The sequence below is a fragment of the Anabrus simplex genome, chromosome 3 (genome assembly GCF_040414725.1).
Source record: "Anabrus simplex isolate iqAnaSimp1 chromosome 3, ASM4041472v1, whole genome shotgun sequence".
Lineage (NCBI taxonomy): Eukaryota > Metazoa > Arthropoda > Insecta > Orthoptera > Tettigoniidae > Anabrus > Anabrus simplex.
Window position 1 is genome coordinate 58,191,083 of NC_090267.1, and position 72,089 is coordinate 58,263,171.

Consider the following 72,089-nt stretch of genomic DNA (forward strand, 5'->3'; position numbering starts at 1 on the left):
CTGTTGGACCACGGGCAAGCCGTGGCCTCTTAAGGGACGAAACTCAAAGGGCGAAACCCACTCTGCATCCACCGACGACGGTATTGTCTGATAGGAATAAGATTTCTGTACGTTGAGAACGTATTTACGAAGTTGTAAGTGCCGATTCACTTTCCGTTTCCATTTGAATCACTCGCCAAGCCAGCCGATCACAACCCCGTTGTGAACTACAAAGTTGGGCGTATTGCATAGCTAGAGCTTGACGGGACAATGTTGTGGGTACGGCGAATATGAGCACAATTCCTGTGTGATGACGGCCCGCCGTCCTGCTTCCAATCCATTTTGCCAAAGTTCGTCTCAAACCCCAAAGATGGCAGCATGTGCGTGACAGTGGATAAGGCACAGGACTGCTACCGCGAAGTGATTAATTGACCAACCACATAACGCTGTTCTTGTCAGTCGCATATTTAGCTTAATATTGCTTAATGAACCAAAGGGGCCTTTAGCTAAGTATGTGCATGCAAAATAGTTTTGTACTTTCAGCCTGTGTAATTGAAAATATTATACGATTCCTACAATTATATTGGCAGCCCTTCGGTAGGACGGGAGTATTGTATTCCGTGAAATGGTGGAGAGGGTTCGTTTTACAGCAATATTACCGGTGTATGTAGTTCCTCCGTGGCTCAGGCGGCAGCGCGCCGGCCTCTCACAGCTGGGTTCCGTGGTTCAAATCCCGGCCACTCCATAAAGCGGCCGTGGGACAGGTTTTTCTTCGGGTACTGCGGTTTTCCTTGTCATCTTTCATTTCAGCAGCACTCTCCAGTATCATTTCACTTCATCTGTAAATCATTAATCATTGCCCGACATGAGTGCGATAGGCTTCATTCATTTCATTTCTGACCCGGTGGAATGACTGGAAACAGGCTGTGGATTTCTTCTTTACCGATATATAAGTTATTGTCCATTTCGGGTGTTAACTTGATATTTGTATTCAAAGCAAAGTTATCTCCGTACAGGCCATGAAGGCACTTGGAGGGGTGGAAGGTAAAGGCTTCGGACCCGAACCGGCTAACCACGGTGTCAGGCCGTTTAGACTTCAACGCCTTAACGATCATGGCCACCAGGCAGGCTGTAACCTCTTTACTACTACTTAGCAGAAAATATCGGGTCACTCTTCAGACATTATCTGCAGGGCTTTCTTGGCGTTAATCGTATCTGCGCTCTTATTAAGTCGTTATTATCACTCACTCTTGTGAGTTTTTTTCTGTTATGACTCTCATAGGAATTCCTTTGAGGGCGCATAGAATTTTAATGATCCAGTGGATACATTTTCTACATTCATTATTTCTACAGTTTATGAAGCACTGAGATCAGGACGCTGTAGAAGGTAAAATAATAGCATTCTTACCTAAGTTTGAGTTTAAAACCATAGTATTTAAATAAATAAAATATAAATTATTAATTAATAAATACATAAATACATACATACATAAATAATATTCGCCTCTGTGGTGCAGTGGTTAGGTGATTAGTTGCCACCCTCCGGAGGCCCGCGTTCGCTTCCCGACTCTTGAAAAGTGGTACGAGGGCTGGAACGGGGTCCACTCAGCCTCGGGTGGTCAGCTGAGTAGAGGTGGGTTAGATTCCCACCTCAGCCATTCTCGAAGTGGTTTTCCGTGGTTTTCCACTTCTCCTCCAGGCAAATACCGAGATGATACCTAACTAAAGGCAACGGCCGATTCCTTCCCTCTTCCTTGTCTAGCCCTTCCAATCTTCCCATCCCCCCCCCCCCCCCCGGCAAAGCCCCTGTTCATGATAGCAGGCGAGGGAGCCTTGGCCATGCACTGGTCCTCCTCCACAGTTGTATCCCCGATCGAGAGTCTGAAGCTCCAGGACATTGCCCTTGAGGCGATAGAGGTGGGATCCCTCGCTGAGTCCGAGGGAAAACCAACCGTGGAGGGTAAGCAGAAAAAAGAATAAGATAAGAATAAAACATTAATAATAATAATAATAATACATGGTCTCAGCTACTTGGTGTAGATTTTAGACTTGGAACCATTCATGAAATCATCAATGATAATTGCCCTTTAAGTGCAAACATCTTTCACCTAGCTCCAGTTCTCGAAGTAGCGTTCTATCGCTCTAGATGTTACGACGCAATATTTTTAGGAAGACAGATATCGATATTCTTCAATCAGACTGGCAGGCGCGGAGTTTCCAGTGGCCACATTCCTCAGCATAGCAGCTATGTGAGCTCCAGACAGTAGGTAAGCAACCACCACCTAGGCGACAGCCCTAAATGCACATCAGGGTTAAATGAAGTGAAAACATTTTAATGTTGAAAACTTTCTTAGCAGACAAAGCAGGGCTCCCCATACGACGAAAAACGTAAAATGAAGCAATTTCATCAATTGTGTCGAAAGCTGAAGGGGTAAAGGACCCGAAAAGGTTTCAAATTTTAGGTCTTGGATAGCTCTATCAATTTTCGAAAAATCACTTCCGGCCGAAATGCATTTTCGGGTAATTAGCTTAATATTGCTTGTTTCTTTACTCGTTTTATTTTTTATTTTTAAATCCTAGCTAAATTAACTTACTTACATAATTGTTTCTGTAATGTGTTCCTTGGTTCAAAACTCCCAGCCGTTTTTTGATTTTTTGTTTAAATGAAACAATGCATTGACACACATTAGTGATTGTAGTGGGAGAAAAAAGGCAAACTGCAAATCTAATCGACCGGATAACGATGATTAAGAAAAGGATTGTAATTTTTAGGAATAAATAAAGAATATATTTTCATAGTTTATTATATTTTATTTGCCTACATTTCGTAGCTCATATTCCTAGGATGTTTTCAACGTTGATTTCCTTGCCTGAAGGGGTATAAGGGTAGCGTGCCTGCCTCTTAACCGGAGGCCTCGGCTTCAATTTCCGGCCAGATCAAGGATTCTTACCTGTATGTGTGGATTTTCCCTTGGAGTCAGGGAGAGATGGCACGTACGCCGCCTCAAGGGCAGCGAACTTGAACGTGAGACTCTGAGTCGGGGATTAAACTGAGAGGGAAGACCAGTACCTCGCCCAGGCGGCCTTACCTGCTACGCTGAACAGGGGCCTTGCGGGGGAATACGAAGATCAGAAGGGATAGACAAGGAAGAGGGAAGGAAGCGGCCGTGGCGTTAAGGTAGGTATCATCCCGGCATTTGCCTGGAGGAGAATTGGGAAACCCGCACTAAGACGGGATACACGCTAGGAGACAACTTAAGCTGACCTTGCGGTATAGGGGTAGCGTGCCTGCCTCTTAACCGGAGGCCTCGGGTTCAATTTCTGGCCAGGTCAAGGAAACTTTTTTTTGTGCTATTTGCTTTACGTCGCACCGACAGAGATATGTCTTACGGCGACGATGGGATAGGAAAGGCCTAGGAATTGGAAGGAAGCGGCCGTGGCTTAATTAAGGTTGTTGTGAAAATGGGAAACCACGGAAAACCATCTTCAGGGCTGGCGACAGTGGGGCTCGAACCCATTATCTCCCGATTACTGGATACTGGCCGCACTTAAGCGACTGCAGCTATCGAGCTCGGTAAGGATACTTACCTGGATATGAGGGCTGATTCCAGTCTTCGTGATTACAATTGAAAAGCTATCTGACGGTGAGACAGCAGCCCCAGTCTAAAAATCCAATAATAACTGCCGAGAGGATTTGTCAAGCTGACCACACGACACCTCATAATCTGCAGGCCTTCGGGACTGTTGCGACATAGGGTTTGGTTTGGAAGGAACTTAAAAAGAGAAGCTCCTCTCATAAGTAAATGGAAGAAACGCCGGTCTCAGCTGCTTCTCTTAACACACACAAGTTGTGATCCTCTGAGGAAATAATTTGATCATGTTAAGTGAAATGGCATTTCTTTACCGGATGATCACCATATAGAGGCCACTAGTGTACGTTGTGAGTTGATGTTACGTCAGATATGATCAAGGCTAGACCGGCCCGCCTACTTGGAAAATGTAATGATTAACGAAGCTCGGCTCCATCATTATAGTGAGTAATGGAGACATGGACTGCAATAAAATAAATTAGCCACATTTAGAGGTCATTTATATCAATGTATCGAACTCTAGACTGTAACGATTTGCTTCTTTAACGAGCGATGTTGTAAAAAGTATGTGTAGTGCTGTTCATTCCCTTTGCAGGCCAAGTTAGGTTTATCATCCATCCGTTTCGAAAACGATTTCACGCTTCGCTACAATTTCAACGGAACTGCTGTAAAACCATAAACTTTTAAATGAAAACCAACAACTTGCTTTACGTCGCACCGACACAGACAGGTCTTACGGTGACGATGGGATAGGAAAGGGCTAGGGATTGGAAGAAATCGTCCGTGGCCTTAATTAAAGTACAGCCCCAGCATTTGCCTGGTGTGAAAATGGTAAACCACGGAAAACCATCTTCAGGTCTGCCGACAGTGGAGGTCGAACCCACTATCTCCCGGATGCAAGCACACAGCTAGGCGCCCGTAACTGCACGGCAAACTCGCCCGGTTGAATAAAAATCCACAGCCGGTTTTCACTCATTCGACCGGGTCAGGAATGTAACGAATGAAGCCCCCATCTAGCGGCGAGGGTAAGGAATTGTGCCGGCTGCCGAAGCCTGTCGCACTCCTCTGGGGCAATAATTAATGACTGACAGATGAAATGAAATGAAATGAAATGAAATGAAATGAAATGATACTGGAGTGTGTCGCTGGAATGAAAGATGACAAAATAAAACAGAGTACCCGGAGAAAAAACCTGTCGCGCTTCCGCTTTGTCAAACACAAATCTCACATGAAGTGACCGGGATTAGAACCACGGAACCCAGCGATGAGAGGCCGACTTGCAGCCGCCTGAGCTGCGCTGGATCGCCATACATTTTTAAATTTTACTAAATACTTTGACCAATTAAAATGGCCTATAAATAAGAAAGACATTTCTTAAAATTTGTAACAATGTCTCCATTATTTATGTTTGTTCTGCCGGCCCCGTGATGTAGGTGTTGCGTCCCTGCTTCTTAAAGAGAGGCCCTGCGATCGATTCCTGTCCAGGTCATGGATTTTTACTTGGATCTGAAGGGTGGTTCGATGTCTACTCAGCCTATCTGACGGTGATACAGTTACCCGGATGTAGAAAGCCGAGAATAACGGCCGAGAGGATTCGTCGTGCTGACCACCCGACACCTCGTATTCTGCAGGCCTTCGGGCTGAGCAATGGTCGCTTGGTAGGCCAAGGCCCTTCGGGTCTGTTCTGACGTGGATTCTGTTTTGTTTTGTTTTGTTTTGAGTTACGTGAACGAATCGTAAATGTAAAATCTGCGGTAAATAAAGAAATACCGTCGTTACTAGAGAAATCTCTAGAGATATATCTATACATACTTACGAGCTGTAGACAGGACTCCGTTATGTTGCATTCCGATGCTCGTGCCGTCTTTTGTTTATTTCTTGGTGCCCAGGACTAGCACTGACGAATGGGAGTGCTATGTCTGTGAATTCTCATTATCTTTGTCCATATGGCTAGCACGGGCAGTTCAAACAATCTAAATACCCTCACCTTGAATCTGGCCCATCTAATTTCTTATTTTTAACCCCTACTAATGAAAGTGAAATTGAACAAGTAATTAATAATCTTAAAAACAGATGTAGTGTTGACTGTTTTGGTATTACTAATATTCTTATAAAGAGACTCTCTAAATTTATTATACCTCATATCACAAAATTAGTTGACAAATCTCTATCGGAGGATAAAGTACGAACAAAACTTAAAATCGCCACAGTTGTACCAATCTATAAAGGCATGGATAAATTTAATGTAAGTAATTACACACCAATCTCGGTATTACCTCCTTTATCTAAGATTTTGGAACAAGTGGTTAAGAAATATTATTAGATTTTTTGTTAAATCTATATATATAAAAGAAGAGTTTTGTCTGTACATTGCTCATAATTTGAAAATAATGGTATTTCTGTATCGCTCATGTCCATAGTAACAAGGAAATGTACTTTTTACTTTTCCGTAATTTCTGTCTGTCTGTCTGTCTGTCTGTCTGTCTGTCTGTCTGTCTGTCTGTCTGTCTGTCTGTCTGTCTGTACACGCATCACGGAAAAACGGCTAAAGAGAATTTAATGAAAATCGGTATGTAAAGTCGGGAGATGAGCCACTACAATCTAGGCTATAAATCATTTTACTCACGCTGAGTGAAATGGTAGTTAAGGGGAAGGCGTAAAATTTAATTCTCAAATATTTATATTATTAGTGGTCCTATCGATAAATACTACATAACGAAAGTTATATAGAATTAAATTTCCGATCATTTATGTCATACATTGATGCCGTACCGGCTACGACAACACAGATATTCATGAATTTGTATTTATGTTGCCAAGTCCACATCAGCGCCGAGCTACGACAAAATGGCTTAGCAGAATTTAATGAAAATCGGTATACAGAGTCGGGGAATAAGAAACTACAGTCTAAGTTGTAAACAATTTTATTCACCCTGGATGAAATTGTAGTTTAGGGGAAGGCGGCTAAAATTTAATTATTTAAATACCCATGTTATTGGTCCTACCGAAAAGTACTACATAACAAAAGTTATAGAGAATACAATTTCCGACCATTTATGTTTTATTCTCTTTTACCGTACCGACTATCATAAGACTGATATTTCAGAGTCGGAAGAAAACTAAATGTAAGGCCTACAATACTGAGAGCGCACAACATTGATCAACAATAACATTACATTGAGCATTGTTTGTTGTAATATTCTTTGTCGCTTATGTTGCCGCTCAACTTACGTATAGATAGATGGAATTACTGCTGTCAATCAATCAATCAATCAATCAATCAATCAATCAATCAATCAATCAATCAATCAATCAATCAATCAATCAATCAATCAATCAATCAATACTGATCTGCATTTAGGGCAGTCGCCCAGGTGGTAGATTCCCTATCTGTTGCTTTCCTAGCCTTTTCCGAAATGATTTCAAAGAAATTGAAAATTTATTGAACATATCCCTTGGTAAATTATTCCAATCCCTAACTCCCCTTCCTATAAATGAATATTTGCCCCAGTTTGTCCTCTTGAATTCCAACTTTATCTTCATATTGTGATCTTTCCTACTTTTATAAAAGCCATTCAAACCTATTCGTCTACTAATGTCATTCCACGCCATCTCTCCGCTGACAGCTCGAAACATACCACTTAGTCGAGCAGCTCTTCTTCTTTCTCTCAATTTTTCCCAACCCAAACATTGCAACATTTTTGTAACGCTACTCTTTTGTCGGAAATCACCCAGAACAAATCGAGCTGCTTTTCTTTGGATTTTTTCCAGTTCTTGAATCAGGTAATCCTGGTGAGGGTCCCATACACTGGAACCATACTCTAGTTGGGGTCTTACCAGAGACTTATATGCACTCTCCTGTACATCCTTACTACAACCCCTAAACACCCTCATAACCATGTGTAGAGATCGGTACCCTTTATTTACAATCCCATTTATGTGATTACCCCAGTGAAGATCTTTCCTTATATTAACACCTAGATACTTACAATGATCCCCAAAAGGAACTTTCACCCCATCAACGCAGTAATTAAAACTGAGAGGACTTTTCCTATTTATCAACATACCTGCTGTCCATCTCACAACATTTTCGAGGTCACGTTGCAGTTGCTCACGATCTTGTAACTTATTTATCACTCTATAGAGAATAACATCATCCGCAAAAAGCCTTACCTCCGATTCCACTCCTTTACTCATATCATTTATATATATAAGAAAACATAAAGGTCCGATAACACTGCCCTGAGGAACTCCCCTCTCAACTATTACAGGGTCAGACAAAGCTTCACCTACTCTAACTCTCTGAGATCTATTTTCTAGAAATATAGCAACCCATTCAGTCACTCTTTTGTCTAGTCCAATTGCACTCATTTTTGCCAGTAGTCTCCCATGATCCACCCTATCAAATGCTTTAGACAGGTCAATCGCGATACAGTCCATTTGACCTCCAGAATCCAAGATATCTGCTATATCTTGCTGGAATCCTACAAGTTGAGCTTCAGTGGAATAACCTTTCCTAAAACCGAATTGCCTTCTATCGAACCAGTTATTAATTTCACAAACATGTCTAATATAATCAGAAAGAATGCCTTCCCAAAGCTTACATACAATGCATGTCAAACTTACTGGCCTGTAATTTTCAGCTTTATGTCTATCACCCTTTCCTTTATACACAGGGGCTACTATAACAACTCTCCATTCATCTGGTATAGCTCCTTCGACCAAACAATAATCAAATAAGTACTTCAGATATGGTAGTACATTCCGACCCATTGTCTTTAGTATATCCCCAGAAATCTGATCAATTCCAGCCGCTTTTCTAGTTTTCAACTTTTGTATCTTATTGTAAATGTCATTGTTATCATATGTAAATTTTATTACTTCTTTGGCCTTAGTCTCTTCCTCTATCTCGACATTATCCTTGTAACCAACAATCTTTACATACTGCTGACTGAATACTTCTGCCTTTTGAAGATCCTCACATACACACTCCCCTTGTTCATTAATTATTCCTGGAATGTCCTTCTTGGAACCTGTTTCTGCCTTAAAATACCTATACATACCCTTCCATTTTTCACTAAAATTTGTATGACTGCCAATTATGCTTGTCATCATGTTATCCTTAGCTGCCTTCTTTGCTAGATTCAATTTTCTAGTAAGTTCCTTCAATTTCTCCTTACTTCCACAGCCATTTCTAACTCTATTTCTTTCCAGTCTGCACCTCCTTCTTAGTCTCTTTATTTCTCTATTATAATAAGGTGGGTCTTTACCATTCCTTACCACCCTTAAAGGTACAAACCTGTTTTCGCATTCCTCAACAATTTCTTTAAACCCATCCCAGAGTCAGTTTACATTTTTATTTACCGTTTTCCACCGAGTATAACAGCCTGATTGAATATTGGCGGAAAATAGCTGGGGAGTTAGAAAACTTTCCTTTTTAGTGTGCCATTCCTCTGGTTCATACATTTTCTGATACTGCCAGTACGTAACAGACTGGTGCATCATAGTATTCCAGATACTGAGAGTGAGTGTCTGCCATTAAAATGAAAACTCCCCAACCTGACTGTGACTAGTGGTAAACAAGGGGGCCTACCTAAACAATGAAAATTCCTTAACCCAGTCTTCATATGACAAAAGACGTTTGGTGACTTCCCCGTCGACCGAGCTCGATAGCTGCAGTCGCTTAAGTGCGGCCAGTATCCAGTAATCGGGAGATAGTGGGTTCGAGCCCCACTGTCGGCAGCCCTGAAGATGGTTTCCGTGGTTTCCATTTTCACGCCAGGCAAATGCCGAGGCTGAACCTTAATTAAGGCCACGTCCGCTTCTTTCCAATTCCTAGGCCTTTCCTATCCCATCGTCGCCGTAAGACATATCTGCGTCGGTGCGACGTAAAGCAAATAGAAAAACAACTGAACAAGTCCTGGGTGTCTTAAGATGTGTCCTATCATTGTATCTCTTCCTCCCGTCAAATTTTGCCCAATCGATCTCTGCCCACCAATTCGATTCAGTATCTCTTCATTCGTGATTCGATCTATCCATCTCACCTTCAGCATTCTTCTGTAACATCATATTTCAAAAGCTTCTATTCCCTTTCTTTCTGAGCTAGTTATCGTCCATGTTTCATTTCCATACAATGCCATGCTCCACATGAAAGTCTTCAAAAACATATTTCTAATTCTTATATCAATGTGAAGTGAGCAAATGTCTTTCCTTAAGAAGGCTCTACCTTGCTTGTGCTAGTCTGCACTTTATGCCCTCCTTACTTTTGTGATCGTTAGTTATTTTACTACCCAAGTAACAATATTCATCTACTTCCTATAAGACTTCATTTCCTAATTTAATATTTCCTGCATCATCTGCCTTCGTTCGACTGCACTCAATTACTTTTGTTTTGGACTTGTTTATTATTATCTTGTAATCCTTACCCAAGACTTAGTTCATACTATTCAGCAGCTTCTCGAGATCTTCTGCAGTCTCAAACAAAATAACACTATCATCGGAAAATCTGAAGGTTTTGATTTCCTCTCCTTGGATTGTGATTCCCTTTCCGAATTCCTCCTTGATTTCCTTTACTCACAGTTCTATGTAAACATTTGTAAAGGAAAGGGGAAAACTGCAGCTTTGCCTCAATTCTTTCTGGATTGCTGCTGCTTTTTCAAAGCCCTCGATTCTTATCACTGCAGACTGATTTTATAGAGGTTGTAGATAAGTCTTCGTTCTCGGTATCTGATCCCAATCACCTTCAGAATCTTAAATAGCTTGGTCCAATCAACAATATCGAATGCCTTTTCTAGATCTACGAATGCCATGCACATGGGCTTATCCTTCTTGATTCGATTCGATCCTCTAAGATCAGACGTAAAGTTAGGATTGCTTGACGTGTTCCTACTTTTCTTCTGAAGCCAAATTGATCTTCTCCCAACTCAGCTTCAATTTGTTTTTTCATTCTTCTGTAAATAATACGTGTTAAAATTTTGCAGGCATGGGATACTAAACTAATGGTGCGGTAGTTTTCACACTTGTCAGCACCAGCTATCTTGGGAATAGTTATAACAACATTCTGCCGAAAATCGGATGGGACTTCTCTTGTCTCGTACATCTTATACACTAAATGAAATAACCTTGCCATACTGTTTTCTCCTAAGGCAGTCAGTAATTCAGAGGGAATGTCATCAATTCCAGGTGCCTTGTTCATATTTAGGTCGCTCACAGCTCTGTCAAACTCTGATCTCAAAATTTGATCTCCCATTTCATCAGCATCAACAGCCTCTCCTTGTTCCAGAACCAAATTATCTACATTTTTATCTTGATACAACTGTTGGATATGTTCCTGCCAACGTCCTGCTTTATCTTCTTTTCCTAGAAGTGGCTTTCCATCTGAACTCTTAATATTCATACACCTAGATTTCCTTTCTCCAAAGGTTTCCTTGATTTTCCTGTATGCAGCATCTACCTTTCCCAGGACCATACAACCTTTGACATCCTTGCACTTCTCCTTCAGCCATTCTTCCTTAGCCACCTTGCACTTTCTATCCACTTGATTCTTTAATCGCCTGTATTATTTTCTGCCCTCTTCATTTCCAGCATTCTTGTATTTTCGATGTTCATCAATCAAGTCTAGTATCTCCTGAGTTATCCACTGATTCTTAGTTGATCTTTTCTTCCTTCCTAAAATTTCTTCATTTTTCATGACTATCCATTCTTCCTCTATTGTGTTTCCTTCAGCCTTTTCATTTAGCCCTTGTGCAACATGTTCCTTGAAACAATCCCTCACACTCTCTTCTTTCAACTTGTCTAGATCCCATCGTTTTGCATTCTTTCCTTTCTTCAATTTCTTAAATTTCAGATGGCATTCCATGACCAACAAATTGTGGTCAGAGTCCACGTCTGCTCCAGGAAAAGTTTTGCAATCCAACACCTGGTTTCTGAAACTCTGCCTAATGATAATGAAGTCTATTTGATACCTTCCCGTGTCTCCAGGTCTCGTCCACGTATACAGCCGCCGTTTGTGGTGTTTGAACCAAGTATTTGCAAGGACTAAAATCAAATCAAATCAAAATCTCTTTATTTGTAAATGAGGTGTCTACCTCGGTGGCAAATGGTACACTAAAATACAATATTGTCAAGCACTAAATGTTAAATTAACACGTGAAGAAGAACATTTTCCTAGAATACAATATTATACAATTTATGCTAACAATTTTTTCTATTAAACACACAGCTCATCCTTAATAAATTTATGCTGTTTACAAAATTCTACTTATAATATCTCCTGCACTTACAAAGATAGTCAACTCATATACAGTATGTGAAATTACTTCAAATAATACTATACAACTGGTATGAGATTAAAATTTACGTTGCATTTATTTATTTATTTATTTATTTATTTATTTATTTATTTATTACCCATTTTGGAACCTAAGTAGCATAACGACCTGCTGCGTCTTAACTAGATCCCCTTTTGCCACCGCTTTTCAGAGTTCCTAAATTATGATCGGTGCAGAATTCAACCAGCCGACTTCCTCTTTCGTTCCTTTGTCCCAATCCGAATTCTCCTACTGTATTACCTTCTCTTCCTTGGCCTACCACTGCATTCCAGTCTCCCATCACAATTAGATTCTCGTCATCTTTTACATATTGTATTAAATCTTCTATCTCTTCATATATTCTTTCTACTTCCTCATCATCCGCTGAACTAGTAGGCATATAGACCTGCACTATTGCGGTGGGCATTGGTTTTGTGTCTATATTGACGACAATAATTCTTTCAATATGCGGGTCGTAGTAGCTTACCCGGTGCCCTATCTTCTTATTCATTATTGAGCCCTTCCTGCGTCCAGGTGCGACGCAAGTAAAACTACTCCGACCGCTCATCGAACTCTCAGAAAATAATTCGGCTTTATGTGTTTTTAGAAGAGAAATTCGACATCAGTAAGACATAATTCAATACCGGATGAACGTCTTCATCCTACCGCATACTCTTCCAACACACGTAACATCAAAGATCGCAAAAATCCACTGAAGACTAAGCTATCCTACAATAATAGCCTAGAAATAAATTACTCACACACCTGTAAAAATCTAAAGTTTATTAATTTAATTTAATCGGAAAGGAAAGAGAGGTGACTCATTAAAATATTTGTTCGATAACTCCTAAAATAAATTAACATTATCCATGAATTTAGTTTATATCAGCGCTGACTTAATATGATTAAATCTCACTCTTGATATGAGCTAACACGATGTTTACACATCATCATTTGATATTTAAATGTTTAACTAATTCATCACATTATCTAAGTAATCAAATTAAAAATCAATCATATCATTGTTTAAAAATGATACATAATTCATATTTAAATGTTTTTCTTCGAGTTATGAAATCTAAATTGTTGAATCGATATTGCTTCATCTCTGTTTATCTCCGGTGAATGACATGTTAAGGTTACTAACACCTGTTGCCACGTATAATCTTGGCACCTGCCATCCTAGTCTCACTATATTTAAGCATCGAAAATTATCGCATATCTTTCCAAAATAAAAATAATCTAAATCTCATTATTAACTCTACTAGTTCTTAATTAGCCATAATTTCAACCTCTTATTTCATATATGACTTTTCATAAAGTCTTATTTGCATTGAAAAGTTGACTCCTCTCAGTTTTAATATGATAGCTCAATAGTATCTCTGACGTCAATATTATTCAACACAGCTACACATACATGTCATCTTTCAGTTCGTGTATTACCCCTATATGACATTTGCTATGGATACTTCCTAACAATACAACCTTATTTTGTATCAAGAACCATTTGCTTTGACATATGCTTTTGGGTTAGCTATGTCTGCCTTGTCTTACGTTATTCCCACGAAGTATTAATCATTCTATGTACTTGCTTCCTATAATTGATCCAGAATATGAATATTTATATCTAGCATCCATCATTACGTCTCTGCTGCATCTATTTTCATAACACTTCCTTTCAATTCTTTCTCATTACTCCATTAACTTCTACATATCGTTCAATTCATTCAATTATATATATCAACCTCTTCACATATACCACAATTCCCACGACGTATTAAAATTCATTGCATGTATATTCACTTCATTGGAACATAATTCATCTCACGGAATAATATTAAACCTCTAGTATACCCTATTACCTTTGCATGACGAACATCGACAAGGAATAAATCATACAATCTACACATCCTTTCTATATCAATTCATTACGACGATTAATAAGCATATTCGGCTTCCAAACCCATTTAAGGAATCCATTACGTGCATATACTCTCACTTTGCTGCGTGAAATCTACACTCATTCTCGCAAATAATCATAAATTCCTCAGCTATCATAATACACTCAATCACTTCTTCTAGATATATAGATTTTATCACAACATAAACTTGTAATACTTAATTCAATCATTCAATCATTTTTATCTTAAATACTTCACAATTACTATAAATTTCATGAGGTTACTACATTCTAACTTAATTAAGAACTATAATTTAGTAAACTTAGCTTGTCATTCTCTGGCTATGACGACTTTGTTGCTCTCTGCGCTACAGCTGTAGTCCTTGGCCGGCTGGATACTATGGATCAGCTGGAGTCCTCTCCTTCATCAGGTTGGTTGGCTGGGTGGTTACATATTCACCTCCAGGTCGTCCAACACGAATTTAGCAAGTCATGATCATGCGCTAGTGTCAACATAACATAATCCCGACAAGTAAGAGTTCATTTTAATGTTTCTTAAAGATCAAATATCTTGTCAATACCCTTATATTTGCTTATTGTGCTGACGATTCCCAAAATATTGAACACTGGGTTCAGTGTATTTCCAGTCTTATCTTTGCTTTAATTTTTGTATAGAATTTTATATAATAATTCTGTTCTTTAAGGTTTAATATATATAATTTAATAGCACACAATTTGTGTATAAAGCGATTACATGTCATTTAAACATAAGTCAATTATAGGCCTATTTCTCTTAGAGCATTCCACGACATGGTAACGAGAACAAGTCAAATTACACAGTTTACACACACAACTCTCGTCCGGTTCATGAAAGATCCTGGTTTTGCAGAGTTTGTAGTGGTATCCATGAATTGCCATAGAATTGATAAAATGTCGGAGGTCCTGGTTTGTATTGGTCCATGTTCTGTTCGTCATTGCTTCAGTCGTATAGAATTCGGGACAAATATCATTCCTTTTGGCCACTCTTTCGTCCAGGAGTTTCTTCCATTGGTCTGTATAAGGTAGAGCAAGCTTGAATCTCAAGTCTTCAATTAGGAAAGGCTCCTTTGCGAGTTCATAAACCAGTCTTGATCTAGTGAATCTAGACACACACAGGGTTGTCTTTAAGAATCGGGCTTTGACTTTTTCTAGAATGTGTAGGTCATTCTTTGTTAGCTTATCCCAAATGATTTCCAGCCCATATGTTAAAATAGGGATTATTTTTGCGTCAAACAGGGTAATGGCCGTCTTGAGAGATAGTCTGTTTAGATTCTTGATGTCAAATATCGCTTTCATAGCTGCCGCAGCACGTAGTCTAATATGAAGTCTAAAGGAGTTTGCTGTCGTCTGCATCGTCAAGCCCAGATATTTAAAACTGTTCACGTCGTTTAATGTTTCTGCTTTGTACGTCACTTTGTCACTTGAGGATGTTCGTCCACCCTTCCTGAAAATCATGTAGACAGTCTTTTCGATGTTTACCTGCAATTCATTTATATCTGCCCACTTCTCCAGTGCATCCAGTGCTTTTTGTAGCTCTTTAACATCGTGTGATCCTAGAACCATATCATCGGCATATAAATACGTGGTTACTTCGTTTGTCACCTCTTTTATCGCTTGGACCACATCATAGGTAGCTACGTTAAACAATAAAGGACTAAGAGGGTCACCCTGTAGAACGCCATTTGTCTGCGTGATCTCCCTCGATGAGGTTATATTGTCTGAGATGATGACAGTGTTATTTATCAACATGTTATGGATCAAAAGAGTGAGCGCCTTGTCCTCTACAAGATAATCTAGTTTCGACGATATGATGTTTCTATTAAGATTATCGAAGGCCTTGGAGAAATCTATGAACACTGTGTGAAATTTACCCTTTGGTAGCCGTAAGGTGTCATGTATATCGTCCAGTAGATTTCTTATTGCGTGTAGAGTACTTCTTCCTCTTCTAAATCCAAATTGCTCATCCGGAAGTTTGGCTTCGATTTCTTCCGTCAGTCGAGTGGTTATTAGCTTGGTGAGTATCTTCATCAAATTATTCTCCAGAGCAATCCCTCTATAGGAATTTGGATCAAGCAAGTTACCCTTTCCTTTGTATAAGACCTTCAATGTGGAGGTTTTCCATGCTTTGGGGATGTCTCCTAGTAACAAGCAGAGGTTCATGAGATTCGTTATGGATGGAAGTAATACATTTATTGAAGCTTTGATGTGTTCACTGAAAATGCCATCAGGGCCCGGTGCTTTTCCATCTTTTAGTTTGAGTATAGTGTCAGAGACTTCTTTTTGTGAGAATAGGGTGATGCCTCCCCTGTCTGCTTCAACGTATTTTCTTGGATAGGCTGTTACGGATCTTTGTTGGTTTAGGATGCGTGAGAAGTGCTTTTCCCATGTATTCATGTCTATTTTGCCAGTTGTTGGAACTTTACGTGGTTTTAATGCCCTGAATGGGTCCTTCTTGGCTTCGTCAGCCATCTTCATTGCTTCAAGTTCAATATACTTGTTTCTAGAAGTCTTCAGTAGTTCTTTGTATTTCCTTCTGAGCTGACTGTAGTTAGTTAAGTCTTCTATATTCAGTGTTGTTTTTGCCACATGAAGAGCCTTCAGGACTTGCTTTCTTTCCAAATAGCAGGTCTCATTGAACCACTTTTTGGATTTTCGTGGAGTTATTGTGATGAAGGCGGATCTGAAGATGTCTTCTAAAACAGAAGCTGCAGTATCCAACTCATGTTCCATTATGTTGTGGTTTAAGTCCATGATTTTATCGGTGCTTTGCAGGAGGACGTTCTCATTAAGCTTTCGGGCTATAGGCTTCATGGCGGTTTGTGCATTCCATGGGTGGGAAAGAACGTTCAGATGAAAGATCGCTGAGACTGGACAGTGCTTCTTTAATATTGATATAATATAATATAATATTAATATTAATATAAGGTTTAAGAATATCTTAATTCTGTTTTCTTGGTAATAATTCTTGGCTATTTTCCGTCCTCCGATCTCATCCTCAAATAAGCTTCGACGTGTCATTGCGATCCTTGTCTGACCAGTTGATGAGCTTATTTAATTTAAATCTCCTTCTTTCACGCCGCAATTCCTTTCCTCTGCGCTGAATACTTTGTATTACGCCGTATCTTCTTCTTAAAACAAGTAATTTGTGAGTATTCCGCTTTAAATTGGCTAATATCTTTCTCTTCTCACGCAGCTGAAATCTTCCGTGTCTGTCCTGTATCTCGGCAAATTAATTAGTGTGTAATAACATATTACTATTTTCTTGTTTATTTTCAAACAATCTACTTTATATTTTTATGTTCTCTACTCACAGCCTTTGCAATTGTGCGCACTTTACTCGATCTTGGCCTCCTGTGAACTTTTAAATTATAGTTTACTTTATATAATTCTGAGTTGTGTGGGCTATACCTCAACTCTGACGCCATTTTAGAACACGTCGGAAAATGCAATGGGCACGTTATTAAACCAACTCCTGCATTTTCCCTGTTTGTTTTTGTGCTGATAATTCGGTAGTCGCCTGACGAAAAATCCTGTTCTCCCTGCCAACATACTTCACTTATACCAACTACATCTAACTTTAGTCTATCCATCTCCCTTTCAGATTCTCTAACGTACCACAACGATTCAAACTTCGAACATTCCACGCTCCGACTCGCAGAATGTCAGTATCCATCTTCCTGATGATCGCCCCCTCTCGTGTAGTCCCCACCCGGAGATCCGAATGAGTGACTAGTTTACCTCCGGAATATTTTAACCGGGAGGAAGCCATCATCAGTACATCATTCATACAGAGAGAGTTGAATGTCATCGGGAGTTAGTTACGGCTGTAGTTTCCCGTTGCTTTCAGCCGTGTAGCAGTACCAACACAGCTAAGCCATGTTGAGTACTATTGCAAGGCCATATTAGTCAATAATCTAGACTGCCATCCTTGCAACTTCCGAAAGGCCGCTATCCCCTTTTCGATGAACCATTCCTTAGTCTGGTCTCTCAACAGATACCCATCCGATATGGTTCCACATGCTGCTCGGCTATCTGGTTCATTGGGACACGCAAGCCTCCCCACCGCGGCAAGGTCACATGTAACGGGCCTATTGCGGACTGGTGGCTGTTTGGAAATCACTCCTGTTACCCTTAGGCGTCTTTCAACACGGTGGAATATCGTAGCAGTCGATTGTCGCCTGTCGGAATACCGTTCCTGGTACAGGCGTAGTGCCTCGCACGCGTTTTGTCAACGTATTCATTTGTGGAAAATATGCCGAATGACACCAGATATTACAGTACATTTCAGGCCCTAACCAGCGGAATATGCGCAGGACACAAGATTAATAACAGCATAATTTTTCTGTTTGAATGTGGCAAACACAATCCGTCGATTGGTAGGCGAATGCCTAACCACATACGCTACGCTTCACTGCTGGAAACATGTTGGTAGTACGGTGAGAACAGAGTATATACGCCATCCAGTTCGGTGTTTAAGGCATTAATTACTGTACTGTTACCTAGTTTTAGCCGCCCTGAGGTGCGCTCGCTAAGTTGGAGCAAAAAGAGAGGATTCTCCAAAGCATTCTTGGTACAAACTATAAAAACGGTGTGTACATAAGAGAAACCAGACAAGAAATCTACTCTAAGATAGAGAAGATCACGGACACAATGCGCAAACACAGGGCTCGCATCTACGGTCACCTACAACGGGCTGATGACTCTCGATGGACAAAACGCATTTTTAATACTTTTGACTCATTCTTTCTCTCTTCTTTCTTAATCTGCTTACCCTCCAGGGTTGGTTTTTCCTCGGACTCAGCGAGGGATCCCACCTATACCGCCCCAAGGGCAGTGTAATGGAGCTTCAGACTCTGGGTCGGGATACAACTGGGAATGATGACCAGTACCTCGCCCAGGCAGCCTCACCTGCTATGCTGAAAAGGGTTCTTGCGGAGGGATGGGAATATTGGAAGGGATAGATAAGGAAGAGGGAAGGAATCGGCCGTGGCCTTAGGTTAGGTACCATCCCGGCATTTGCCTGGATGAGAAGTGAGAAACCACGGAAAACCACTTCCAGGATGGTTGAGGTGGGAATCGAACCGACCTCTACTTAGTTGACCTCCAGAAGCTGAGTGGACCCCGTTCCAGTCCTCGTTCCACTTTTCAAATTTCGTGCCAGAGCCGGGAATCCAACCGGGGCTTCCGGGGGTGGCAGCTAATCACACTAACCACTACACCACAGAGGCGGACTTCAGTGAATTAACAAATTACAATTAATTTACTTAGGCATATCACCGCCGCTACCAGTAGCACGTCGCCCAAACTTCCCCTGCACTCCGTTGCTCGCCGGTCGTCCCGCCGTCTTCTTCAGCCTTCGCTGCCCGGTATTGCTCAATGCCCACCATGTCTCTCCAAACTCACTACTCAACACGTCCACACTGCTTGCTTGCACAAGTTGAACTGTGGAATTTATTACATATTCTTTTATCTCAGTCGGTTAGTTCCAAAACTCACTATGTCCACAAAAATGGAAGTGGGATATTGTATGTTTCAAAATCTTTGGGGCTCTCTATTTAATACGTGATAATAATTTGTTCCCTAGCTCTTCTTATTCCTTAGGCATTAAAACTCTAAAACTGAGTGTGCACACATGTTCTGTTCCATAACTTGACATGTCCGAAGTGACCTGGTATCAGAAAGAAGCTTATGGGTAGTTGAGTGTATCGACAGTGACTTCTTTCATTATAGAGAAGCTAGTGTGCACACGCATGTAGCTTTTATAACTAGTGAAATGGATCAATAATAGATTAGAGTCTGTGAAAATAGTAATTTAGCTATTGAGTCACGACGTAGTAGGAAAAGTTCAAGAGATGTGGGTACATGGAAGCAAAACAGAGATAAAAGAGCAAGGTGAGCACTGTATCTACGATACTTCGTTTTAAAACCATCGTAGTATTAGACTAGCTTTGAGGTTAAACTTAAAATCATGAATAAATCAAAACAAACATTTTCCTTGTGGTATCAAAATTATAACAATTTTTATTTTTGCAGGCGTTCGTCAAAATATCTTCAGGAGAAACCAAACTGCACCCATCCATCCAGATTTGATTACAATTGTAATGAGCTTGGGATGTCAGACGTTTCCACCAGTCATTTTATGATTCTCACAATAAAGTGTGTCAAGATTCATTCATTCTCCGGTATGCGACACAAGAATCTCCCCCAAAGAACGAGACCACGAGTAAGTACGAAACAAGTGACTCTGAGGTACTGTATTTCAAAATTTGTTTTTGATAAAATTGTGTTAGTTCAGGTATGTCAAAATGCGATCGTTATAATTTTAAGAATTTCGAAGTTTCATGTCCAGAGACTTGGAAGGGAACATCTGAAGAGAGGTCTGAGGCCAAAAGGAAAGAACAGAAGGTAATACTCATTCAATCTAAATACCTTGGAGATGAATATAAATTAAAAGTAGAAAGAGAGAAAGAATTTTATACAATAACCAAATTGTTAAATAAAGAATGGATCACCCCAGGAAAACTAGCTAAATTTTTCTGCATTCTAAGAAACATGTGGAAGAAAGAAATTAAAATGAGATTAGTAATAACAGAAAGTAATAACAGTATTAGTAAATATACATGAGCATGAGGATGACTGTATAACAAGAGATCTCGGAAATATCAGATATGTATTCATTATAGAGTTTAAGTCGCTAAGAACTAAGGGCGACTATAGTTATAAGTTTAGCATTATGTTTCTTTTATAGTTGTTCAGTGTTCCTTCATACATTAGATATTGTATATTTCTAAGTAGTAGATTTAGTTCATCAATATGTTAACAGTAATGAGTTCCTTACAATGAGGTTGTTTGCTGTTTGTTAGCCTGTTTTATTTTGCTGTGGGATTGTTAGTTAGTTTGTTTTGGCTGCTGTAGTACAGTAGAGTAGGGAGAGGAGGAGATAGGCCTAACCTATCTCAAGCCTAGTGTTGACTCAGTACTTCTGCATGTGTAGATTAGAGTAAGGTGTGATGACAATGTAAGTTACAAGCGCAGCAGAGAGATAATATGATGATTGTACAACAAGAGATCTCGGAAATAGCAGATATGTATGCGTTAATAAGATTTCAAGAAGTATGTGGCAGAAGGAAACGAAAAGATATTAGCACTAACTGCAAGTATTGTTACTGTTAAACAAGCACTTGCGTCAAATATAGTAATGGTAAGACACATGGTGGCATTTAAGTAAGCATTGGAATAGATTGATATACCGGTACCTGAAAAGGTTATTTAAATGCCTGTGAAGGCGCTTTTGTGACTTGCCTGAAAAGGTTTCACATAATATGTAGTATCTGCTGGAAAGTGGGTATTCAGACATTTAAATTATTTCTGCTGTGAAGTAGAAGTGTGTGCTTTTTGTTAGTTTGCCGCGAGGTGAGCAGTTATATTGTTTGATAATGATCATTTTTCGTTAATTTAAGTGTATAAATAAACTAAGGTAAGATACATGTTGTCCTAGACAATATAGCAATGCTAACGTCTAGGACAAAACAAATTTTATTTAGTATAGTTAAACAAATGTAAGAGGAAAATGTAAAATGTTAAGCATGTATCAAAATTGAACAAATTGCAATAAAAGAGTGCTCTCTCCCATAAATCCGGAATCCGGAACTAGGGGATGGTCGTACTCCATCTACTCTAATACTCATTCAAGAAAGTTCGAGGCACGTATTGAAAATGTGAGAAAGTTCATTAAATATTTGATTCCCATTACGTCACGCTATTGTCGCACTAAATAAAAGAGGCAGTATCTGACAAGTGATCTGGAACTATAGCGTACTTGTAATGCACGACAAAATACTGAACTGAGAGTCAAATATAAGTTCTTTCATCACATCTTTACATTCAAGTACAATATAAGTTTCAAGACTCCGGCAATGTGTGCAAAGTGTTTTTAGCTAGAAGAATGTATTAAGAGAGAAAAATTGAGAGGATGTAGCTCTGAAAGATAATTTGCTAGCTAAACTTGGTTACCACAAACTATGTGCGAACACAGAATGAGGCTGGAATGACCTACTCCTTTCACTGTTAAAGTTTTCCGACCAAGCTGCCTATCACACCCGCTAGATTTACATGTATAATTTTACAATATGCGAAGGAACATCTACGACAGCGCAATCGAAACAACATTCATTTATTTATTGTTGGACAGAAAGTGACGGATTTAAAAGCTCCAGCGAAATAGCTTCTTGTGTTCATCACAGGTTAAATAACATGGTCCTCCCTGCGACTGAGCACGCTATTCGCCTTTTTGCCGATGGTTGCGGGGAGCAAAGCAAAAATCAAGTTATGACGGGCATGTTAAGTAAGTAGTTAATAAGTGAAGCTCCAAACCACATCAAACAGTATTTGTAGTTCTTCCGATACCAGGACATTCTTTTATACAGTACAACCAGGCAGAGTACTTGGTTGCATTGAAACAGAAATCCGAAGACAGGAAATAATTCTTAAGCCAGAAGTTTATAGAGACATTTTTCAGAAATTTGGAACTCTAATCTTTCATGATAAATCTTTTAACTGGAAGAAAGAAATCACTGAAGTTTTAAAACCATTTCGTAACTGGAATTTCAAATTTGTGACCACGGAAAGATTCGTCATAAAAAGGAACAAACCATCGGTAACCATTCAAAGCAAAGCGACATATTTCACAAACCTGGGCGAGCCGAAAGTTGTTTGCAAAGAATATAAACCAAGAATTTAGTCAACCAACACAGCTTGGTGTTTTACCTAAAGTTACAAAAGTCAATGACGTTCTAAATCTACTTAAAAAAGGGATTGTGCTAATGAATGGGAATCTAATCCAAATCTCTTTTCTACAAGGAACTGGCAAATTCTAGACAACTGAACTTCCAAGAGCAGGAAGAACAACAGGAGGAGGAAGATGGGCCATGATTGATGGAGATTCTATTTGAAACCGTTCTCAAAGAACACAATGTTAATTTACTCTTAATACGGAAATAACTTAAGATGAAGATACAGCATTCTCATCCAATAAGTGCTATCTTGAACTTAGCGCAAAAATAAGAATGTTTAGTTGTATTAAATCTACAATTTCCCTCAGAATCCATTCCAAACCACATTGTGTCCACTGTTATTTGTTCCAAAATTCAACATGTTCAACCAACTCTCATTATTATTTAACTTGAGTGAAATCGTACATTATTTCCATTGTTGTTATTTCAGTCGTAACAATTGCCTTCATCATAATACACATTCTCATCGGCTTAGCCCTGATATTAACACGCTGATAACAGTCTCTTAATTTTTTCTCAATTCACTGTAACATGGACATGTTGAGTTTTGGAACTAACCGACTCATTTCCTCCTTCAAAATGTCTGAACTCAACACACAGATTTCCGAACTTAATGAAACATTCGTATACTATGTTGTGTCCAGGTAAAACTCCAAATATTACATTACGTCACTCTTCTGTAAAATCTAAAGAAACCGCAAACAATTTCCTTCATTATGTGAGAGATCACCGTTTTCGACAAAGTCAACCATTACATTCCAAATTTAATCTTGAGACTTATTTCACCCACTAGAATTCCCGTACTTACTAATAATCCCACCAGCAAACTGAAGAAACTAAACTTTAAATCAGCAATGGTGATCTCTCTCACCGTACCGGTACTCACTTCATCATTCGTGATATTGTAAAGAATTCTGGTACATTTTGCTTCCCCTTCTAAATTAGCTTCTTTCCAGAAATTTAAAATACCAGTTTCTTCTAGGTTAGTAATGATTTTGTTGAACTTAACTCTAAACGGTGAACCTATCAAAATAGGATATGCAAAATATTTAATTTTGCTCTGTTTTGATACAGTGTGGATGTTTGAGAAATATCTAGCATGCGATTTTGCGTACAATTCATATGTGGGTTTGGACAAAAGTGCGGCTTTCTTGGCTCCTTTGATTATTTCGTCGAAAAAATAATCGATGGTATCATTTCTTACTAGGATTTTATCATGCAGACTCACCTCAATAGGAATTCCTGTTTCATTGAGAATCTTTTTCACTTCAGATTGAAGTGTTTCTATAGGGAGTCCAGACTGATACAGTTCTTCCAAAGTGTCTATATCGGGATGTCGTGTAGGGTGCATCATAAGGTGGAAGAGATGGCCTTGAAACGCACTGATTATCACAACACTGATGCACAGTATTTGCATCGACAGGAAAAGACGCTGGGAAACTGAATTATATGAATTCACTTGAGACCATGAAGCCCCTAAGTGAAGTTGAAGTAGTTCTTTAAAACTGCGGGTAATATTGTACCTAGTGTCATCTCTTGTTCTCTTACGTAATCGATACCAAATAAATGAACAGGAAATGTAGGTGACGATAATCCAAACCCAAGAGTCCCAACCAAAGCAACGGAATATGATTGAGAATGAAGAATAGAACTCTGCCTTCGGGACAATGAATACTGACGTGTAGTAATCTACAACACTGGACGAGAAATCGTGGTAAGGTATCATTTCATTAACCATAGGACACGTATTGACAGACAAATCTGAATAACCTAAATCTATGTCTAAGATAGACAAGAAGCAATTGTATTTGCCAAACTTTGCGATGTATTTGGAAACGACTGTTGGGTCTCGTGAAATCAATCTCTCTGTTGCATTAAAGTACTTAAATATGACGTTTTTCAGTAAAATATCTCTCGCTGTGGTAGAAAACTCCCCAATTAATTTCGCTTTAACTCGTTTAAAGCAGCTCAACCCTCGGTAATGATGCGAGATACGCAGGTGATACCCATTCATTTGTCGAGATCTCTCAGTTAATATGAAAGATATCGGTTTGCTTCCAGAGGTTTCTACATGTTTGACTTCCCCTTTCCACTTAGAATACTCAAAAACAAACGGGTTATATATTAATATTGTTGTAGTTTTAAGCATATTTAAATTTTTGATGACGACTATGGTGTTAAAGTGCCTCGAATTGAACCAAAGTATATTGAAAAATGGTCTATATTCGGTAGAGTACACAGCAATGCTTTCCTCGAAATCACCCCCTCTAGTTTCTTCTGTCAATATAAAAGCTGCAATATATGAATTCCTCAGCGACGGGAACGAGATCAGAAACTGTAGAACCACCCAAGGGAAGCTGCACAGGATGAGATAGTTTTTTCCTCTTCCTGGAAACACTTCATTTTGTGTTTCTCGAATACTAACGGCTACGGTAAGTTCTCGATGGACATCACCCAACAACTGGTCAACAAACACGGAAGATGTTGGCGAAAGTCCAGCTTGAAGGACAATTACCACTTCGGAGATTTCTTCTTCCAGAGAGGCGTAGACGTACTGCAAGGAAGGATCAAAAGCTTTTGATTTGCTGTGGAGCTGATTAATATTAGCAGCCAATCCCACGACCCCAAGTGATGCAGATGATGTGTCCAATGACTGAGCAAGTATTGTTACAAGCATTAACAAGCGCAAGGTTGAACCGACACCCATTCCGCAGTTGTACATTTCTTAAAATCCACTCGAGTTTTGAGTTGAGGAGCAAGATAGGTTTTCGTTTTCGAGAAATACTTAAGATAAATGGCAGCTCACAGTGGGAACAAATTCAAAGTGGCCGTCATGGTTTGTGTAATCTAAATATTTAATTCAAGAGTTGTGCCCCTGAAGCAGAATGTTACGCACGCACATACGACAATGATAAATTACCTTCTTTTACCTAAGTCTGGTGTGCTGCGTGCGATAAGGATGGCAGAACTCATTAATATAAGCTACAAGAATCCAGTGACTGTCAGAATATTGGTAAACATATCGCACCCCTGCAAGAATGGTGACACAAGTCGTAAAATGTCATTGTTTAATTATGACATGCCTCATATGCAAATATAATCACTCTTTCGATCCAGAAAACTGTAAATCCTTTCTTTCCCGCAAAAAAAAAAATAAAAATAAAAATAAAATACAAATGTCCTTATAACACTCATATATACTGAACATCGTCAGTCATGAAAATTGACAGTTCTCAGTTGTGATTTATTTCATTGAAAGTATCATGTAATATTTACGTAACATTTTATCATATAGTTAGAGTCGGATAAAATATTGTCCTTGATTTGATATGGTTCATTTTTGAATTGTATCACTCTTCTTGCGGAGGTGCCTTATATATACTTTCATAAGAATATTAGGACACGTACGGAAAAAATAGGACCTGTCTGGCCGAGGCGGTAAAGGCGTGCTCGGTTCGCTCGGAAGGACGTGGGTTCGAATCCTCGTCAGGAAGTCGTAAAATTTTAGAAACGAGATTTCCACTTCCGAAAGTGCATATGGCCTGAGGTTCACTCAGCCTACACCAAAAATGAGTACGAGGTTAATTTCTGGGGGCAAAGGCGGCCGGGAGTAGAGCTAACTACTCTACCCCATCACGTCATCATCATCATCATCATCATCTGTTTACCCTCTAGGTTCGGCTTTCCCTCGGACACAGCGAGGGAACCCACCTCGACCGCCTCAAAGACAGTGTCCTGGAGCTTCAGACTCTTGGTCGGGGATACAACTGGGGAGTATGACCAGTACCTCGCCCAGGCGGCCTCACCTGCTATGCTGAACAGGGGCCTTGTGGAGGGATGGGAAGATTGGAAGGGATAGGCAAGGAAGAGGGAAGGAAGCGGCCGTGGCCTTATGTTAAGTACCATCCCGGCATTCGCCTGGAGAAGTGGGAAACCACGGAAAACCACTTCAAGGATGGCTGAGGTGGGAATCGAACCCACCTCTATTCAGTTGAACTCCCGAGGCTGAGTGGACCCCGTTCCAGCCCTCATACCACTTTTCAAATTTCGTGGCAGAGCCGGGAATCGAACGCGGGCCTCCGGGGGTGGCAGCTAATCACGCTAACCACTACACCACAGAGGCGAACACCCCATCACGTGCCGAGGTTAACAATGGTCGAAGCCTTTACCTTCCACCCCTCCAAGGGTCTTCATGGCCTGTACGGAGGTGACTTGGCTTTGCTTTGCTTTTGTTTTGCTTTTTTACTAAATAAATGTTTAAGTTAAGGGATGTTTTCACCCTCAGTGTAGCTTTTACTCTAAAAGTCATTAAAAGTATAATCCGTTCCATTTTTAACTTGGAGGTTATTTTTACCCCCAGTTTGAAAACAAACATTTTTACGACCTCCGGTTTAGGAGGTAATCATCATCATCATCATCATCATCATCATCATCATCATCATCATCTGTTTACCCTCCAGGTTCGGTTTCTCCCTCGGACTTAGCGAGGGATCCCACCTCTACCGCCTCAAGGGCAGTGTGCTGGAGCTTCAGACTCTTGGTCGGGGGATACAACTGGGGAGTATGACCAGTACCTCGCCCAGGCGGCCTCACCTGCTATGCTGAACAGGGGCCTTGTGGAGGGATGGGAAGATTGGAAGGGATAGGCAAGGAAGAGGGAAGGAAGCGGCCGTGGCCTTAAGGTAGGTACCATCCCGGCATTCGCCTGGAGGAGAAGTGGGAAACCACGGAAAACCACTTCCAGGGTGGCTGAGGTGGGAATCGAACCCACCTCTACTCAGTTGACCTCGCGAGGCTGAGTGGACCCCGTTCCAGCCCTCGTACCACTTTTCAAATTTCGTGGCAGAGCCGGGAATCGAACCCGGGCCTCCGGGGGTGGCAGCTAATCACGCTAACCACTATACCACAGAGGCGGCTTTTTAGGAGGTAATACATTTTTAAATTAAGGAATGTTTTCACCTTCAGCATATATTTTTGCTCTAAAAGAAATTTGAAGTATATGTTTGTTAACGTTGAAAAGAAACAATTAGGGGTAAGTTGATATATACGTACTGTTAGGGTATAAGGCGTGATCAGAACGTTTCCTTTTGAGGGCGTTCCTGAAGCGGAGATGCGACTCCGATGTGGGTATATAAGCACGGACATGTGGGCAAAGGGATTAGTGTGGCAGTCGTGTCGTGCCGAGGCGCGTGCGTTAAATGCGGCCACGTGAACTATGGCGGCGTTATTACCAAATGCGTCCAAACAGGACCAACGTGCTGTTATTCTGTTCTTGGCTGCCGAAGGACAAACACCGTTGGACGTCCATCGGAGGATGAAGGCTGTGTATGGGGCGGCATCTCTGTCGAAAACCACCGTTGTGGAATGGTGATCCCAGTTCCGTGCGGGTCACGTTTCGATTCAAGACACCGGTCGATCTGGGAGGCCAGCCACATGCATTATGGACAACAACAAGCGGGTAGTGGATGAGGACTATAAGTCTATAGTCCTGATCTCTTCCCATGCGATTGTCACGCCTTCGGTGCCATAAAAAAGGCCTTGAAGGGCTGACACTTCCTGATGGACGAGGATGTGCAGCAGGCAGTTACGGACTTCTTCACGCAGCAGGACATGTGTTTTACCACACGGGGATCTTCAACCTGGTGCGTCGGTGGGATAAGTGTCTCAATACTCACGATGATTTTACCTGATTGGCATCCCGATTGAGCACTGTACGGCCGTCGAACGGAAACTTTTTGATCGCCCCTTATATAATTTTTGATAAATTTTAAGCTAAAGAGCCATGCATTACGGCCACATGTTTGAGAGAATTTTATAAGTTAAGGGATGTTTTCACCCCTCCCTGACATTAGTACATTTTAACACACTTCTACAGTAACACAAGTTATCAAACAATTTCTACATAAAAGCACACGATACTGATGACCTCGATGTTAGAAATCTTCTAATAAATCAACAACAACTACTTAAAAGAACTGCTCGTTAATGAGAGAGAGCATGAAAAGACCAACAATGAATAAACGGGGCTCACTGTACTTCTTCTCTATTCGAATCAGAAGTATAACACTACATTTAAAAGAAACAAACTACATACACAAATATACACAAGTAAAAGGTCTACAATAATATATGCCATACAGATGTCACACCGATTTAGCCCAAAATTTGGCCACTTCAAGGGCATTTGGATTGGCCAGCACCAAGTCTTTCATTGTGCAGTTCGATGGTCACAGGGGGCAGCATAGCAAGTGTTCGGTTGTCTGAAGTTCACCACCGTCACAAAAGGATGTATCGATGGGGAAGTTCCATTTTTGTAGATTCGCTCTGGTTCTACGCACTCCAGGACCTCCATGTCAACCAGTCTTCGGTGTGACCGGGAGGCAACACTTCCCGTGGTTCTATCCATTTTAAAAGGTCAGGTGTCTTTTGTTTCCACTTGGTAATCCTGACTTTGTTTGATGATCCTTCCAAGTGTTCTGATGATGTTAAAAAGGCTTTCCTGGACTTCAGTCTAGTATTACATAAATTATTACAAAACAAACCGCATCTCATCATTACTTCCGAAATAAATAAAAAATCTACTTTATTCAACAGTTCTCTCAGAAATAAACAATGGTTCTCTTTTCTAATGCCTCATTTCATGAAGATTCACTTTCTTGGCAATTATTCGTAGAACTTCTGGGATTCAGCTCAACATGAAACCTTTAAAGCGTACAGATCTCTCCACTCCTCTTGTCCTATCACCTAAAATGTAATAAAAAATGCAAAGTCGTGTCTGAAGGTCATATGACCTTACAATGTAAAATAAAGTACTCGTAATATCCTTACCATTATATACTCTATCAGGGTACAGGTATTTTCCCTCTGATAGTTGTGCATTCGTAGGGCGTTTCCTTCGCGGGGGCCATATCACAGAAATGTACCAGGGACCATTGTAAGTGTTCCTGTGAAATATCATTCGTGGATGGTTCTCCTGTATTCGCAACTCCCTGATGGGCCTTGACTGAAAAGGGCACTTCTTCAGGTAGAATGATTCTAGAAACATGTTCCAGTCTCGTACCATCGAATAGTCAACTTCATTAACACGAAATGGTGTTGGTTTTGATCGTGCAGTTCTGATTACGCTGTTCCAGTCTTCAGTCATTTCAGTTCGTTATTTTGAGTTTATTAGTCCCATGTTTTTGTCGCATTCCAGACAGGAATGACCTCGAATCGGGAATGTAACACGAACAGACCTGAATCTCTTCTCTTCACGCACCATGTGATGGAGATATTTTATCAAGGTGTAATTATTGTTTTGACCACTGCATGAGTTACAAAACAGTTCAAGGTGGTTAACATAAGCAGATAATTAAACCTGAAAATAGTGCTCTAAAAAGGATACTAATTCGTTAGCACCTTTTCTAGCTGTAACTTCTGTGTACGTGTAGAAAACTGATTTAGAATCAGAAAGCTGGTGAATATTAAATAAGTAGAATGACAAGTGGCGCTGGTAGTACACTACAGTATGTTAGATGAGATGTTCGGTAAAGGAAGATGCTTCTGGTAGTCCATCACTAAGCTCTTGACTTCTTCCGACTTCCTGCTTCGGATTTTCGATTTGCGTTTTCGCTGATAAAACGTCTGTGCTTTTAACAGGTGTACTTTCTTCTCGACTTCTAAACATTTCCTTTCAATTTCGGTCTTCCTATCCACCTGTTTCACTGACAGGTCGTTGAATTCGGTACTTAATGCTTTTAATTTTACTTCATACCTGTACAAAAGGCACTAGGAAAGTGTTTCAATGTGAGTGAACGCTTTATACTTTTCCAAAATAATTTCCACCACACTCAATACACTTATCTATACGTCGAATCCAGTCACTGAACCAACTCAGCAACTTTTCTTCGGTTACACTTTCACACTCTTGATCCCATGCTGCCACAGGCTCCTCGTCGGACGCTAAACGCCTCCCTTTCAGCTTCATCTTCACTTCTGGGAAGAGTGCGAAGTCACATGGGGCAAGATCAGGACTGTATGGAGGGTGCTCAAGCACAGTCAACCCTGATCTGGCAAGAACATCCATTGTTACATTAACACGCTGTGCTGGAGCATTTTGCCGAGATGCAAGAGCCAAGCGTTGAGCCGTGACCTTGGATGGAGCTGGTTGACAGCCTGGATGACCTGAGGCAGACAAGTCTCACTGTACCACTTCGCAGTAACTGTCCTTTGTGTATCTAACACAACCCGAGTCATGGATGCCCCGTTTAGTGAAAATACTGCAATCATCCCTTTCTTCACTGACCTTGACTTTCGCAGTAACAGGAGTACCTTCACCTTCAAACAGCCACACCTTGTTCTGGGATTTTGTTGGGACATCGTAATAATAAAGCCAAGTTTTGTCACCTGTAACGATGCTATTGACTTAACGCCAAGTCCCATTTTCAAACTGTATTAGCATTTTTCGGCACCATTTCACTTGTGTGCCGTTTGTTCCTCTGAAAGTGAATGGGGCACCCAAAGGGAACCTTTCTAACATGGAGATGGTCATGTAGAATTGAACGAATAGCTGGTGCAGGGATGTGGATGGTCTCTTCTACCTGCCGATATGTCAACCGCCTCTCTTACTGCAACATTTTCCTCACAGCTTCAATGTTTTCTCCAGTCACTGATTCAGACGGTCGCCCAGAAAACGAGGATCGTCTTCAACCCCAAAATTTCCCCTCTGGAACTCTTTGTACCAGCGGAAAATTGTTGTCCAATGTGGACAGTCTTTCCCCAGCACAGGAGTCATTTCCTCCAGGCACTGGTCAACAGTCAACGAGCAAAATTGTAGCGGATTATTGCGCGATAATCACCTTTAGACCACACTGGCATCTTAACTTGCTTTCAATCCCACTGCTTGGTAACAACTGGTGTGAAGGTCGCGCCTTGCTGTCTTCTAAATCGGTTTTCATCCCTCTTTTCATCCCTCACCATAACAGGGGTGTCCAGCCAACCGTTTCTGCGTACTGCAAAACTTCCCTAGTGCCCTTTGTATTTCCCTCTGCCATCCTTAGGTGCTAACTCACAACATTTCAAAGAGCAGTCGTTTTTTCTTTATTCCGTGAAGGGATAAGAAGGCTTTCTGACATATCAAAACATCAGCAACGTTTTCATCTTCGTCAGTTCTCCTTATTCTGTAGGAATCCGAAGCAGCGTGGCATTGTTTTTCATCCTCATTCTTCCTACTACTCCGTCGTGTTATCCACTGGACTGTAATCAGGCCCGCCAGGTGAGCACTTCGTGTATTCCAGTCACCCAACATATTAAAATCACGAATAATTCTCTGTATGTCACAAGCTTGTAACTTACTGAAACACTTGTTTTTGCAGATGCATTCCTCACCAGTTTCATAACTCTGAGCTCTTAGTTTCTTTGAAGCATCACTGACACGTCCATAATTTTTTCTCTTCCTGAGTTTATAACAAGCAGACTAGTTACTTTGTCACACATGATTTCGATTCAACAGCCAGCCAATAACGGAGGTATTGCTACCGTAAGAGGTTGTTGAAGACAACGCTCTGTTAACAATCGGCAGGGGGTTTATAATGAAAACTTGTTTCCCTCCAAACTAAGCACAAAGAACAAAGCATTATTGCAATCAGTGACCCCCCTCTTTCATTGACCACAGTGGACTTGCCCCCTTTTCCCCCTGTACAAGGAGTCTTCAGCTAGCAATTGCATTACAACTATGAGCCTTCTTCCCCTGTGTCATAGACAGTATGAAGCTGCTCAGCGTCTATTACGTTATGGAACCAAAATCTGACAATCGATAACAAGTGGACGTCCCCCCCCCCCTTTTCCCCTGAGGTCTTCATATGTAAACAGCCACCCTACTTTCCAAATAGCCCACCAGGCAGAGTCACACGTAACTCGCGCGCCCAGATTACAAATCTCCCTCGCTGTGACGTCACACGTTCAACAGTCAATCAGCACTGGGTCCAGTAGGAATGTAAGGGCCTCACTGGTATTGTCTAAGAAGGAAGTGAACTCACGGATGAAACTATCTGTACATCAGTCTGTTATGCCTTTCAGGCCGACTCTACTGTATGGCAACGGAGCTGGGTAGGCTCATTAAGTCTCATTCATAAACTGGAGGTACGGACATGAAAGTAACTAGAATGATTGTTGATTCCAAACGTCGGAATAATAGTAACAGTATACTCGCACAGTGGTGATAGAGGCTAATCTGTGAAGCGGTGAACAGTGGAGTCAGATGAGGCGAATGGAGGATGATGGCTTGGCTACGAGAATAACGGACTCGGTCCTTGAGGTGAGTGAAACAGAGGGAGACCAAGATGACGATGGTTAGACTCATATTTAGTAGCTTTGGAGCCTAAAATAATTTGATGCCTTTAGGATCTCCTCAGTAATATTGTAAGACACTGTCGTGGGTGATGTGTTGAAACGTCTTCCTTTCGGCCCAACATTCACACCGCGATCCCTCTCTTCCACCACTCCGCTATCCCATTGCAGGCCTACGGACAGTGGAGAAAGGACTAGAAGATGAACCTAGATCATTAGGAATCGACAGAACTGAGGAGACTTCTCCTTTAGCGAATAGCTGTAAACATATTTAAGGCAGGCCGGACGAGTTTCAGTGGCTCAGTTCGGTTCAGTTCTGTGTACTGCTATGAGATCACTGTTCACTGGTTCAGTTGGAGTTGAGCAGTCTGTGTCGCTAGTCCATAAAACATTAAAAGTTCCTACCAGAAACTTCAAAACGAAGACACGTTCTGTGATATATAGTAAATCGCAAAATTCTAAAAATAAGAAAATGTGTCATTCCTGTGACCGTTTTGTGTTCAGGTGGAAATTGCTGTCCACGAGGTCTTCACCTAGTCTAACGGGGGTTGTCTTGAACGTATTTTGCCAATACGGATGTCCCTGAGATCTTCATGAATGGGCAGTTGTCGGTTTCCAAGTATCTTAGATATTTACGAACGGGAACACTGCGTCTGCGAAGATATGATGGAAGGAAATAGCCACTGTTATCACGGATGCTCTATAGTTCCTGTAATCAAATGCGTAGAGTTATTTAGCGGAGTACCAATCATCTTCACAAAAGAGCTCTTTAATCAAACTGGTGCACAGTAATCAATACCCAACTGAAGAGTGGAGCAGCGGAGAGTTGTAGTGCTTGAACCCCATGTTGTTCAACATAGTTTCCGGAGGATGCAGTTTCGACTCTTGAGCTTGGCAACTGTATTGTGACGGTGTCCGCCAAGTAATTGTAACGCATTGGCAGGGGAAAGTTAGCCTGGCCACGCCCGCTCTCTGTGCAGAACCAGTCAGGTACGAGGCAGAAGCACAAGGTGAGCCCTCTCTTCCACCACTCTGTTATCCCATTGCAGGCTTACCGACAGTGGAGAAAGAACTAGAAGGTGAACCTACTGTGTAGAGATGAGAAGAATGCAAGAATGAGGAATGTGGCCTGCAAGCATGAACTTCCTGTTCTATCCAGACAGATCGGCTCTTATCCGCTCTTATCGGCTACACGAAAACATTGACTCACACTTTTCAGTTTGCTGGATTACAACTGACAAGAGCGAAGAGCTGCCAGTAGAAGATACTCAGAGAGGGACGAAACGAGCTTGGCTGGGTAGTGACTGCTAATGATTGCCAAACTACTCCAGAGATGCCAGCACGAGCATTGTACTCTAGCTGGTTGTTGATGTCTTTCGTGGGGTTGGAATGCGGAACGTACAGCCATATCCGTCGCTTGTGTAGTAGCGGAGTTGCTATGGTAACCATTGCGTCACTAGCTCTACTGGTGAAAACCCCTTCGCCCCGTCCCTCACCGGGCATGTGCATTCTTCTGATCTCCCAACAATAGATCATTAGGAATCCAGAGGACTCAGGAGATTCCTCCTTTAGCGAATAGACCATATCCATATGTAAGGCAGGCCGGACGAGTTTCAGTGGCTCAGTTCGATTCAGTTCTGTGTGAGGTTCAGTGCTATGTGTTAGTGTACTGCTGTGAGGTCACAGTTCACTGGTTCAGGTAGAGTTGAGGAGTCTCTGTCCCAGTGGCGAATGTCCCATACATGAGATTGATGTGTTAGATCCCTTGCATTTTCAACGAAAAATAAATGTGCATTGTTCATATTGTAATGGAAGTTATTTATATAAATTTCAAACGCACAGTTATCGATACTCAGAGAGGGACGAAACGAGCTTGGCTGGGTAGTGACTGCTAATGATTGCCAAACTACTCCAGAGATGCCAGCACGAGCATTGTACTCTAGCTGGTTGTTGATGTCCTTCGTGGGGTTGGAATGCGGAACGTACAGCCATATCCGTCAAGAGGGCGGTGCAAGGTGGAATCCTGTAACTTATCGTGTGTGGCTGGGATTTATTTGCTATTTCGTGAAATACTGGCGTTCTTGCTTCTGAGTGGTTCTTTTCTTGTGCTATAAATGATGATATATGACAAATGTGTGTTGTAGTAATATAAATGATTCAGTTTCGTGTGCTTGTAGTGTAAATATAAAACAAAGAAAATGCGGGAATGATGCGATTTTGAAATGACATCACACCGATCAGAGAGTAGTTCAGCAGGCATGATTTTTGGAGCGCCAGGGTCACGTGTTTCTACCGCGCAATTCGAAATGAATTCTAACCATTGTGTAATCGAACGATTATTAAGAGAACCATTTAGTATACTTTTGGAGAAAATCATAATTATGAACGAAGGACAACCGCGTCCAACTCTGATTGTAACTACACAACATAAGTCGTGTGTTCGTAATTTCAACAGACTGTTTTTACGAAACAGACCACTGGATTAGTGGATATGAGATCTTAAACAAAATTTTCTGTTGGCCTTGTTTGTTGCTTTTCCTTGAAACATGTGTTTAGAATGAAGGTCTGTTTGCGTTGGTGTTTGCAGGTTTTTTTCGGTTACATCCTCTAAACCAGAAGTCAAGAGTCACCACTGCTGTGTCCGTGGAACTGAGACTATCGTTCTGTTTCTGTCTGTTGTCGAGGTATCCAGTCCTCCGTGTCCAGCTGCTGTGAGTGAACGTGTGTTGGTGTGTCTCTGGTGTGACGCGAGATGGTTCAGCAAGGGAGAGTGAACAAAGTCTGTTGTGAGTGTACGGACAGTGTACATCATACTGAATTGCGAGACTGCGTTATTGTTCTCGGTGGATGTAGCAAAATAAATAATTATTTAACATGAGCTCGATATCTTATTGCTTATTGCATTTAAACTTTGTTCTGGTTCATTCCGTTGCTGTTTAGTTCGCATAATTTTTACGACGTTGAAGATGGATCCAAGAAAACTGTTGGCAGTACTGGCTGCAATAGCATACTCAGTATTCATAATGGCTGCTTTGAGTAACACGTGGGGTATGCTGTGACGCCTGAGTCACCAGTGAAATACTTTAAAGATAATAAAAGTGGGAGCGTGGGGTGAAATTAAGTTGGAAGTCTAAACAAATTGTTCTCAACGTTTACAGTAGCTTACGAGATGAGAATCCGCTGCGCACTGTGGAAGAAGTGGTGAAAAAACCCGCTCAGCTGACCGGTTTTTCTACGCAGAGCGTTTACATGGCTCGCGCAGAATTTAAAGGAATTCGTATGTTTCCTTGTGGTACCATATCGTGATTGTTTATGCACAGCGTGATTCAGCCGCCTCTTCCAGTGTAGTTTTATGCAACCCACAATATTGATTCCGTCCTGAAAAAATCTGCCCTACCGGTATGTTCAGACAACACAATCTTGGTGCTTACCGCCTCACCATGATAGGACGCCGTAATGTTATACTCATATTAAACTGTGGAAGACATGCGTGTTCCTTCTGGATCATATGAACCTGACACGCTGGCGAAACACTAAATTGATATTGTGACCGCAGTAAAGCTAATACTTACTATAAGCTGCCCAGTGTGCCGTGCGGAAACGTAGTGTAGTAGTTAAAGGTGTGGTGGAGCGGGCGTGCATGTCAGGTAGGAGGTTCGAGTCCGGGGCGAAATTTACAATTTGTTGAAATATTTGTTTAATACATAAGTTCAATACCTGTTTTCATGCAAATTGTGTGCGAATGAATGTGTTTGTGGCCTTAACAAGGGCCGAGTTGTTAGCACGACGGACACATACAGGCCGGAAATAATAGGAACACAACTGCCCTGACAATGTTTTATCGCAGCAAATGCTCGATGTGATGACCGTTTTGGTTTATGCACATTCAGGCTCGGTGTCCAGTAGATCCTCTTGCGCGCTCAAGCATTTCAGGTGTAACTGCTCGGCAGGCGTCCGTAATGAGTTGCCGAAGCTGGTAGGGGTTTTCCGGCGCTTGAGTGTGAGCGACGTTCTTCAGATGTCCCCACAAGAAGAAGTCTAACGGCGTTAAATCCAGTGATCTGGCGGGCCAAGGAACAGGGCCTCCTCGTCTTATCCATTTCCATATCCATATCATTCAGATGGTTACGAACGGGCTAAGTCGAATGTGGTAAAGCTCCATCCTGTTGCAACAACGTCGTAAAACGATCGTGCAAGGGCACATCATCCAGCAGAAATGGGAGTTCCTGACGCAGAAAGTCGAATGGCCTCAGAGAATGAAGGTCCACTCAGGCGGTCTCCCAAGATTTCACACCAAGCATTCACTCTCCATCGTACTTGATGGACCGCCTGTCGCACCCAGTGAGGATTGTCCGGACTCCAATAGCGCATGTTGTGGCGATTGACGTTCCCATTATTGTGGAAGCGCAATTAGTCCGAGAACAAGATAATGCGATACGAATGCTGCATCATTATCTAGCCTGCCTAATAGCCACCGACAGAATTCCATTCGAGCTTCGAAATCCCGCCCATGGCTGGTAGGAAATCACGCCTATTGTCCTTAGGTGTTTTTCAACACGGCATGATGTCGTAGCAGCCGGGTGTCGCCTGTCGCTATACCGTTCCTGGTACAGGCGTAGTGCCTCGCACGCGTTTTGTCTTGCTTCCCCATAAATAAGGAGCATGTCAACGTATTCCCCTGTGGAAAACATGCCGAATGACAGCAGAGATTACAGTACATTCAGGCCGTAACCAGAGGAGTACGCGCAGGGCACAAGATGAATAACAGCGTCATTCTACTGTCTGTATGTGGCAAACATGGACCTACCGAGCTCGATAGCTGCCGTCGCTTAAGTTTGCCCAGTATCCAGTATTCGGGAGATAGTAGGTTCGAACCCCACTGTAGGCAGCCCTGAAGATGGTTTTCCGTGGTTTCCCATTTTCACATCAGGCAAATGCTGGGGCTGTACCTTAATTAAGGCCACGACCGCTTCCTTTCCATTCCTATCCCTTTCCTGTCCTATCGTCGCTATAAGACCTATTTGTGTCGGTGCGACGTAAAGCAACTTGAAAAAGAAACATGGGCCTGTATTTACGTATTCAAACATCATACCGATGCAAGAATATTTGCGCCATGCAGGATTTGAACTGCCGCTAGCAACCTCCGTCGATTGCTAGGCGAACGCCTAACTCCATCCGCTACGCTACACTGCTGGAAAGATGTTGGTAGTAGGACGAGAGCAGAGTACAAACGCCATCCGGTTCGGTGTTTAAAACATTAATTACTGCACTGTTACCTAGTTGTATGCATTGTTTCCCCTCTTATTCACACCCGGTCACGAAGCACGACACATTAACATAGTTGCGTGGTAAAAGGACGTTGCTACATGATTTCAAGGCGTCATTTTTGCGAACGGATGATACATCTTTTTGCTAGGGTTCAGAACCGTGTGCAAAATGTGCTCACTGAACATTAGTACCACACAGTTTGCCTGCAGAGGAATAGCATCCCTATAACCAAGTGCACGTCAGTTGGGCTGCAGCAAACGATATTGGAAGGGGCTGCTAAATCACACTGTATGTCTTGAGGGTTTCTGACGACACGTCTCTCTAAAGTCACTGAAAATTAAGTTTTAGAATTTAGAATGTCCGCCCCAGTGGTGTAGAGGTTAGTGTGATTAGCTGCCACCCCCGTAGCCCAGGGTTCGATTCCCGGCTCTGCCATGAAATTTGAGAAGTGGTGCGAGGGCTGGAACGGTGTCCACTCAGCCTCGGGAGTTCAACTTAGAGGTGGGTTCGATTCCCACCTCAGCCATCCTGGAAGTGGGTTTCCGTGGTTTCCCACTTCTCCTCCACGTAAATGGTGCCTAACGTAAAGCCACGGCCGCTTCCTCCCCTCTTCCTTGTCTAACCCTTCCAATCTTCCCATCCCCCAGGAAGGCCCCTGTTCAGCATAGCAGGCGAGGCCGCCTGGACGAGGTACTGGTCATCCTCCCAGTTGTATCCCCCGACCCAGAGTCTGAAGCTCCACCACACTACCCTTGAGGCGGTAGAGGTGGGATCCTTCGTTAAGTCCGAGGGAAACGCCGACCCTGTAGGGTAAACAGATAAGAAGAAGAAGAAGAAGAATGTATAATTATGTAAACAAGCAATCAAGGCGATAAGGACAGTGAAACAAAACGCAACTCAACCGAGCTGCATACCAGGTTTATGTGACAGAAAACGTTTGTTCGTTTGGCAGTTCGTCAGTAGGCCTATGTGTCAGTTCATTTCGAACTATACACTCGCCATAAGCAAAACAGGAAGGGCCTTAACACGGTAGGGGTATAGGATCCTTAGCGTATTCGAAATAATAATAATTTAATAATAATTGTACCGGGCGGTACACCTCCACTCGGCTAATTTAAAATGTGCGCCAGTTGAAACTCCTCTGCTGGAGGAAGTCTGAACTTTATCTACGCTATTAATTCTCTACTTTCTCAGAAGATGTCACCACGTGGAAAATTTTGAGTTTTTGAACTGTGTCATTTTTGATGTGGTTTTGTTTCACTTGAAGTAAGAAGTGTGAACTTTCTCTTCTAGAGGACACTACTGAAGATCAACAATAGTGCAACCTAGTGCGGAGTCAAAGAACTATTTTGTTGGAGAAATTTTTATTTCAAATGTTTGTCTTTGCTAAAAAAATTTTCAGTTATTGTTTAAGTTGGCTGTATACCCCTCTCTTTCCCCTTGTTTTGCATTTAACCAATCCTGAATTTCTTTGAGTTATTTCCGACCAATCCGATGTATCTTCCCCCAACTTGGATATGTTTCTGTACCCGAGCCAATAAAAAGTTTGTGGGAGGGTGTTTTCATTCCCCTAACGCCTAGAACCTTCCGCGAGAGGATATAAACTGCTGATTTTAGGGTCTCCGGGCCACTTCTGTTCCATCTTTCAGTGTATAAAGTACATAGCAGGAGGCGGGAAGCGCCTCTTTCCTCGGCAGCGGTCATCAATAAGGTAATGGCCGATTAATAAATTCTTTCTTTGCTAGCTCAGCAGTTTAACTCTCGGGGCGGGTGCGAAGCGTTCCTCCATGTAACCTTTTCCTAAAATGTAACGATCTTTTCTTCTATTCTCTTTTAAGCTGCATATTGGGATAGAGAGTGCTAACCCTCTCGAGCTCCCACTCACATTGTCTTGAGGTGAACTTATTTTCTCAACCTATTCTTCGTTAATGTAAAACAAATTGCTCTTTTCTAAAGTCACCTCGGTAGTATGGGATTAGCCCTTGCATTAGTGGCCTAGAGCCAGATTAGGTTTTTTAAACAAGTGTATTAGGAGTGCAAGTTCGCCTCCTCTCAAATTGTTATTTTAGAGGTCATGTAATTGCCCATTTTTATTTAATAGACCTCAGTAGATTGGGTATTTTACCCCTGTGTTTATGTCCGTTGAGGACAGCTTAAAGGTGGAGTTCGGAGTGGCCTATGATAGGCTTGTATTTTAGGGGGAAGTTGCCCTTTCTTGAAAATTGTGTTTCTGCCTCAAGGAGGCTTTTGGGTGTAATTGGAAGCAAATGTTTCTGGCATGTTTGGGGGTTTTCGGCCCCTTTGTTGTATGGTGTTCATTGTAAGGTTGGGCTCATTGCTCAAGAATTATGTTTCTGACTTTTTGAAGCCCCAAATGGGGTACCTATGTAAATGTATTTTTCAATCGTGTTTCGGCTACTAAGTACCTGTTCTATTTGTTGTTACCTAATTTTGAAAAGAAAATATAACCTTGTTAAATTTTAAAATTAATTTCACTTTAGTAGCTTGAGACCTATTCACCACCCAGCACCTTCTTTCATGCATAACTACCACAAAAACACGGTAACAAGTGGTAGCAGAGCGTGGTTGAATGGGTCTCAATTTAGCCCCTTTTGACGGCTAAATATTGTTTGTTCCGAACTCTAACTATTTTCCCAGTTGCTGGAATTTTTTGAGTTTTTCAAAATTGTTCTGTCACCATGCCCGGCCCTCGCGATGTTCTCCATCTTAACTATTTGCGCAAGGAGGAGTTGATCTATGAATTGACTATTAGAAATGTACAATCTGGAGGCACGGTTGCAGTAGACACAAACAAGCTTAGAGAGTCCCTAGATTTGCCCATTTCCATCCCCAATTTGGGAGAGAAAGAAATTGACGACTCTCTTTCCACGATCACGGAGAATATTACTGGGCTAGCTTCTGTAGTTAGTTTTTTTGATGAAAATGATCCTTCTCCTAATCAAATTAAGCGTGTGCAAGCTAGGCTATATCATTTTTCGAATAGGGTTAACGATCTGTTGTCTCTAAAGTTGAATGACGTTCAGAAGAAGGAAGCTAGTACGCTGCTTGAAAATATGTCTGAATTATCTAGCAAGGTCACTCAATTGTTAACAGGGGAGGTTCCTCCCAAAAGCGATCTACCCACCACAGTGAATGCAGGTAGTGAGGAAGCGCCTCCCAAGGGAGAAGTGAATAGGATAACCGTTGCTGCTCAAACTATCCCTGCCCCATTGGACAACGAATCTGAACGTCGTGCATCATTGAGTAACATCCGTTCTGAATTAACTTCTTTGCCATTGAAATCTTTACCTACTATGTCACCCGGGTTTAGCAGCTTGCCTCATCCATTGGCAATGTTGCTCAGAGGTATCTCTAAGTTTTCCGTTAATACCACCAGTGATGTAATTTCTTTTTTAAGATTTCTAGTTGAATTTCAGGATCATGCCCTTGTGTTTTCTCTTTCTCCATGTCAAATTTTGCAAATTATCTATCCGTATGCTATTGGTATTCTCTCAGATAAAATAGTAAGAGCCATTGCCGAGCAATCATCTATTGAGGATTTCCATGCCCATTTGCTAGCTAACTTCATCCCGGCTAGGGCCAGGTCCTCCCTTATTCAGAAGTACTATTACCGTGTACAACGCTTGGATGAAAACTTGGCTGATTTCATTCAGGACATTAAGTTTTATACTAGGGTGTTTGCTCTTCATTTCCCTGAGGATCAGATTGTACAAGCTATTGTGGAAGGGATTTCACCACCCTACAGGTCATATTTGTGTTTCGCGGCGTGCCCGCAAACTTTCTCTGAACTTGAAGCATTGGCCGTCTCAGCGGAAGGAGTTAGATACGCCGATTCCTTGCGTGTCGCGAAAGAACCCCCGCCTTCCTTTAGTAACACTCGGCCTCCACCTCGCCGACCAGTCAATCCCCGTAAATGTTACGCTTGCGGGTCGCCTGACCATCTGCGCAACAAGTGTCCTCTGATCAAGTCAAGTGGGACAAGGAATGGAGCTGGTTCAGCACAAGGCTGTTTTAAATGTGGGGCTTTCTCACATATCGCCAAGAATTGTCCCAGTTCGAATAGCACCCCCTCCTGCTCAACTTCTGGTGCAAATTCCACCTATGCCAATAATAAAAAGTGACTAGTGGCTTCGGCTGAGTCGACTAATCCATCTTCCCGAGACTCAGCCCCGGGTAAACAGGTTGTAAATTCAGGGAACGAGCAATTTTCAAATTCATCTTTTGAAGGTCCCAAAGAGTGTCTTAGGATTGCGGCGGATTCCCCCGCACCGGTCCCCTTTCTCAAAATTGAGTTAAATAACGAGCCTATAACAGCTCTCTTAGATTCAGGTAGTGTTTGTTGTATTATTTCGGCTGATTGGTATTCAAAATTGAAATCTGTTTGCAAGCTTCCTAACTATTGTTTGTCGGCGATCCAATACGTTGCGGCTAATTCCTCTCCATTAGAAATTCTCGGTTCCTTATATGTCAAAATTCGTATTTTTCAATTCACATGGAAAGTTAAATTGTTTGTGGCCAAGCATTTGTCTTGCCCCATTATATTGGGAGCGGACTTTATTTCCCACACTGGTCTTGTGCTCGATCTTCAGAGTAGGTCTTGCACTTTCAAATTTGCCTCTAATTGTAATATCCCTCTATTAAAGTGTAATTCTGCATCATGTTCTTCTATTTCGCCTACCCAGGATGAGATGTTGTTAGACCTTAGACATCTACCTGAGGAGCAGGCTGATAGTATTCGCAAATTGTGTCAGTCGTTTCCCGAGGTGTTCTCTGATACTCTTGGTGTTACTGACCTTATTGAATACAAAATTGAGGTCACGGATTCGATTCCTGTCCGATTTCCACCTTATAGGCTATCTCCACCTAAAATGAAGGCTCTAAAAGAAATCATCGATCAGATGTTGAAGGACGGTATTATTAGGCCCTCTAAGTCAGCGTATTCTTCGCCTATTTTTTTAGTCCCGAAACCCCAAGGAGGCTTCAGGCCTGTCATTGATTACAGGGCTCTCAATCGGAAGGTGGTGTTACAATCTGTGCCCCTTCCCGACCTTCATTCTTGTTTTTCATGGTCTCGTAAGGCCAAGTTCTTTACTATCTTGGACTTGAATCAGGCCTATAATCAAATTCCCCTTGCCGAAGAGTCTAAACATCTTACAGCGTTTGCCACGGACTGGAATTTATACGAATACAACCGCGTGCCTTTCGGGCTCCCCACCGGAGCAGCTGTACTAACTAGGCTACTAGATAGGGTCTTCTCCGACATCAAATTTGAGTACTTATATCACTACTTGGATGATGTCGTCGTATTTTCAGAGACTTTTGAAGAACATCTAGATCATCTGCGAGAGGTTCTCGATCGCCTTCGTAAGGCTGGGTTAACTGTTAAGTTGTCCAAGGTTGCCTTTGCTAAGCCCTCTATGTCTTTCCTAGGGCATATTGTGTCACCTGATGGTGTAGCAGTCGATCATTCTAGAACACAGGCCATCCGTGATTTCAAACCTCCCAAGGACATTAAAGGTATCGCCAGGTTCATTGGTATGGTGAATTTCTTCAGGAAGTTTATTCCTAACTTCGCTAATAGAGCGGCGCCCTTAAACCTTCTTCGTAGGAAAGGCATCAAATTCGAGTGGGGACCTTCTCAACAAGCCGCTTTTGAAGACCTTAAATTAGCACTTTGTAATGCCCCTGTACTTGCTATGCCTGATTTCTCGAAGAAATTCATCGTCCAAACCGACGCATCGTCGTCAGCGGTAGCTGCAGTCCTTCTTCAAGAGACTGAACTAGGGAGGCGCCCCATCGCCTATGCGTCTAGGACATTGTCGGCTCAAGAAGCCAAGTATTCCATCTATGAGCTCGAAGGTTTGGCAGTCTTATTCGCCTTAGAGAAGTTCCGTCTCTATCTGGAACATGTTAAATTCGACCTGGAGACAGATAATCAAGCCTTAAGCTGGGTCTTAGGTAGGCCGCGTCGTACTGGTCGTATAGCCCGCTGGGCCATCCGTATTTCTGCCTTCCAGTTTGATGTTAGACATATCAGATGTACCGAAAATATTGTCGCTGATGGACTCAGCCGTATGTTTTCAAACGACGTCGAGACCCAAGAACCGGTCGACAGTTCATCACCTCCCGAGTCCATACTATCTGATGTTAATGCCATTTTAACTGATGCCCCCATGCTCTTTAGGGATATCGAGAAATACCAACATGAAGATCCGACGCTGGCTCCGATAATGGAAACCCTTTCTTCTGGGGAACATGTTGTCCCTTATGTTCTGAGGAATGGTGTTCTATGTTGCCCTTCGAGGCATGATAAGATGATGAAGGTTGTTGTTCCAGCGGTTCTTGTACCTATGATCTTCAAGTATTATCATGAGACCCCATTAGGAGGGCATCTTGGTATCTTTAAAACTCGTGAAAAGATTCGTGAAATGTTCATCTGGAAAGGTATGGACGGTGAAATCCGTGAACTAGTAAAGGCTTGTAAATCCTGTTTGATTAGTAAACCCACCATGTCCACCAAGGTAGGCCTTTTGTCTTCGCATCAAGCATCGCGCCCCATGGAACGCCTGTATATTGATTATGTAGGACCCTTCCCCCAGTCGAAGGGAAATGCCAACAAATTCATCTTTGTATGTGTAGATGGTTTTACCAGATTTTCTTGGTTATTTCCGACTAAGCTGGCTACCGCTCAGTCTACCATTACTTGCTTAAATTCTATTTTTGCTTCTTTTGGTCCGTGCCAATATATTGTATCTGATAATGCTAAGGCTTTTACATCTAACTTATTTCGTAAATTCTGTTTTGACTTATCCATCTCTCATGTAACTACTTCTGCTTATTACCCTCAACCATCTCTGGCTGAACGGGTTAATCGTAATCTCAGGTCCGCACTTATTGCCTATCATCATGAAGATCATTCCAGGTGGGACACGTCCCTGCATTGGTTAGCTTTTGCTTTGAATTCGGCGGTTCATGAATCAGATAAATTCACTCCAGCTTCTTTGATGTTCAAGTTTGTTCCCAACTCGCCGCTCTCTAACCTCTGGTCTCTGAGTGACATTCTACCCGAGACAATAGATCCGGATAATATTAAAGATCTTTGGAAGAAGGCTAAAGCCAATCTTAAGGTATCTCATGAAAAGGTCATGGAAAGGTATGATCGTGGACGGAGACCCACCACTTTGAATGTAGGTGACCAGGTAATGGTCAAGAATTTTGTTCCCGCGGGCAAGCTTGCCCCCAGATTTCATGGGCCTTGTATCATTCTCGATTTTCTTACGCCAGTTACGTTGTTAGTAAGCAATCCAGCCACCGAGAGGATATTTAGGGTTCACCTGTCCCAGGTGAAACCGGTGTAAATCTTGTGTCAACTTGCTTCATATAATTTGATAGGAATATGAAGGTTATATTTTTTGTGAGTTCCACTCTTAAGGCTTTCTGCTCCTTCTATTATATTTCTCTATATTTAAGCATTTCTTGTAAACCTCCCCCGATTTGTTAAACTGCCATCCTGTCCTTGCCACGGCCATTACCACGCTCCCGTCTCCTGCTCCACTACACACAGTGGCTGGCTTTGATGAAATGCCATGGATATCTGCACGCCGCTGGCCCCTCAATCTCTCTACATGCCTGTGCCCTCCAAAGAAACATGATGGTCCAACACAATTCTGCCGCCTAGCTTTAATGTTTCAGTGCCCCCGCAGCCGCGCGGCGCTGTGCTGCGGCTGGGTTCGAGGACGGGCCCCCTCGGCCCCAGCGAGGACGACATGTGCACGGCGAGCCGGAGCTCTTCTCCCGGCCTAGGCTGATGTGCGGCGCACGACCTGCTACTTGCCCGCAGCCTGTATATGTTCACCGCGGGCGCGGCGTGTTTCAACACCTCTGCTCCCCTCATAGTGCGGGCGAGCGGTATCTCAGGGTACTTGAGGGGTCCGAGCGGCCTCCCTTTGGACGCAAGCTGCAACGGCCGGTCTGGCCATCCAACTTCATTAACATCAACTACATGAACAGTTACGATAAGCAATGACTACACTTGGGAATTCAACAGCAATATTTGGTGGACATTGCAAAATTTTTCATCACTTTTAAGTATTAAAAGTTTATCCTCAGAATTCTACTTCTACAAACTTAAAAACTATTCTTCATCTGCACAACAAAATTTTGAAACTAAATCAAACCAAATTAAGAAAACCTTATACATTTTTTTTGGCAATTAATCTCCATATCTACATCAAAACTTGGACCTTGTTTTCAAACAATTTCATGCGTCACCCCGGGAGGAACTTTTGGGGGGGGGAGGTCTGTACCGGGCGGTACACCTCCACTCGGCTAATTTAAAATGTGCGCCAGTTGAAACTCCTCTGCTGGAGGAAGTCTGAACTTTATCTACGCTATTAATTCTCTACTTTCTCAGAAGATGTCACCACGTGGAAAATTTTGAGTTTTTGAACTGTGTCATTTTTGATGTGGTTTTGTTTCACTTGAAGTAAGAAGTGTGAACTTTCTCTTCTAGAGGACACTACTGAAGATCAACAATAGTGCAACCTAGTGCGGAGTCAAAGAACTATTTTGTTGGAGAAATTTTTATTTCAAATGTTTGTCTTTGCTAAAAAAAATTTCAGTTATTGTTTAAGTTGGCTGTATACCCCCTCTCTTTCCCCTTGTTTTGCATTTAACCAATCCTGAATTTCTTTGAGTTATTTCCGACCAATCCGATGTATCTTCCCCCAACTTGGATATGTTTCTGTACCCGAGCCAATAAAAAGTTTGTGGGAGGGTGTTTTCATTCCCCTAACGCCTAGAACCTTCCGCGAGAGGATATAAACTGCTGATTTTAGGGTCTCCGGGCCACTTCTGTTCCATCTTTCAGTGTATAAAGTACATAGCAGGAGGCGGGAAGCGCCTCTTTCCTCGGCAGCGGTCATCAATAAGGTAATGGCCGATTAATAAATTCTTTCTTTGCTAGCTCAGCAGTTTAACTCTCGGGGCGGGTGCGAAGCGTTCCTCCATGTAACCTTTTCCTAAAATGTAACGATCTTTTCTTCTATTCTCTTTTAAGCTGCATATTGGGATAGAGAGTGCTAACCCTCTCGAGCTCCCACTCACATTGTCTTGAGGTGAACTTATTTTCTCAACCTATTCTTCGTTAATGTAAAACAAATTGCTCTTTTCTAAAGTCACCTCGGTAGTATGGGATTAGCCCTTGCATTAGTGGCCTAGAGCCAGATTAGGTTTTTTAAACAAGTGTATTAGGAGTGCAAGTTCGCCTCCTCTCAAATTGTTATTTTAGAGGTCATGTAATTGCCCATTTTTATTTAATAGACCTCAGTAGATTGGGTATTTTACCCCTGTGTTTATGTCCGTTGAGGACAACTTGAAGGTGGAGTTTGGTTTAAATTTTGAGAGCGAGTGGCTCTTTTGAAAATTGAATGTTGTATGCCTCGTGGAGGCTTTTCTGTGTAATTTGGAGCAAGGGCTCCTAGGTATGAATGGGGTTTTCTGCCCCTCTGTTAAAACTCGTGTTTGGGGTAAAACTGAGCTGATTGCCCAAGCAGTGTAAAATCTGGGCGCGAAGCCCAATCCCTGTAAATATTGTAACTACCCTTTTTGATTTGCTACTTTGTACCTGCCATGCTTGTTATTTCTTTGTTTTTGAAAAGAAAATATAACCTTGTTAAATTTTAAATTAATTTTGCTTTCGTAGCTGGAGACCTATTCACACCCGCACCTTCTTTCACCTCTACCTACCACGGAAAAATCCGTAACAATAATAACGTTAATAATTTGCAAATTATATTCGTAACTGCCCTCTACCTACAGAAATGTTGTATGAGGGGATCATGAGTTCGTTTTTATCTTCTGAACGACGAGAGTACAATATTTACATCCCTGGAAGCACTATATTTTGCAATCCCAATCACAGGTAAGTTTTCAGCTTGTTGAACTGTGAGAAACTACCACTGACAGTCGTTGCACGAGAGCGGAATCGTATATTATCCGCATGGGCGCCCGCAAGGGGGAGCAAGGGGGGGCGCTTGCCCCCCCCCTGGAATTCTAAAAAGTTGATGTTCAATTGTTTAATATCATACCAGATTACTTCATAAACTGAACTTACTGACAGTCATCTAGCATCTGTTATATTCGCAAATTTCTGTAAAAAATTTAATGTTGCTGACGTTATATTGGTATTTATATTCAAGAAAATTGTTAATGTGCCCCCCCCCCCCTTGGAAAAGATCCTGCGGGCGCCCATGATTATCCGCACACTTTATCTTGGTGCATTTGTGTACGGGGGTGAGGAGTAAGGAGGGAGCTGTCCCGGTATCGATAGTGCTGCCAACTGAATGAAAATGAAATCTGAATTGAATCGAGAATATGATCGATCGATATGAAATTTCTAAACCGGTATCATCTTAAGCCAACAACTATGTCACATACACATTATATAACATTATAAAACATTTCTCGATGCGAATCTTGTTCCTAGCATGAATTCTATAGTTTGGCTTTGTTGTGTAAACAACAACAGTACTAGTACGTAAAGTGTACGCCAGATGTCGCACAACGATGCTTAAGCGATTCATAGTTTGTGTTTCAAAGGTTGCCAGTACGAATCTCGAAGTGTGCGGATAATACTTATGTCGTCATACTTTCCGTTGTAAGTCTCCATGTGCCTCACACAAATTGCATTGAATGAAAACCTACAACCTGTTTTCCAGTCATCGACCGGGTCAGGGATGTAATGAATGAAGCAGATTTACTAATGACTGATAGATGCTTTGAAATGAGAATGGAGAATGTTGCTGGATGGAAAGATGACAGGGAAAACCGGAGTACCCGGAGAAAAACCTGCCCCGCCTCCGCCTTGTCCAGCACAAATCTCACATGGAGTGACCGGGATTTAAACCACGATATCCAGCGGTGAGAGGCCGACGCGCTGCCGTCTCAGCCACGGAGCCTCCACAAATTGCATTATGAAATAAAAATAAACCATGCTTCTCTTGCCGTGGTATTCGTCAGTAATCTGTAGGTTTTGCATTATCAGTAAATGAATAAATAGGTATTTTGTATGGTGCGTAATCAAAGTACAACGATGTGAAAGAAAGTCATTTCTTTTGATGATAAACTATTTGAGAATGAAGTATTTGTCAGAAGGATCTACGACGTTAATAATAAGCCGGTTGTGGAGAAGGAGAACAGAGACGGGAAGGTAGAACCGGGAACGTGCTCACACGCGGAAGGATACTTTTCCGCATCCCTTGAGTTGAATTTCACCAGTATAAATGTGGTTGTCCTCCTCTGTGGTGTAGTGGTTAGCGTGATTAGCTGCCACCCCGGAGGTCCGGGTTCGATTCCCGCCTCTGCCACGAAATTTGAAAAGTGGCACGAGGGCTGGAACGGGGTCCACTCAGCCTCGGGAGGTCAACTGAGTAGAGGTGAGTTCGATTGTCACCTCAGCCATCCTGGAAGTGGTTTTCCGTGGTTTTCCATTTCTCCTCCAGGTGAATGCCGGGATCGTACCTAACTTAAGGCCACGGCCGCTTCCTTCCATCTTCCTTGCCTGTCCCATCCAATCTTCCCATCCCTTCACAAGGCCCCTGTTCAGCATAGCAGGTGAGGCCGCCTGGGCGAGGTACTGGTCATTCTCCCCAGTTGTATCCCCTGACCCAAAAGTCTGAAGCTCCAGGACACTGCCCTTGAGGCGGTAGGAGTGGGATACCTCGCTGACTCCGAGGGAAAACCGACCCTGGAGGGTAAGCAGATTAAGAAGAAGAAGAAAAATGTGGTTCATTTCTAATGAAATATGCGAATACGACAATCTGGATCACACTGCTGATTTTAGAGCATTCAAAAACATTTTTACGACCTAATTCCACGTACTGGCAACATCCGAATTATTGACATAGTGATTATCAAAGACTCACTTAAAATTCTCTATCACCATCTGTATTTCACGTGATAGAGAGCCAATCCTATGCAAGTAATTATGTCCTTGTTTCAAAATCTCCGCAGTCACTTACTGTTTGTAAGCTGATATCTCTCTTGGAGAATCAATGAAGATGAAAATAGGATTTAAAATATTTTGCGTTGTTTACTGTTACATTTTTTGCTGTATTGCCTAGTTATAATAATTTGAAAGATTGTGCCATATTTTGTATCTTTTCATTGTGTGTCCACACTTGTATCAGAACAGCGTATCTGCATCAAGAACTGACATGCGATTGTGTTACTGCCGATCGGTACATGCAGAGTGGGTCTCGGTTCATAAGTGGCCACGGCTTGTCCGTGGTCCAACAGCTCTGCACTCTGACCGGCCAACCGAGCAGAGGAGGGGTGGCCACGGCTCTACCGTGGCTCTACACCTCTGCGTTCGGGAGACAGGACAGGACTGGACCTCACGGCTGACCCCCAACTGTCGGCAGTCCTGAGAATGTTTTTCCGTGGTTTTCCAACCTCCTGCACAAAGGCGAATGCCGGCCGCCAACCCCCTCACCTTCTCCGAACATCTCCTTCCCTGTAACAAATCTCCCGGCCTGAGAGACGGAGTCAGCGTTTAAGGCTGATTCTCCACGAGCAGGTAAAACGCCGCTGTTCGCCCGCTATAAACCCGCTTGCGGAACAGAACTTATGGGGTATTTGTAGAGCTGTCTACACGGGCGGTTTGCACGCCGCGGGTGGACGCGTCCATGAGCGGGCAGGTGGGTCTAACGCCAGCAGAGGCGTCATTCCCGCTAGCGGTAGAACAGCGAGTCATACTCCACGTGGCGGCTGTGAGCAGTTCACCCGCCTCTGTCGCACGATAGGAACTGCCTGAAGTGTAGTATATTCTTTACTAGCTGATGTACCCGTGCTTCTCTACGGAATTTTACATTGTATACAGAAGTACAGGTTAGGTAGTGTACACGTTGTGAGCAAGATTGTATCAAATTCCATAGCTCCTAACGTTACCCTAGAAACGCGACGGGAAAGTCACCAAACGTCTTTTCTCATATGAAGACTGGGTTAGGGAATATTCATTGTAACGATAGGCCCGCTTGTCTACCATCAGTCACAATCAGGTTGGGGAGTTTAGATTATAATGGCAGACACTGCCTTTTTACATCCTCAGAAAGACTGTCTTAGTCATTTTCCCAACTGAAATGAACATAGGTCATTACAATGATGTCAGTAGGAATGGCGCGATTAAAAGCAATGTTTTCATATGAAATACTCGATCAAATGAAAAACCACGCATTTTCTCACTTTTAACGAACAGTACTACGCTGCCGATCAAACAATCCAAATTTTCTGAGCCTGAATGACCAAGCCGCAGACAGCCGTGATCCGTGAACACTCTTCGTCTTTTTTTCGGCGGGGATGGGGAAGGGTCGAATAGTGGAGAGTTTCAGGGAAAAAACTACGCCCTTTTACTAATCTGTTTCCTAAGAATACACGATGAATCGGAAAATCTCAATTCACTACACTGGCGGGGGAAGAAACTATCTGACTTGGAGGCAAATTCTTCCTCAAAGCCAGAGGAGAAAGCCCCTCTTCACTGCCAATTTGGAATAAAATGAATATAGATTTAATAAAAGTGAAGCAGAAGAAGCTTTTCTTACGAAACGGCTCTTTTCAGGGTTGAATTTTGAATTATTTAGTGAATTGTGGTTCTATAATTTGGAGTAGGCCTAAACTGTAATTCTTTGCTTTTGTTTTTGTTTTGCAAGTTGCTTTACGTCGCACCGACACAGATAGGTCTTATGGCGACGATGGGACAGGAAAGGGCTAGAAGTGGGAAGGAAGCGGCCGTGGCCTTAATTAAAGTACAGCCCCAGCAAATTGTAATCCTAGACCAGGTCATACTACTACTACTACTACTACTACTACTACTACTACTAAGTGAGCCTCTAACTTAAATTGTCCAGTGGTGAGCCGATTCGATAACGCAGGGTGAGTCCACCAACGTCTTTTCTTACTAGGTTCATTTTTAATATTGGTAATAACTGTAGTTGAACAGCTCCGACAACACAACCTATTCGTACGACATCCATCATTATAGTATGGCATGTTTATCGCTGGTGGCGAATGGCTGCGTGTGTCGCCGGCGTTTTTGGCGCTGTTTACAGGCGTCAATTCAACCGCTCGTGTAGAATAGGCAAAAAGTTGAAGCGGTCAGGCGGGCGAACAGCGGCGTTTTACCTGCTCGTGGAGAATCAGCCTTTAAGAGGCCCGCCCCCCTCTTCAGGGGAGGAATGAAAACATTTTAGCAGCAGGTTACAGCCGTCTTTTGACAAGGCCGCCCGATCTGTATCACATACCTCTATCGTCTATGCGTACCTCTTATTTTTCCACCCATCGGTCTTGTATCTTAAGTTGAGTGTTGGCATCGATACGGTGACAATGGTTCTTTAACTACAGTCGGCTGCTTGGTGCCACCTCTTCTAATAGTTGCGAGCAGATACTCCATTTTCGTTTTGCACCATGCGATAGGGCTCCCTACATCATTCGCGATTTCTTTCCGTGCACCATTCTATCTCAACCGTTTACAGTGGTGCAGATGCTTTGCATCCCACAAAACGGTCTTTTGTTGATAATTACTTATCAACTGTTCAACTTTTCTCCTGGACCATCCGAAACCATTTGTCTTCAAATCGGAAGTTTCCCCAAAAAAGGTCCATACAAAATTAAACAACGGAAGGACGGTGAATAGGGAAGAGTGACAGGGGCTCTGAGCATGCGCATCATACGAAGCGATGATACGGAGTGCTGATCGTGGAAACGCTCCGTACACACTGTCTGTATCACGTATCTTCCCTTTGACGCGGCGGCAAAATACCGACTCTCGGTGGAAACATCCCCGATCCAATCACTGAATCGTATTTGATACACGATCTTGATACAAAACTCTGTGGAACATGGCTTTATTTAGTTTATAATACGATAAAATAATTTTATGAAGTAACTGTATTTGGAGCTCATCTCTGTTGTGTACGAATAATAAATAAATAAATAAATAAATAAATAAATAAATGAATAAATAAATAAATAAATAAATAAATAAATATGTGCGCAGACTTATACTAGGCTCAAGTCCGAAATAAAGGTTGGATATTCCAGACGGAGAAAATGAAAGGGCGCCGTAGTAAACATAATGTGTTTCCCAATTGGAGCAGTGCACATGCATTACGTCAAACTTCAAGAATCTCGGAGCTTAGTGCACAAGGCTGGCAGTGTCCAGAGCAGTGAAGCAATCGCTGTCTGTGAACACTAGAAGATTGTTCTGCGATGAGTGGCCTTTTGTTTATGAAATAAAGTACTGGTCCTGTAAAGCACGGTGACGAGATGCGCAGATTATGCGTGTCAAAAATGTTGTTATTATTGCTTCATTTTAGGGTTTGAGGAATAATGTTTATTAGCTTTGGGCTCTTAGTATCTGACAACAGCGTTGTGGTGTCCGTACTTGTAATCTGTGGTGTGAGCAGAATTTCGTCTAGAACTGCCACTTCGAGTAGATCTAAAACACTGCAATCAACATGTTGTTGTTTGGGTCGTCAGTCCATAGACTGGTTTGATGCATGGAGATGCCACCCTATACTATGCTAACGTTTTCATTTCTAGGCAACTTACTACATCTACTCTAATCTATTTGTCGTATTCATCCCATCATGCCCTACCGTTTCTACAGCCTACGCTTCCATCAAAAAACTAACAGAACAAGTCCAGGGTGCCTTAAGATGTGCCCTATCTATTCTTCTTGTCAAATATCGCCAAATCGTCCTCCTCTCAGCAATTCGATTCAGTATCTCTTCATTCGTGACTCGATCTACCCATCTCACCTTCAGCATTCTTGTGTAACACCACATTTCAAAGGTTTCTATTCTCTTTTCTCCGAACTACCTGTACTTATTGCCCATGTTTCACGTCCGTACAGTGCCACACTCCGGACCAGGGCCTCTCAAACGCCCAAAATCTCACGCGTGCAGATCGAGGCGCAAGAGCTCCGTGCACTGTGCTTCGGTGCCGCCCGGCATGGCTCGGATCAACGCTTCGTCTCTGGGCTACTCGGCTAAGCTCGGCTCTACTCGGCTCTACTCGGCTCAACTCAGCCCGGATTTGGAGCGCTACGGCGCAAGTGGGGCAGAGGGAGACAGGCGGAGCGAGCGAGAGAGGCGTGAGGAAAGAGAGAGTAAGCGCTATTGCTCCAAATCGAGGAGTGGGGGGTCTGCACTCTGGTCAACCACGCCAAGTCGTCTTTTGCACCGTGCACAGTGCATGCACCACGCGCATGCACCCTGAGAGGCCCTGCTCCAGACCATAGTCTTGAAAAAACATCTTTCTAATTCCTATATCAGTATTCGAAATATCCAAAAAGGACTTTAATTTTTTGACAGAGATCTCTTCCGAAAAAAATTGTGACGGAAGGGCTAAAACGAGAAGAACAATTGAAAAGAAGACAAGGTGTCCCTTGGACAGAGCAGCGCAAGCAGGCCGACGCAAAAAGAATTAGGGAATTCTGGGCTCAAAAGAAATCAGAGTTCACTGTCAAATGTAATAACCCGTGGTCCTCGATGGTTTCAGTGAATAATAATAATAATAATAATAATAATAATAATAATAATAATAGTAAATATTATTTGATTTAAAGTCAGTAATTTCACCGTAGAATGGAATGAAATATTGTACTATTTTCAAATGATATTAAATTACAAGGGAACCCCAAGGCGATTAAAAACATGCCCACTTACTCATCTGTTTCCGTGGTTACCTGATGAGTCACAAAATGTCCCGAGTTACCTACACTGGCTGGGAGAAAATCACCCTTTCCTACCGGGATTACAATTTTGAATACAGGAGCCAACGGCCGCGATGTCAGTAACGTGTTGTTGGATTCTTTTTTTTTTTTTTTTTTTTTTTTTTGCTAGGGTCTTTACGTCGCACCGACACAGATAGGTCTTATGGCGACGATGGGATAGGAAAGGCCTAGGAGTTGGAAGGAAGCGGCCGTGGCCTTAATTAAGGTACAGCCCCAGCATTTGCCTGGTGTGGAAATGGGAAACCACGGAAAACCATTTTCAGGGCTGCCGATAGTGAGATTCGAACCTACTATCTCCCGGATGCAAGCTCACAGCCGCGCGCCTCTACGCGCACGGCCAACTCGCCCGGTGATTCTTGGTTCTAATGAGCCGTTTGTGCAGAGCGATGCCTTTGTCATTAGATTGGGTGAAGGAAATACGAAATTTACTCATCTTAACTAACTTCAAAATCTGCCTGTTGACAGTAAGGATGTGGGCATTCTGACGAATCTTGAAGTTAGACAGGTACCATGGCAAGTTGGTCATCTTGTTCTGGAACACATGAATTTGCCGCAGAGAAGTCTTCGGATTATAGCACAAAATATTGTACGTAACAGTCCCTAAAGTGATAAGTTTATCTTACTTCTTTCGAAATTCGTCATCGCCTCTCATTCGTAAGGATAGAAGAACATCACTGTTGTTGTTTAAATAGCTGTTCTACTGTTATTTCTGTAACACGATCTGAGATGTAGCAGTGCAGTAGTTAACCAGGAAACAAGACATAAATTGGGCAGGAGAGAGACATGTCATGCCTAATATGATACATATGGGATCATAAATTTAGGAGTCACACATTATCTACATCCGTTAGGATGAGTTCAACTTACATTCATTTGAATACCAGCGACTTATATGGCGGAAGACTGCCATAAGGTGAAGGAAGATTAATGACGAACAAAAACAAGCGTCTTACAAGGAAGAGAGAAAATGGAAAACAATATATTATTATGTACGTGTACAAATATTTATTATTTGTTTTACGTCGCAGAGACAACAGTGCGATGGTGGTGATTACTATTTTAATAGGAAGTTCAACTGGGCAACCATCCTCTATTAATACTGATCAGAGGGAAAAAATGAAAGAGGTCCAATCCTCCAACAGCTCTGCACTCCGACTGGCCAATCGAGCTGAGAAGGGGTAGCCATGGCTCTACCGTAGCTCTACGCGTCAGTAGAGGGACTTGTCCCCCACCCTCGGTTATTCTGAGAATGGTTTTCCGTAGTTTTCCATTCTCCTGCACTAAGGCGAATGCCGGGACAGTTCCTGCCAACCCTCTCAACTTCTCCGATATACATTTGCTGGTGAGAGGGACGGCGTCGCTGTCTGGGAGGCCCGTCTTCCCATTCAGGTGATGGTGGTGGTGATTATTGGTTTAAGAGTGTTGTATGTCCGTCGCTCCCTTCTCGATCCGCCAGCCAGCTACACGCGTGCCAGTGTGTTATTCTTCGAGCCTCGACGCGCAGCCCTCAGTGCGCGTGCCTGGAACGTCGTGTGTGCTATAAAAAGGAGCTCCTAGCCTGTCCAGGCCCACTGACCCCGGTGTCCAGCTCCAGAATACACACTACTTCGTCGAGCACGGAGGCTACTCCTCTTGAAAATGTGCTTCGGCCAGGTGGACTGAATTTCTGGCAGTAAGAGGTCTCACCTCGGGTCACCGCTCCTCTTGCCTATTCCGCTGTCCATGCCCAGTCTTACCATTATATGCCACTATCATTCCCTAGCTAATGCAAGCTCCCATTATCAACTTAGTTTCGCTAAGTAGGAACTCTTCAGTCATTGAACTTACGTTAATGAACTCAGACACTTCAACAAGGAAGGACTCTCTGAGATATTTACGTCAGTGCTTCTGATAGTTTTCAACTATCAAGAACTTTTCATGTCACAAGGACTATCTTTCCGAAATAGTAGTGAACGTGAATACTCCAACGTGTATATAGTGTACAAAGACAGACTCTTTCTCCAAATTCATAGTTCAATTTGCTTCGAGATAACTTTCAGTTTTGTTAGTGTAAATATTGTAATTTTACATGTGAAGCAAATAAAGAAGTTGTGTTTTTTGTAAACCCAACCTTGTTTACAACAAAGAGGAAGTACAACTAGGCAATCATCCTTTATATAACACACTAATTAGAGAGAGAAAATGGAAGAGATCCAACACTTTGAAAAATGAAGGTATCGGCCAAAGAAAGACAAGAGCCGCGAAGGCCATGTAAATGAAAGACTCCCTAGGGCTCGAGTACTCTAATACCGTCGGAGTCAGAAAAGAACAAGAGTTAACCAAGGACGGTCGGACAGAATAGTTGAAAGTGAGGAGCCTGGCACAAGTAAGCGGAAGCAATGCCAGGACTCAGCTAAGAGCCCCGTGGTCGCCAACCTATTCTCCCAAGTTAAGAGTCCCTGGGATCCCTTTGAGTCACCTATTACGACAGGCAGGGGATACCATGGGTATATTCTACCGCCTCCACAGACAGGGGTTCAGACACAGAGAGGTCCTATCGTGACGATGGGTTAGGCACGGGTAATGAAACGAAATCTCGAATGGCTTTTAGTGCCGGAATATCCCAGGACGGGTTCGGCTCGCCGGGTGCTGGTCTTTCTACATGACTCCCGTAGGTGATCTGCGCGTCGTGATGGGGATGAAATGATGAAGACAACACATACACCCAGCCCCGTGCCATTGGAATTAACCAATTAAGGTTAAAATCCCCGACCCGGGCGGGAATCGAACTCGGGACCCTCTGCACCGAAGGCCAGTACGCTGACCGTTCAGCCAACGAGTCGGACATAGGCAAGGGTTAGGAGTGGGAAAGAAGTCACAGTGGTCTTAATTAAGGTACAGTCGCATCATTTGCCTAATGTGGAAATGGGAAATCGTGGAAAACTATTCAGGGCTGCCGACAGTGGCCTTCGAACCTACTATCTCCTAACTGTAAGCTACGGGATAAATTTGCATTTCATTTAAGCTACCTGTCCACCTCTGTGGTGTAGTGTTTAGCATGATAAGCTGCCACACCTGGAGGCCCGGGTTCGATTCCCGGCTCTGCCACGAAATTTGAAAAGTGGTACGAGGGCTGGAACGGAGTCCACTCAGCCTCGGGAGGTCAACTAAGTAGAGGTGGGTTCGATTCCCATCTCAGCCATCCTCGAAGTGATTTTCCGTGGTTTCCCACTTTTCATCCATTGCAAATGCCCGGTACCTAACTTAAGGCCACGGCCGCTTCCTTCCCTCTTTCTTGTCTATCCCTTCCAATGTTCCAATCCTCCCACAAGGCCCCTGTTCCGTATAGCAGGTGCGACCGCCTGGGCGAGGTAGTGGTCCTCTTTTCCAGTTGTATCCCCCGACCCAAAGTCTAACGCTTCAGGACACTACCCTTGAGGCGGTAGAGGTGGGATCCCTCGCAGAGTCCGAGGAAAAAAACAACCCTGGAGGATAAAGAGATAAAGAAAGAAAGAAAGACAAAGAAAGATTTTAGCCACCTAAAACTAGGAATTTTACAAAAATAATACACACACACTGTTGTCTTAATACTTAATTATCGTTCCGTTAATCTATTTAATTATTTAAAAAAGTTACTTATTGGAAATACGCACCAAGTGTCATGCTTTGCGACTAACAGCGCCACAAGTCGTGGAGACTCGCGCAGCAGCGTGTAGAATGTGCTTTGAGGAAGGGTAGGAGGGACATATTTTTGCCAAGGTTATTGACACTGAGGTATGATTCACCCGCTTGCCGCGCGCATTAGTCAGTCTGGCTGTCTCACTCACTCGATATTATTCTCACAAGCAATCTGTCCCAGTTAGTATCCTCTTTTATTATTCCGTACATATGTAGTAGTCCACCTCTGTGGAGTAGTGGTTAGTGTGATTAGCTGCTACCCCCGAAGGCCCGGGTTCGATCCCCGGCTCTGTCACAAAATTTGCAATGTGGTATGGGGGCTGGAACGGGGTCCACTCAGCCTCGGGAGGTCAAATGAGTAGAGGTGGGTTCGATTCCCACCTCAGCCATCCTGAAAGTGGTTTTCCGTGGTTTCCCACTTCTCCTCCAGGCAAATGCCGGGATGGTACCTAACTTAAGACCACGGCCGCTTCCTTCCCTCTTCCTTGTCTATACCTTCCAATCTTCCCATACCTCCCCTCCCACCAAGGCCCCTGTTCAGTATAGCAGGTGAGGCCGCCTGAGCGAGATACTGGTCATCTTCCCCGGTTGTATCCCCGACCCAGAATCTGAAGCTCCAGGTCACTGCCCTTGAGGCGGTAGAGGTGGGATCCCTCGCTGAATTCAAGGGAAAACCGATTCTGGAGGGTAAACAGATTAAGATGTAGTAGTGTAACAGGATAAAACAGATCCTAGAGTAAATTCATCGGTTGGTCTTTGATAAATTAACCCTTTTCCTTGTTTATTTTCATCATGCCGTACATGCATGAAATTGTTAGTGTGTAAAATAATCACCACTGATCTGCATTTAAGGCAGTCGCCCAAGAGACAATTTTCCTATCTGTTGTTTTCCTAGTCTTTTTCTAAAATAATTTCAAGGAATTTAGAAATATCGAACATCTCCCTCGGTAAGTTATTGCAATTCCTAACTGCTTGATATAAGCGAATATTTTCCCTAATTTTTCCTCTTGAATTCCAACTTTATCTTCATACTGTGATCTTTTCCACATTAACAACACCTAAATTTATTCGTCTACTGATGTCATTCCACGCCATTTCTCCACTGACAGCTCGGAACATACCACTTTGTCGAGCAGCTCGTCACCTTACTTCCAAGTACTTCACTATTAGTTAAATACTCAGACGTATTCCCAAAGAAGAGCATATCTGTATCGATTTCAACCTCATTCCACTTTGCATTAGGTGGCGGTAATAATACGCGAGATATGTTCAAAATAACGCTGGGCTCTGGACTGAACACTAAAACATTACCGGGCGAGTTGGGCGTGCGGTCAGAGGCGCGCGGCCGTGAGCTTGCATCCGGGAGATAGTGGGTTCAAATCCCACTGTCGGTAGCCCTGAATGTGGTTTTCCGTGGTTTCCCATTTTCACACCAGGCAAATGCTGGGGCTGTACCTTAATTAAGGTCACGGCCACTTCCTTCCCATTCCTAGGCCTTTCCTATCCCATCGTCGCCATAAGACTATCTGTTAAGTGCGACGTAAAGCAAATAGCAAAAAAAAAACAACAAAGAATCATTAGTTTAGAGGCTTATTAAAAGCTTCGATGATATTCAACACTACTAGTGCGTAAGCTCGTCTTCGACAGTCAAAGTTACTACCGGTATGTGAAAATTATTTGGAAATTAGAAATGGGCATCTTAATGTATTTTACGAATAAAGTTTACTCGGGGTCAACAGTCCCAACGACTATTAAATAAATCAAACGCCAAGTTAACAGCAGCTGTTTAAAATATATCAACAAAATAATGTTGGTAATAATTCGAAAAAAAAACGCTTGTGAAGTTATCAACATGTTATACTAGCAACAGATTTCCAGGGAATAAAGAATACAGGAAGATACCTTGGAGCTCTGGAGTGAAGCCCAGTGACAGTGTTCTATATAGGGGGCGTGGTCGTAAATAGGTGCGAGAATGCGTGTTGCTTTTTGACAGCCAAACCGATAACAGCTCACTGAAGTGAATAATCCCCCTGTGGGTGGGGGCGGTAGAATAACACCCACGGTATCCCCTGACTGTCGTAAGAGGCGACTAAAAGGGGCCCAAGGGGCTCTGAACTTTGGAGCGTGGATTGGCGACCACGGGGCCCTAAGCTGAGTTCTGACATTGCTTCCACTTACTTGTGCCAGGCTCTTCACTTTCATCTATCCTATGCGATCTCCCTTGGTCAACTCTTGTTATTTTCCGACCCCTACGCTATTAGGTTTGCGAGGGCTAGGGAGTCTTTCATTTTCACGCCCTTCGCGGCCCTTGTCTTCCTTTGGCCGATATCTTCATTTTTCGAAGTGTCGGATCCCTTCTATATTTTCCCTCTGATTAGTGTTATACAGAGGATGGTTGCCTAGTTGTACTTCCTCTTAAAACAATAATCACCACCACCTGAAGTGAATAAGGTGAATGGAAATTATAATGTAAGAATTTTCAGACGTAAACACTTGACGACACACTAAAAGGTAAAAGAGATTCTAATACTAAGTTCGTGTTGTATATGTTATAATGTCGTGTTGTGGGTACGGTTGCACGAATCGGAAAACCAAAAATATTCCTGGAATAACATTTCACAGATAAACTTCTAGGCATGCAGTGTTCTCCCTAGGATAATTCTAATGGTTGCACCGCCCAGCCGTTTTCACTGACCCCTCGACTATCATAACCTAGATATCTGCTAGTTACAGAATATTTCAAGTTGCTTTACGTCGCACCGACACAGATAGGTCTTATGGCGCCGATGAGATAGGAAAGTGCTAGGAGTGGGAAGAAAGTGGCCGTGGCCTTAATTAAGGTACAGCCCAACCATTTGCCTGGTGTGGAAATTGGAAACCACGGAAAGCCAACTTCAGGGCTGCTGTCAGTGGGAGGTCGAACCCACTATCTCCCGGATGCGAACTAACAGCGGGCGCGCCCTAACCGCACAGCCAAATCCCCCGGCGTGAGAATTTTTAGGTTAGACTTACTACCACCTCTGAATTATGTATCCCGTTGTGGGTGGTGGCGGGAGGAAATAACCTACGGTATCCCCTGCCTGTCGTAAAAGGTGACTTAAAGGGGACCAATAGGCTCTTAACATGTGTGTGTGTGTGTGTGTGTGTGTGTGTGTGTGTGTGTGTGTGTGTGTGTGTGTGTGTGTTGGCGACCACGTGGCCCTTAGCTGAGTCCTGCACTGTTTCCACTTCTGTCACGCTCCTCAATTTCATCTATCCTATCCAGTCTCCCTTGGTCAACACTTGTTCTTTTCCAACCCCGACGGTATTACATGTGGAGGCCTAAGGAGTCTCATTTTCACGCCCTTCGTGGCCCTTGTCTTTCTTTGGCCCGCTGGTCGAAATAATTTTCACCATCAGAATGTTGACCGGCAGGGTAGGGGATGTGGTGGTATACAATTTCTAATCACCAGATTGCTTGCCAAAAGCCTTGATTAAATTCCAAACCTCTTCGCAGTGCTCATATGGAGTGAGGGCATATGACGCTGTTGATGGTGATTCGTCCGTCGGCTGGAAACGTTAAGCCTTGAGCAGACCCCTTGATACTATTCGACAGGAGTAGGCTACGTGCCGGCACCGGGTTTCACCTTCTCCCTTCTTACTATCATATAGCACGTCATTCATTTCATCTCATTAACTCCTCTGATGAGGCTGACGTCAGGACGGTCATAAAAACGCGCCACGACAGATTCATTTCACCTCATACCCGACCCCGTAGTGAAACGGAACAAGGGTTGGACAGACACACATTAACCAAATATTAAACGAAAAATCAAATTCTGACAATTTCAAGATACATGAAATTAAGAGCATTCTAGTTGACAAAACAAAGGTGTGATGAAATAACTTAAAGGCCTTCCGGTGAACACTTGTCTACACTCTGGGCATCGTGGTTTCGCTTTCTCTAAAAGAAAAGTTGCCTAAAAGTGACCCATTTATGTTCACTGATTACCTGAGCCCTGTTAACGTTTGCTGATAATAAATCGGTCAATGTTAGGCTTGATAGTTTTGGCAGACACTATATTAATTACTGCATTGAGATCAGTGGCGTGCGGTGGTTTCGAAAAGTGGGTATGCTGTCCAAAATAGGACGTACTAATTACCGGATGTAGGAAGTACAATTTAACGTACATCATTATATAAAGAATGTAACCAAGCTCTAACCATATAAAGTTAAGTGTAATCTCATGAAAATTGAAGGACTTCTAACCAGAGCGTACGGTATCATGTCAAATCCTTGGCGTTTCAGGAAATACAAAATAATTAGTGACATCACATCTTTAGATTTTAAAAAAATCGATAAAATTTTTGAAGCTGCAATTAACTTATTAAGATGTATAGAAATAGTTTACTTATTCCCAATGACAGTGCATAATCCATAAAAAGGAAGACAAGCGTGCCATTGTTGCGTTTTTGTCTGAAAATTATTTTATTCAAGTTTCCTACTTCAAAATTCATAGATTAGTAGAAATCACGGTTATTTAATGAATTATCTGTCACTTCTGTTAAAAAACTCCTTGATCTCTTATTTATGTATCAGAATACTTTCTGTCCTCTTACAGCCACGAAGCCGACTTGAAATACCTCTGACACTGATGCAACAGCATCGTGCATGTTACACTGAACACATAGGCTTACCTCAAAATTATTAGTAACTTATTTGCTACGTTTTTGCAGACGTTCTTCTATTGTCCACTGTAGGCTCCACTACTAACAAAACTATGCAGTAAGTCCCTCCACAACATTTTTTGTTGCTTTGAGTCTACTTGAAGATAAAATCTACTCGTCTCTGTTCTTTATGTGAATGTTGTGATGACATCATAAAATGTGTCTATGCTTTTCAGTTCGTGCAGACCTTCCTTTTCTATGAACAGAACTGCCAAGCCTGAAAGTCGCTCTTGACTCTGTGTTGACCTCATAATCCTCCTGAGAGCTGAAAACGATCTTTCAACTGACGCTGTTGTACTTGGAACAGTTACTATAAGTACATCCAACTTGTACACTTCAGACAGAGCTGCATCTAATTGTTTGCTTTTCAGAGAACACACTAACTGATGAGGGTGTTGACCATAAAATTCGTCAAACGAACACAGCACGGTAAGTTAATTCTTCAGTCGGATAGAATCAAACAAGTATTTATAAGACAGTTCAAGATTTTCACAAGCAGAATGAGGAAAAGTAGCTCTGTGCGCTTCATACTTCAGAGGATCCAACAAGGATGTAAGTTGTAATTGGTTTAATGATCCAAAACGTTCGTCTATTTGTACAATAATGTTGTCAAAATAGAGCGGTAAAGACATTTCCTTGAAATTATTGGATCTTCTTCCCGACATTATCGTTTAGTTGGTGGAGAGTCTTCGACACCATGAATGACCAGAGTCTCGGCCCAAGTTACGCCGCACTTATTACTGAGGTTTATTCTCTTTTGATTTCGTGAACTTTCTCGGAGCAATATAGGACGTATGAATGCTTGGATTGAAGGACATTGAAAAGGATATTAGTGGAGGTAAAGATGTTGCTAAAAATCAGTAACGAAAAGGAAGTTTCAAAACTAGTTAGAAATTTCATGAAACCTTGTGCCGCTGCTATTGTTCACTGTCCCAATTTGAGCTTTCATCTAAAACACTCCGAAAGAATTCAAGGAATGTAGTGCGATGTTCTGTCACTGAGTGAACAAGACGAGATGAAAACTTCTACCGTGCTGGAGCATTTCTAGGCATCCTCTTAGCTGTAAATTCTTTCAGTTCATGAGATCGTTTAGAGGGCTTGTCCTAATCACGTTAAGGTCTGAAAACACCACGCAAATGTTGGGGCTGTACCTTAATAAAGTCCACGGCCGCTTCCTTCCCAGTCGTAGCCCTTTCCTGACCCATTGTCGCCATTAGACCTATCTGTGTCGGTGCGACGTAAAGCCAATAGAAAAAAAAACATTCCTTGATACAGGAAACTGACTGTGACAAAATCAGATTAAGCTTGCGACTAAAGCAATGAATAAATATGTCCTTCGGGAAGAGTTCTTGCACTTTGGTTCTTAGTCGATTTGTGTGGCTGGCCATCACAGCTGCCCCGTCGAACGTTTGAGCAGCTAACCTGTGGTTTAAGTCAAACTCAGTAACAATGTTTTTCACATGTTCAAGCAAACCACTGGCTGTTCGATCTGCGCTGACATCAGTGAAAGAAATGAACCTTTCGTGAGCTTTGCCACTTTCAGGTTCAACGTATCTCAGAGTAATTGATAGTTGAGACGAATTCATGTCTGAAGTCTCGTCAAGAAAAAAGGCAACAAAGATAGCGTGTTTTATTTCTGACTTCACACATCGTAAATGGCGAGTAAGTTCAATGCACCCAAATAAGCACCCCTGTCAAAGAATCTTCACCTTCAGAATGTCTACGGAATGGTAAATTCGTGAGAGGCTAAAAAACACACAACATCAGTCAATCGCTTCAGCACCTCTCTGTTTTTCCGAACTGTCTCATTATATTGTACAGTGCTTGCACGCAATTGAGCATTAAGTTGAATATCAATTCTAGATTTTCGAAACGTTCTCAATGCAGAAATGTGTGACTGCGATTTCTCATGCTTTTGAATGGCATTATGCAAGTTACTCAGATTGTGACTTCCCCTCTCGGAGAACAATCATCAAATGAGAAATGCAACCAAGCAAGCAAAGGGCGCCAATCTTTAAGTTGAGGACTTAAAGATAAAATTTATAATCAAGCTTGGACAGACTCTTATCACAGGGGTGAGGTGATAGTGCACTAATCATTAAGCAGGAGAATTAGAAATTAAAAGGCTAATTAAGGCAAATTGATTAAAGTAAACTAGAAAAATACTATTTATTATATTTAATATAAATGACGACGGTTTAACGAGAACTGAATTTAAAATAGAAAATGAATTTAATAAAAAATTGAATGACTCTACTTCGCGAAAACTTGCAATATCTTTAACTCGCTTGCTCACCATGTCGTCTTGTTCTGCTGGTCCTTGGAAAGCTTCCCTCCTTGTAGCGGGAACATCACCGTTCGTCTTTGAGATCTCTTCATCTGCAGCTCAGTACCATTCCTGCCTTGCCAATTGCACCCACCACTAATTGGAAGATGACTTCAAAACTAACACTCCCTATTATGCTCTATCCCATATATTGGAGATAAGCCCTAAGTCATCTTTAGAAGAACCACCTTGGGTTATATGGAGAGGATACTCAATTAAGAATCCTTCCAACTTTACTGAAAATGTTCTCTGAAGTTTCATTTCTATCTAGATTAAAACTATCTATTGACTTAGACTGGTTCAAACCGGTCCTGTAGCCGTGCTGTACGTACTTCCTCATGAGAGTGGCTATACACACCTCATTCAGAATTTCTAAGTATCGAGACGCAGAATCAAGTAGAAAATCAAGTAGAAGCTGTAGAATAACTCGTAGAATAATGTAGAGAGCGAATAAGAATGAATAAGAATAAGTGATGCCACGAGCTCCAACACGCTCTTTTATAACCTTCTCTCGCGCTAATTACAGGTCGCTTACACGTGGTCCAATCAGATGACACCTCTCTCCCCACTCCAGATATTAGAGTTGACGGGCCAAAACCATGATATCAACTGTTCTTCTATTCGTCCTTTCACTCAGTATCCATGGCAACATGACGCTCCTTTGAAAATATAGGCGTTGATCAGTTCGAATAATTCTGGTCGAAATACGGTAGCTTACGTTAGGACGCGTGAACACGTGCTCGCTTTTCTCAGAACTTGGTGTCTAAATTTATCCTTCCTTCCTCCTCGGTGATGTGGCAAAATAGAGGAAATTTACTGCAAGTTAATTTTAACCAACTGTCGCAAGAATCTAAGTGAATATTAGGATATTCAGCCCTCGTTTACAAGTCGTAGTTACAAAGTAATGAAATGATAGTGAGCAAATGATTAAACATGAATTATAATACAATTACATACCAAAATAAATATCATGACGTTAACTTCCTGAATTAATTACACATAATAAAATTAACATAATTACACTGTAACGTCTGGAACGTTACATACGCCCCCATGAGTTCTTAACAAATATCACATGAGTTGAGAACTCACACACTTACTCCCACATTGACTTGTAATACCTCTATTACCTGCCCATAACGAGCGACATTATTTTCATACAATTAATTATATCTCACTCTTTCCATATCTCGCTTAGACTGCTTCCCATTGCGACTGTCTGTTATTTCAGTTCATCTTGAGATTTAGATGCTAAATTATGCCCATCATGAGCAACTTTTCACTTTTGTAAAAAAAAAACAAGATTATCCTAGAGAATATAACATAATATATACAATTCAGATTACAAACTCTGTCGAGTGTCTATTTGTCTTTTTACTCTCCCTCTTTCCGACATGCTTTGCTAGATAGCAGTAACACGTTCTCTTCCAATCTTTTACATAAAAAAATGGAAAACATATGATACAAATAATTTACACTTTTATCACTCTTTCGAATGTTTCACCTTATCTTGAAGCAGGATATAATACACTTCACACACATACACACGTGATTTAAGCTCACGGTAAAACTATTGCAAGTTAGAAATGCACATACGGGAAAATTAATTATTTGCCGTCGTCAGCTTTAATTAGCCTTATGTAACCTCTCAGAAAACAAATATATAAAATTTCATGGCCTCACATACGGAAAACAGATGATCTATCGTCAATGAACGCGTAAATCTACCGCTACACACAAAACATCTCCCTTGTTTTCAAACACAACTAGGAAATACCACCACAATTGAGACGTAAACACATACCGCTCGTAGTCTGACATAACAAGTGGCAACTTCCCCGAGTTACTGACCTATATCTCACAATCCGGTTCAGCCACCTCACACGACAGGTATCTCCTTAAACTACTAATGTTATATGAACCATTCATTACGCTCTCGCCATCCGCTAACTTGTAAGCACAGGGTCCAAGTTTTCTATGTACTTTATACGGGCCTTGATATAAAAGAAAAAATTTCTTCGTTACCTTATCCTCACTGTTTGACAACATGGGAACTCTCACCAAAACCATATCACCTACTTCAAAGTTATCAAGTACCTTACGTTTCTGTTGCCTCTTACGTTTATCTCCAGATTTAATCAGGTTCTCCCGTGCCAGTCGGACGTAAAATTCAGCATTACGAGGGGGTTCCTCAGGCAAACCTAACACTCTCACTAGTTCATTCTGAGGCTTACAACCAAAATGAACTTGTGACGGCGTCAATCTCGTGCTTTCATGTTGAACTGCATTGATCCATGTCTCTATGCGGGATAAATGAGCCACCCAGGCTGTATGCTTATCGAACACTAAGCATCTAAACATGCGAGATAACTCTTTCATAACGCGCTCACCTGCCTGCTGTCATTTCTTGATGGATACAGTACTTTTGCATCCATCTCTTGGCACAGGCCAGAGTAAAGTGTAGCTTCCACCGAAGTCCCAGTCAACATCTATGGCTGTGACAATATGGAAGCTGCTGGGGTATGGGTAGTGCTGAGTAATGACATTCAGAGCATGACTAGTGCATCTGAGTGTTATGAAAGGTGCTGCTCATAGGGTCAGTCGTGCTGCAATAGTACTTTCTGACCCAGTGAGGAAAGCAATGGCAAACTACCTCACTCCTCATCTTGCCTAGTACGCCTCATTTTGGTGCTGCCATTGGTTTTTGGGGTTTCCTCATAACCGCATAACCTTTGGCGGTGCTATTTGAGGATCCAACCAGCCTCTGGGCTGATGACCTACCAGACAGACAACGCCCTCACACATATTGCCCTGAGGGTATCTAATAGATGAATGAACCTGTGTAATACCTAGCTCTCTAATTATGGACTTCCATTTTCTTGAAATGAATTGCGGTCCACTGTCTGATAATATTCTAAGAGGAGTACCTAATTCAGGGATATACTTCTCTTTGATTATACGACTACAAGATTTTCCAGTGGCTTTTCTCATACCGTATAATCTGACCAATTTCGAGAAGGCATCAATAATGAATAAAATATATTGGAAGCCGAACTGTCCCTTTACCACAGGTCCAAATAAATCAGTACACACCAAGTCACCAGGTCTTTCTGAGATTACTGCTTGACGAGGTCCTTCTAAATAGCGGTTAGGAACTTTGCTACGCTGACACAGATCGCAAGTGGAAAGAATTTTTCTTATATCTCTTCCCATCTTGTCCCATATAAAATTCTGTCGGATCTCATACAGAACTTTATTAGCTCCATAATGTCCTAATTCCTTGTGGATAAACCAAATCAATTCCACACGTAGCGCTTTGGGTACACAAATCCCCCAGAGATCCTCGCCACATTTCCTGGCTAGAAATCCGTTAACCAGTTTGTACATGTGCCTACCATGCGACACAGTGAGCTGCTCTCCTCCCTGAAGTACAGACAAAGGTTCCAGACATTCTTCGTCTACCGACTGTTCAACCAATAGGTTACGTAGTCTATTTAGAGCAGTTTCATTTTCCTTAGACAGACATGTACATATAATAATGCCCTCACGTGGCTCTAGAAGGCTACCTTCTTCGCACAACTTCGGATCACGTGACAATAAATCAGCAAGGACATTATTCTTTCCCTTAACGTGAGTTACCTTAAAATCATACTCTTGTAGGGCGAGTATCCATCTACTAACTCTGTTAGATGATAATTTACACTTGGATACAAAAGAAAGAGCATGATGATCCGTCCTAATTTCAAATTCGGTACCTAAAACATACATCCTAAATTTACTCAGGGAGTATACGATAGCTAGGAATTCAAGTTCCATTATAGTATAACGCTTTTCAGCAGCACTTAAACCTCTGGAAGCTAAAGACACAATCCCTAAATTACCATCATCATCTACTTGACATAGTGCACCAGCGATACCACAATGAGACGCGTCCGTCAGCAACACATACTTCCTATTGGGCATAGGGTATCTCAAAACAACTGCCTGCCTGAATCCTTCTTTTAATTTTAGGAAAGCTCTATCATGATCTTGTGTCCATTCCCACTTACTGCCAGCTTTCAATAGTTCTCTAAATGGCTCTAGTAAGTTACCAAATCTCACTACAAATCGTCTGAAAAAATTACATACACCAATATACGATCTGAGCTCCTTAATATTTCTAGGTGTCGTAGTATTCAATATTTTTTCAATTCTTGTGCTCTCAGGCGTCACTCCCATTGCCGATACACGGTGCCCCAAAAAAGTCACCTCTCGTCTACTGAAAACACATTTGTCAAGTTTCAGAGTAAAACCAGCATACTCTAATTTAGAAAAAACCCTCTCCAAGTGGTCCAAGTGCTCTTCAAAGGTACTAGATCCTATAACCAAATCATCGATATAAATAGTAGCATAATCTCCAGTATCATCTCCCAAGGCAATACTAAGTGCGCGAATAAGAGCTGCCGAACTCGTACGGGTCCCAAAAGGAACACGCCTAAATTGGTACAAACTATGCTTATAGCTGAAAGCAGTAAGAGGCCTGTCTTCTGATCTCAAAGGTATCTGCCAAAAACTACTCCTAAGATCTAACGTAGAAAACCAACTCTTACCCTGAAAATTCTGTATCAACTCTTCAATGGTTTGTGATCTCAACTGATCAGCACCAATACGTCGGTTCATCTCCCTGCCATCAATACACAAACGTATTGATCCATCAGACTTAGGCACAACAATTAAGGGATTAACATATTGACTGTTTGATAATTCAATCACATCGTCTGCTAACATAGCTTGAATTTGATCCTCTACGGCTTTTGCATATTTGTGTGGTATCGGATATCGCGGTCCGCTGAATGGAGTCTTATCCAGCACAGAAAAAGAATGTTCATACAGATGGGTAACACCAGGTTTCTCGGAGAAAATCTCCACGTGTTCACATAACACTTCAAATAACTTGTCCTTCTGGACTTCATTCAACTCATTTCTACTTACGGCTTCTTTCAAGCCACATATTTTATCCTCATGAATCCACAACTGACACAACTTCAGGCCCTCACTAGCCTCTTCATTTACTTTAGAAACCTCTTTCATTCTCCACACTGTACTAACTTCCGTTTTCCTCTGAATTTCCTCCTCAAACTTGACCTTAATATCCTCATTATTCCACCTCAAATTTAGCACTAGATCATTGTAATTTAACTGAGCCAATTTTAACGTTAACCAGTCAGATCCCAAGATAAGATCAAATATTAAATGCGGAATTACCAAACATATCTGAACGCTAATAAAATTATTAATACAGATCGGGACAGCTACTTGTTTACAAATTTGCTTAGACCTCTTTCCAACAGCCGTAATGATGAAAGTAGACTTAACAGGCATTTCCTCCAACTGAATACCCTGTTTCACTAATGACTCATACCACTGAGAACTAATACATTATATTTGGCTACCAGAATCAATCAAAACTTTAACCCACGCCCCCCAAACTTTCAATTTAACCACGGGATTGACTACTTTATTACTTGAATCTCCATTATTCTGCTCGGGTTCATACAACAAATCGTCTCTAACATCGAGGTCATATGGTAACACTTTCATGGCAAGACACTTCGCTACCTTCTTACTAGGCTGGAATTCTGACCTAACATTACAGCCTCTCGTTAGTTTAAAGGTTCCCTTTGTGTATTGACGTTGGACTCATTAGTACATTGCTCTGGCCTCAATTGGGAATTTCCTGTCCTATATTCAGATGCTCCTCTCCTGCTGTTCTGCTGAGGTCTGGACTGATTGCGAGTTTCGTGATTCTGTGTACTACCGTTATGTCTCATTCCGTTGTGATGACTAAAGTTCTGAATATTCTCCGTTCTACTCCTAAGGTTACCTAAAGCATCAAAACTACCTAGTAGGTTCTCCATCTCCTGAATAGTTCCAACTTTTTGCATACAGGCCGCTTCTCTCACCCTGTCCGGAAAATGTCTCAAAAGTAGTCTTACTACATCAGACCCCTCGGTTATACCATCTAAGTTCTGACAAATCATGACATGTGCCAGGAAGTACTCGGTCATAGTAACTCCCTCATGCTGTTTGTACCTCCCAAATACCACCCTTTCTCTCTCCCTAGCTTGTATCGCTTCATTCCAGAATTTCTCTCTAAATTTATTTCTGAATTCTTTCAGGTTCGTCATCGTTTGCCTATATACCATGAACCAAGACCGAGTTTCTCCTACAAAAGCATGGTCAATATTTTCCATAACGTCTTCCCAGTCCATAGACCCTTCCTCTAGACGCTTTTCAAATCGTTTTTCAATCATCTTAAGGAAATCTAGCGGGTTCGTTTGTTTCCCATTAAATTTAGGTAGTTCAATTTCCCTAATGTAGTTATTTCCTAGACAGTGCCTTCC